Source organism: Zalophus californianus, chromosome 7 (genome assembly GCF_009762305.2).
Source record: "Zalophus californianus isolate mZalCal1 chromosome 7, mZalCal1.pri.v2, whole genome shotgun sequence".
NCBI classification, from domain to species: domain Eukaryota; kingdom Metazoa; phylum Chordata; class Mammalia; order Carnivora; family Otariidae; genus Zalophus; species Zalophus californianus.
The window spans coordinates 37,261,901-37,333,989 of NC_045601.1; positions in this window are offsets into that span (position 1 = coordinate 37,261,901).

Sequence of the window (72,089 nt, forward strand, 5' to 3'; positions counted from 1 at the left end):
GTTTTTACTTTGCATCATTAAATCATGACAATATTTAAAAGCCCATTTTATGAAGTACTCCACTAAAATATAAGCTGTTGCTCTACTTAAAAAAAAAATTATGTCAAATTTCTTAACAAGAAATCCCTAAGTATTTCTTATAAAAAATACTTTCATGTTTTGTTGCAGAAACCAAAGGTCAACTCCATCTTGCTGTCAAAAATGCACTCATTTTTTTGCCAAAAGTGTCTCTATTCATATTTCCCCAGTTTTTTTATACTTTTCAGGTAAACCAGTTGCAATTATCATTCAAAAGTATAATAGATTATTATTTTGAGTTCAATATATTTTACATAATCATGTTTAGTTATTTGTTTCTCAAACTTTGAATCCAAGCAGATGTTGTAGTTTCATGTCTAAAAATTTCCTGGCTTCCCAGCCTTGCACAAAATGTAGGACTTTTCACTAATTCTTATACAAACTATATGAGTGATTGGGAAATCATTTCCACTTTCATTCTCAATCAGATACTTAACTAAAAGTTTGTACCAAATATGATATAAATGACATACATGCTTATATTTAAGCAATTGGTAACATTTTACTCAATATAAATCATAACTTTTACAAAAATCACTTTTATTTGTCATCTTAGAAAATAAAAAACATATTTTAAGAATGAAAAAACAATAAAAAATCTTCAGAGTTTTTTCTTATATTTTTTGCCAACTTTTTCAAAAGATTTTTAATGATTTTAAGCAATAGAAATGTTTCCTTCTCTCTTAATTGGCTAGATCTCACTTCAAACTTTTTTGCCTCCTGAAGTATTGATCATAAGTAACATCTGCCAGTCATCACAGACTGATCTGAGGAAGGAAAACAAAGAATGTTCCAAGTTTGTTTTGAGAGTACTGTGGAAGTAAGTTGTTTAGACAGAGTAAGAGGTGTTAAATAGAAAAAGCAACCAATCTTGAAAGAGAGTTGTTGCCTGTGCCCTGGGCAGGGAGTGCGGGGGGAGGCAAATAAAAAAATGAAAAGCTCTTTATCAACAGGAGGAAAAGAACCCAAAACAAAAACAAAAATTCCAAGATCCATCCTGATCCTAATTAAAAAAATAAAAATTAATTGAATAATTGAATGGAATTCTTATCTCATTGTTCAGATGAAAAAGTTCCAAGTTAGATGAACTTTTTGACACTTCTCTCTTTTAGGGAAGAGACAAATACAAGGACAAAAGAAACTATGGATTTGTGTCAGATTAATAAAAGTCACCAGATACTTTGTACAAGATCTACTAAATAGTGGCAGAAATCCCTGCTACACTTTACTCCTCACCACTCCACATAAACAAAAGACCAGAGATATTTGAGAAGACTCCTTAGAGCTACATACATACATAATTGAGCTACAATAAAAACAATCATCTAATTTCCCAATTAAGTATCTGTTTATGCAACAGAGCTGCTAGTCTGCAGCCATCCATTTGAAGTGGGGGAGGAGTGTAGGAAGAGTAGAGAATTTGAGTATATGGCAGAGCAGAAAGAAAAGGCAATATATAGAAAGAAAAGCAATGAAGCACTCTTTATTTCTTTGGGAGGCCATAAACGTAAGCCTCATGATTGTCAAATGAACAATATGGAAAGTAACTAGTATTTAGCTATCCGTTCAGTATTCCACCAAGAGATCCTGGCAAGAGGTTAGGAATAAAAAGCCAGAAGTGAGACCATCTAAGAAATTGTTTAGAAAAGATCAAGTCAGAAAATAATTTCCCTTATTTGTGAATAATGAAATGAAGAATTTCCCAAAGGTGCCTCCAAAGGACCAACTCATTAGACACTTAAGAGACCACCATTTAAATACCTGCCATAAAGAGGGCTCTGAAGAAGGGACAGGAAAATCAACAGTGAGGGGAGTGTGCTTTTTTCTCCACACTGATTCCTCTCTATGCCTGGATAAAAGTGGACCCAGAAGAGGAAGAGAAGGATAAGGGGAAGAATAGCTCTTACTGCTACCACCATTGGTCCTTGACCCAAGGTCACATTTGAATTTAGGGAGGAAAAAATAAGAATGTGAAGTTATAAACTGGACTAAATTGGAATTGGAATAGATTTTTTTATACTTTAAAATGACCAGAAAGCTTTGACATCCACTCAAGATGTCACTGAGAGATGGGAAAAGATCTGTCCTGCCCTGCTCAATGGTAAAGATTGGAGAGAAAAGAACACTGTTCATGTTTGCACCCTCAAATTTAGGCTGTTCAATAAAATGGTGACTTTACTTGAGTAGTCAAATTTAATTATACTCCAAAATATTTGCTCTTTTTAAAAAAAAATTTATTTATTTGAGAGAGAGAGAGAGAGAGAGAGAATGAGTGGGGGAGGAAGAGGGTAGGGAGAGACGATCTCAGCCCAACTGGGGCTGATCCCACAACCCTGAAATCATGACCTGAGCTGAAACCAAGAGTCCAATGCCAAATTGACTGTACCGCCCAGTTGCCCCAAAACTTTGCTCTTCTAAATTCAAATTTATATAATGGATTTTTTACTAAGGTTGTTTGTTTCCCTTAAAATTTTTAATAGAAAAAGCCTTAATAATGAAAACAGTAAAATCAAAAGCCTAAGACCTGATTCCATTTGTATTTCATGTTATTTCACATGAAATTGATTCTTTAATCATTGAATTCTTCCTACTGTTTTTTCAATAATAGATCACACATATTTTCCTTAATGCTTTTCTAAAACTCCATGGAATTTGTTATTGTTTTTATTAATGTTTTTATTATAATATAGAATCACTTTATCAAGCTATACTTATATAAAATAGGAACAGATATAATACATCCAAGTAATTTGAAGGAAAAAAACCTTTACATTGTTAAATGTATTTTTGAGGGTTCATAAATGAAATTATACTAGTTTGGAAAGAAGAAAACACTTGACTAAAGTTCAAAACATTATTTAATATAAAATTGTTTTAACAAGTAATTACTAAAAACTTAACAACTTCCCATGTTTACTTTGAAAAATTAGTTGATATTAGATGAAAGTGCATCTTTAGGCTTGTCATATTAGCCTGATATGTCGACTTTATCATCCCTTCAGCTTTTCTAGGGTTGCTTTGCCAAGACTCTTTGCTCATGGTTAGAATTTATATTAAATCTTAAGTACATATTACTGGAGGAATAACTCACTACAAAATATAATTTAATACAAAAATAAAGTTGACAATGGCTAAAAAGTTTAAAAATTAGCATTATTATTGACCAAATATAAAGTATAATAAAGTTTTTGGTAACATTTAGATCTATAAAATTCAATCCAAGGAAAAATGAATTTCATAGAAACAACTTTTTAAAATGCTCTCACCATCAGAAACTAGAATTAGGAAAATTGACAACAACAACAAAATAGAAGCGATAAATTGTTGATCCTATTAAAAATAGTAGTGAAACTACAAATGATAAAAAAGTAAAACTGTTTACTCTATAAAGAAAATTAACCAAGAAATTTATAAGCTTAATAAAATCAGTCCCAGAAACAACTTTTGTAGCAAAATTCATTAATATTAATATAATTTTAATTGACATTTAAATTTATACTCTTACGTAAGATGAAGTAAAAAAAATTCTCGTGATCCTCAGACTCAAACTGTGGAGTGGAAATGTACTGTATAGATCTGTTATATTTTATGACAATCAAGAATGTGTAAAGACACATGATGCTTTAGGAAATATTCCCTATCATCTCACCTCAATCCCCAAAACAAAATCAACCCCATTTCTTTTTTTTAAAGATTTTATTTATTTATTTGAGAGAGAGAATGAGAGAAAGAGCATGAGAGGTGGCAGGGTCAGAGGGAGAAGCAGACTCCCCGCTGAGCAGGGAGACCGACGCAGGACTTAATCCCAACACAGGACTTGATCCCAACGTGGGACTTCAGAATCTTGACCTGAGCAGAAGGCAGTCGCTTAACGACTGAGCCACCTAGGCACCCCCTTTTTTTTAACCCCATTTCTTTAATGCATATCATTATCTGGGGAGAAAGACATGAACCAGGAAGGCTTATTAATTCATTTATTCAACAAATGCTTACTGGGTCCAATTATAGGCCATATATAATTCTGGAGATAAGGTAGGACATTGTTTTTGTGGTGCCTGTAGTTTTGACATGTAAGTGAAATTGGTACAAACAAACAAAAACATTACTAAATAATACTGTTATGTAGAAACTAAAATTTAATAAGAAGAAAATGACTAGATGCTGATGGAAGTCCTGGGGAAAATCATTTTTAAGCTGAAATGTAAATAATTAAGTGTTTCTAGATATGTGAATATCACATAGTGTGTTGGTTAAACTCTCAAGCTGGACACATCTGCTTGACTTCCATTCTCAACTCTGTACCAATGTATGTCTTTGGAAAGTTACTTATCTATGTGTGGTTCAGTTTATTTTCTTTTCATCTGTAAAATCAGAATAATCTCCAGCTATCCAGGCTGTTAGAAGTTCAAATAAATTGACACATCCACAAAATTTATGAGTACCTGGCATATAGTGTCAAATAAATCTTAGCTATTAGACCTTATTATTGTCAGAGATTGCTATTCTAGGCAAAGAGACCAAACGAGATCATGAGTTTGGCAGATTTGGGGAACAGAAAGGCGTGAATGCCAGGAGGGAGGCTGGTACAAACTGAGCACAACAGTAGGCAGGCATTGGATTCCATGAAGTTGTGCAATCAGAGAATGGGTTTGGATTTTACTCTAAATGCAGTGTGGAGCCCTTAAATAAATTTAAATGCCGAGGGGAAATGTTTTGTGCACAGGGAACAGAGAGCAGGATGGCTTGCCACATCAGAAAATCTGAGTTGAAAGCTGAGGATAAATAATGTAGTTTGAAAAGAAAATCAACCCATCTTTAGTGCATTAATTTAAGGACTTCAAGTACTATTTAAGATAAAATTAAGAGTTATGACTATTTCTTAAGGGAAATCCTTTTTACTTAGAAAACATTAAAAGGAAAATGATTCTTGCATTACAGAATGATTAGAAGGCTTTTAAGAGGCTCTTAATGGGGGCGCCTGGGTGGTTCAGTCGGTTACGTGTTGGACTCTTGGTTTCAGCTCAGGTTGTGATTTCAGGGTCATGATCTCAGGGTTCTGGGATTGAGCCCTGCCTTGGGCTCTGTGCTCAGCATGGAGTTTGCTTAAGATTCTCTCTTTCCTTCACCTTCTCCCTCTGATCTTTCACCATCTCACACTCAAATAAATAAATAAATAAATAAATAAATAAATAAAATCTTAAAGGAAAGAGGCTTTTAGTGATCCATATTGTCTTATCTAATCGATATTACAAAGAGAGAAGGTATGCCAGCAAAAGCGAAGTTGAGAATAATTCAGTGAATTTAAAATCTTCTACCTAACCTGAATAATTCAGAAGATACGTTAGTCATTCTTCTAATTATCTAGATAACTTAGACAAAAGGAAGAAAGAAAAGGGATGGAGTATCCAGGTTAAATTATACAAACATAGACAAAGCCTGAGTGCGGGGAAATACTTTAAATAGCCACAAAACAGCATAGAATTTAGAATTAAAGAACTGAGTAATAAAACTAATATACACTTGTTCACATAAAATTTTAATCAGTCAGGTTTTTATATTTAAAAAATTAGATTTCTTTCTCCATCTTGCCCACCTATATACAATGCTGAAGGATATTTGGACACATATGCCCCCAGCCACACACCACATTTCTTTTTTTTTTTTTTAAGATTTTATTTATTTGACAGAGACACAGCGAGAGAGGGAACACAAGCAGGGGGAGTGGGAGAGGGAGAAGCAGGCTTCCCACGGAGCAGGGAGCCCAATGCGGGGCTTGACCCCAGGACCCTGGGATCATGACCTGAGCCGAAGGCAGACACTTAACGAGCAACCCAGGCGCCCCCACACACCACATTTCAATACCTTATCCCTCTTAGTTTATCAGATAAGTACTAAGTTTTCTTAAATACCATCTCATGTGATTTTCAACTAAATTTTTACAGATTTGGAAGTTATTCTAAAACTATATAAAATTCAATCTATTATTTTAAACTACAGTCAACTGTTACAAAAACTTTATTTTGCTATTACAATCATTCAGCATGGAAAACATTTTAAAATAATGCTGCATACCTCATTTTATTGTGTTTTGCTTTATTGCACTAAAGCCATATAATATAAAGACTCAACAAAAGTGAGATAAGAATGCCCCAGAAACAGTTCAGGACACTGGTTTTACTCAGAGCAGCATGGTTCTGATTGACATTTTTAGGTAACAGTGAAAAAGAGAATTTTTTTTTTTTAGTTTTCTAAATTCACTAGACTAGATCTACCCTCAGATAAAGAGGTAGACAAGGTAGAAAGATATATAGATATACAGATACATAACAAATAGAGATAAGGATACAGCTATATAGATTAGAGGAGATAGATGATTGATAGAGATACAGTTAAAGGTACAGATATAAGTATAGGTGATTTCCACCCATGATCAATGGAATGTGTCCATTTAAAGGTAGTTTATTTATGATGTTATTTATGATGGATGCACTGATCAAATTTATAAATATCAGGTGTTTGTGAAACATCATTGCAATTTTAATTGAAGTCATAGTATGAGCCTCTACATGGGAAATGGTATCTAAGAACATAATACAAATGATTACATAAATATTATTTAGTAAAAAAGTTTTATTGCAAAAATATTAGTTCATATTTGTACTGCAAGAACATGGGTCCATTTTTTATTGGTATTTTTGACAGATGTTATTTATGATGGATGCACTGATCAAATTTATAAATATCAGGTGTTTGTGAAACATCATTGCAATTTTAATTGAAGTCATAGTATGAGCCTCTACATGGGAAATGGTATCTAAGAACATAATACAAATGATTACATAAATATTATTTAGTAAAAAAGTTTTATTGCAAAAATATTAGTTCATATTTGTACTGCAAGAACATGGGTCCATTTTTTATTGGTATTTTTGACATATGCAATGTCAGAATTTTTCTATAAAAAAGGAATAACATTTGCAATCTTTCATTTATTCAGCCACCAAGTATTCATTGATTGCCTACTACTAGATGCCAATCAATATTTGAGGATCTTGATATATCAGGGGATAAACAAATAGACAGAGACCCTGCCCTCATAGAACTTACATTCTAATAAAAGGAGTCTGACAATAAACAATATAACTGTAAAACTAAGTAAGTTATATCGTATGTTGGAAGGAGCTAAAGGCAGGCATAAGAGTCGGGAGTGTGGCAAGTGGGAAGAGGCAGGTAGCACCACAATAGTGTGGGGAAGGTAGGCCTTACTAAACAGGTATGATTTGAAAAGGGTAATAGAGTGAGTGAAAAAGATGTCAGGAGGAAAGAGGATTTTAGGCTGAAGAAACAGCCAGAGCAAATGTCCTGATGCCGGAGAGGTACTAACACCTTAAAGGAAGGAAGTTAGGGGGGATGAAGCAGAGTGAGCAGGAGGACGTTAAGAGATGAATTGATATGGCTAAGGGTTTGGTAGACCATTTTAAAAACTTCATAGAAAGGGGGAGCCATTTGACAATTTTGTGATGAGGAATGATATTATATGACTTTAGTTTTAAAAGACGCACTCTTTTGAAATTCCTGTGTTGATCATATACAGTTGAAGGGCAAGAGTGTAAGCAGGAAAACCTACTTAGAGGTTATGACAATAACCCAGGTAATAAGTGACTTGGACCAGGATGGAAACAGTGAAAGTGATAAGAAGTCACTGGATTATACTTAGAATGTAGAGCTAAAGGTATTTGTTGGTAGATAGTATGTGAAGTCTGAGAAAGAGCAATCAAGAATGAATCCTAAGGAATTTGGTCCATAACTGGAAGGACTGAGTTACCACTTGCTAAGAAAGGAAAGGCCATTGAGTGGAGCAGGTTTTTGAGGAAGTTCAGAAGCTCAGTACTGGGTCTGAAATGTGTGTTAATATCCAGTAGAGATTATAAATGGGCAGTTGAATATGAAATCCGGAGTTTGGGACAGAGACCGTGGTGGAAATAAAATATTGGGATCTGTCAGCATGTAAATGGTGTTAAAAATGAAGGGACTGGACAAGTTTACAAAGATAATGAATGAAGACAGAAGAGAGACGAAGTAAAAAGACTGAGACTAAGGCACTACAAAAGGAAAAGGTCAGAGAGAAGAGGAATCAGAAAAAGCCCTGAGAAAGAGCCAACAAGCGTCCTTAACCACACACTTGGGACATTATTAAAATTCACCAAAAAATGAATTGACTGTAATTTCAAAACACTATATTTAAAAGTAATGAGTTTAAAATAGAAAAATTATGAGTGAAAACCATAGTTTCCTCTTCTAGATATTATTCTAAGGTAAATAAAAAGTAATTTACCAGCTAACTTTTTTTTTTCCAGTTAAGCACAGAAATAGCATGTACTTTTCTTTTTCTAGCATGTACATACCTTTATGATTTTATCTATTGCTGTTACCAGTAGCCTGAGTAATTGGGGCAATTTCCAGTGAGTTAAGATGTTTAGGCTTCATTATAAAAGCTAAGGGGAAAAATATGATATATGCTTTCAAGAAAGAAAAAAGTAAGTTTTTCAAGCATCTGTGACTACAAACTATGAATCATAAGGGAATAAAATAATAAAACTGTAGATGGACTGAAAGAGCCAATGTATGAAAAAAAAAGGAATTCAAGTCAAGAAGACAATCTGAACAAATCTAGAACACCATTTATTAAGCATGTGCAATACCTGGTATATAATGATGTAGGCAATAAAATTTTAGTTAATCAACACCACAACTTTATAAAATTTGTTACTTACTTCTCAGTTTACAAATAAATTATTTTAAAAACAGACAGAATAAGTAACTTTTGAAGGATATACAGTTAAAAAGACACATTCAGGATTTAAACTCAAAGTACCTAAAGCTTGTGATTCCGAAGCCCATGTTTTTAATTGTTTTCCACTCTGCCTCAGTTTAAGCTTGAAATAAATATCTCTAAAGTACTTTTTGAAAGCCAACATTATTAAGAAAGTCTGCTTTCTCAATGTGTATGTGCTTAACTCTAGAGAACTACAGAAATGTGTCAAGCACTGCATATAAATTAAAATCAACTATAAATATGGTATATCTTCAGAGACTTTGAATTTTAATAAAAAATTGGAAGAATTTGATTTTTAAGCTCTATACTTTTTGCCACAGAAATGTCAAGGCATTAAAATAATGAGTTTCTATATTCTATGATATTCAATTTTGTGTTTCCGTATGAAAGACCAGAGAACAACTTCTTGTGCAGAGTATAATTCATGTACTTGATACACAGAGTTGTAAATTAACTTAGTGTTCTTAGAGTTACAGCCCAATTATTAGGAATAGGAATAGCATTTGCTTCTTAAGCAAGATCAGATTAGACTAGCACCTCACTATGCTGCAGGATTACTAGCAATGTCCCTAAATTAGAAAAATATACATTATGGTTTCTCTCAGGAGAAGGGGGAGAGAAGGGAAAAGAGGGATAAAAGGAAGGGAGGAAAAAAGAAATAAAGGAAAAGAAAAAGAGAGAAAAGAGAAAGCTACTTTAAGGATGCTATTTATTATTTTTGTTTAATTTTTTGTTAGGGAAAAAATGGCTCCCACAAATTACCACAACTTCCTGCTCTCCATAAAATGTTTCATTTACAACTCTGATAATGTACTTAATTCTATTTCCCACCATAGTAAGTTCCAGAATAACCCCAAATAGCAAGAATTCGGTTTTTTTCATGATCTTACACTTTCCAGTTGCCTAAAAATTTTACATATATATGGATGTATGTATACATATTTATATGTATTTATATATGTGTATATACAAAAATTATATATATATATATGATATATAACATTTACAACCAAGGAACATGGGTTTGTGGTTAAAAACAAAAAGCCTGAAGCATAAGCTTAAAATAAGGAAAAATAAACATGCTAATGAAGGAAATTCAGAGCAATCTGAGATCATCAAGTATTATGAAAAAAATGCGGTTGGTCCTGAGTCTAGCACTATGTACTTGTCAGCAGCAAGAATGACCTCATCATTCCAGACACAACTAGGGAATTAGGAGAAAGCAGCAGCCCTAGTCTTTACATTATACTATGTATGTAGATGCTAATGTAAAATGTTGAGTATGATAATTGAGGAGATACGAATGAGCCCAAGTTTTGTTCAAGAATACCCTGAGTGGGCGCCTTGGTAGCTTAGTTGGTTAAGTGGAACAGAAGGGAGAAATAATAGACAATAAAAGAACAGTAAGAGACTTCAATACCTCATTTAAAATAATGGATAGAACATCCAGACAGAAAACTGGTAAGGAAACAGTGGAACTGAACAACACTATAGAACAGATGGACCTAATAGACACATACAGAACATTCCACTGAACAGCAAGAGAACAATCATTCTTCTCAAGCACACACAAAACATTCTCCAGGATACATTACATGTTAAGTCACAAATAAACTAACATTTTAGGGAGACTGAAATCATATCTTTTCTAACCACAATGGAATAAAACTGAAATTAATAGCAGAAGGAATACTGGAAAATTCGCAAATATGTGCAAATTAAATAGTAGACTCCTAAGCTACTAATGAGTCAAATAAGAAATCAAAAGAAAATTCAGAAAATATCTTGAGACACATGAAAATGAAAACACCACATATCAAAACTTATGGGCTACAACAAAGCGGTATAAGAAGGACAATCATAGTAATAAAATGCTTAATTTAAAAAAAGGATCTCAAATAAATACTCTAAGTTTACAACTCAAGGAACTAGAAAAAGAACAAACTAAGCCCAAATTTGGGGGGGGGGGCGGTGAGGAAGGGTATAATAAAGATTAGAGCAGAAATAAGCAAAATAGAGAAAAGAAAAACAAAAAATCATCAATAAAACTAACAGTTGGTCTTTTGAAAAAGTCAACAATTTGACAAACCTTAACTAGACTAAGAAAAAAGAAAGACTCAAATAAATAAAATCAGAAATCAGAGAAAAGGCATTCCAACAGATGCCAAAGAAATAAAAAAAATCATAAGAAACTACTATAAACAATAGTACAGGAACAAAATGTATAATCTAGAAGAAATGTATACATTTCTAGAAACATACAACCTACCAAAGCTGAATCAAAAAGAAATAGGATATCTTAAATGACCAATAGCAAATAAGAAGATCTAATCAGCATCAAAAACCTCGTAAGAAAGAAAATCTCAAGACCATATGGCTTCATTGGCAAATTCTTCCAAACATTTGAAGAATTCATTCCAATCCTCAAAAAAATTGTAGAGGAGGGAACATTTCTAACTCATTTTATGAGGCCAACATTATCCTGGTATCAGTGAAAAGAAAACTATATGCCAGTATCCCTGACGAACATAGATGCAAAATTCCTCCACTAGCAAACAAAATTCACCAGCACATTAAAAGGCTCATACACCATAACCAAGTGGGATTTATCCCTGGGATGAAAGGATGGTTCAACATATGTAAATCAATAAATTTGATAAACCACATTAACAGAATGATGGATAAAAATCATATGGTCATTTCAATAGATGCAGAAAAGCACTTGACAAAATTCAACTCTCTTTCATGATAAAAATTCTTAACAAAGGGGACACCTGGATGACTCAGTCAGGTAAGCATCCGCCTTCAGCTCAGGTCATGATCCCATGAGCCCCACGTCGGGCTCCAGTCTGCTTCTCACTCTGCCCCTCCCCCTGCTCTTGCTCTCTCTCTCTGTCAAATAAATACATAAAATCTTAAAAAAAATTCTTTTTTTTAAAAGACTTTATGTATTTATTTGACAGAGAGAGACACAGCGAGAGAGGGAACACAAGCAGGGGGAGTGGGAGAGGGAGAAGCAGGCTTCCCGCTGAGCAGGGAGCCTGATGCGGGGCTCAATCCAAGACCCTGGGATCATGACCTGAGCCAAAGGCAGATGCTTAACGACTGAGCCACCCAGGGCCCTTAAAAAAAAATTCTTAACAAAGAAGAAATAGAAGGAAATTAAATCAACATAATAAAGGCCATATATGAAAAGCCCATAGCTAGGATCATACTTAATGGTGAAAAGCCAAAAGCTTTTCCTCTAAGATCGGGAACAAAGCAAGGATGCCTTCTCTCCCCACTTCTATTCAACATAGTATTGGGAGGTCTAGCCAGAAAAGATGAGTGAGAAAAAGAAATAAAAGTCATCTAAATAGAGAAAGGAAGAAGTAAAACTCTCTTTATTTGCAGATATATGATATTATATATAGAAAACACTGAAGATTCTACCAAAAAACTGTTAGAACTAATAAATGAATTCAGTAGTTGTGTAATACAAAATCAACATGCAAAAATCAGAAGCATTTCTACACACTATAATAAATTATCTGAAGAAGAAACTAAGAAAACAATGACATTCACAATAGCATCAAAAATAATAAAATACTTAGAAGTAAACTTAACTAAGAAAGTGAAAGATCTGTACACTGAAAACTACAAAATACTGATGAAAGAAATTTAAAAAGATATAAAAAATTAAAGATATCATGTTCATAGATTGGAAGAATTAATATTGTTAAAATGTCTAAACTACTGATCTACAAATTTAATGCAATCCCTACTAAAATACAATACAGCATTGTTTCAGAAAAAGAAAAAAAAAATCCCAAATTCATATGGAAACACAAAGGACTCTAAATGACCAAAGCAAATTTGAGAAAGAAAAACAAAGCTCAAGGTGTCTTACTTCCCAATTTTAAAATATATTAAAAAATAAAAAAATAAATAAAATATATTACAAATCCACAATAATCAAAGCAGAATGGTAGTGGCATAAAGACAGATATATAAATTAAAGGAATAGAATAGAGATCCCAGAAATATAACAATGCATATACAATCAATCCATCTGAGACAAAAGTTCCAAGAATACACAATGTTGTCTCTTTGGTAAATGGTGTTGACAAAACTGGATATCCATATGGAGAAGAATGAAAGTGAACCTTTTTCTCATATGATACAAAAATTAACTAAAAATGGGGCTCCTGGGTGGCTCAGTTGGTTAAGCAACTGCCTTCGGCTCAGGTCATGATCCTGGAGTCCCGGGATCGAGTCCCACATCGGACTCCCTGCTAAGCAGAGAGTCTGCTTCTCCCTCTGACCCTCCCCCCTCTCATGTGCTCTCTCTCTCTCTCATTCTTGCTCTCTCAAATAAATAAATAAAATCTTTAAAAAAAATTAACTAAAAATGGATTAAAGAGTTAAATTTAAAACCTTAAACTAAAACTTCCTTTAAGAAAACATAAAGAAAAAGCTGCAAAACATTGGTGTGGTCTTGGTCTTAGCAATGATTTCTTGAATATGACCAAAACACAACAAAGTTAGACAAATAGGACTACATCAAACTAAAATGCTCCTGCAGCACAGCAAAGGAAACAATTTAATAGAGTCAAGGGTACCTTCTAAATGAGAGAAAATATGCAAACAGGATATCTGATAAGGGTAATATCCAAAATATATAAGTAATTTCTATAGCTCAATAGCAAAATAACAAACAACCCAATTTAAAAATGGACAAAGGACTTGAGTAGACATCTCTCTAAAGAAGACATACAAGAAATGGCCAACAACTATATGGAAAAATGCTCAACATCACTAATCATCAGGGAAATGCAAATTAAAAATCACAATGAGATATCAGTTCACACCTGTTAGAATGGCTATTATCGAAAGGCAAAAGATAAATATTGGCAGAAGTGTAGATAAATTGGAACCCTTGTGTGTTGTTGGTGGGAATGTAAAATGGTGCAGCCACTATGGAAAACAGTATGGAGTTTCCTCAAAAAAATTAAACACATACTTTAACATGTGATCAGCAATTCCACTTCCAGGTATTTGCCTGAAACAACTGAAATCAGGACCTCAAAGAGATATTTGCATTCTTTTATTGCAGCATTATTCACAATAGACAAAATCTGGAAACAACCTAAATACCTATCAACAGAAGAATGGATAAGAACAATGTGATATATACAATGGAATATTATTTAGCCTTAAATATTGATATGCAGCAACAGGAATGAATCTTGGCATATTATGCTAAGTGAAATAAGCTAGCCACAAAAGGAAAATTACTACATGATTCTATTTATATGAGGTATCTAAAATAGTCAAACTCATAGAAGCAAAATGTAGAATGGTAAGGACTATGAGGAGGGGAAATGGAAACTTGCCATTAAATGAATATAAAGTTAAGTGTCTGCCTTCAGCTCAGCTCATGATCCCGGAGTCCTGGGATCAGGTCCCGCATCCGGCTCCCTGCTCCTTGGGAGCCTGCTTCTCCCTCTGCCTCTCTCTCTCTCTCTGTTTCTCATGAATAAGTAAATAAAATCTTAAAAAATAAAAAAATAAAAAAATAAATGAATATAAAGTTTTAGTTATCCAAGATGAATAAGTTCTAGAGATCTGCTGTATGGCATTGTGCCTGTAATTAACAATACTATATTTAGAAATTTTGAGAATGTAAATTTCATGTTAAATATTCTTACCACAAAAAAAATTTACATTCCAAGTTAGGTATAGAATCTCTACTTATATGTAAAAATCATTATTCAATAATTAAAAATTGATTTGAATGATAATGTTTATTCATATTACTGCATTGCTATACTAATTAGATATCATGGCAAATCACTATATTAATAATATACAATGTCAGTAATGGCAAAAATGATGTTAAAACTGGTTAGCAAAACCAAGTAACAGGTTGTGGCCAAAAATGAGGTTGGATCACATCTTCAGCTAATTAAGAATTTTAGTTTATATTATAATTCTTTTGCTGCCTTATATTTATAATTATAATCATTTAAGTGCATTGTCTAATTACTCCTATTATATCTTAATGTCCTTGAAGGAAGTTATTTTTCCCCTCTAATTAATCTTTTTATTTCTAAAACACATTAGCCCATTGCCTAGCAAAAAACAAGAGTAAATGTGTAATAATATAATGACTTAATGAATAGTTTCTTCCCTTAAACTCACAGATCTTTGGGTTTAAATTCTTTCTTAATCATTTTTATTAAGAGTAATGACCAATTAAGAGCTGTTTCAGTTGACTTTGGATCTGACAAGACAACTCCCTACACTCAAGTCCTACATGCAGGATATGGAAGAATGCTTAGTCACTAAATGTAATTAATTCAGTGGACCCACAATTTTGCAGTTAATTTAAAAGTAATGACTTTTAAATATTTATTTAAAACAAGACAAAAAAGCTTCAAAACATTGGTGTGGTCTTGGTCTATTTTTAGACAAAAATATTTATTTAAAACAAGTTTTTCAAAATAGAATTAAGATTTCCCCCCTAATTATTTTAGAAATTGGAAAGGAGAATATACCATGCAGCACATCATGTAGAGCTTTTAGTTTAACTTTCACTATTAAGTCTTACAAGTTCAGCTGGTAGTAATTAAAAGATTCTGGATATTTCTGAAAGTAGGCAGGAGATTACAAAAATTGAAAATGGGATCAGTTTGGGCCGCATAAAATAAAATGGAAATAAGAAGTTGCTGATTGTTATGATTAAGAGCTGAAATATGGTCTAACCGTTCAAGTATGACCTTCTGTTATTTCTGTACTTTTTATGCAAATATTATGCCTGAAAAGGTGGACTCTTACAAAATGCATTAGATACACCCAGTTTCTTTCATACACCTGACTTAGTTAAAAAGTAAATTCATTCAGGGGCACCTGGGTGGCTCAGTTGGTTAAGCATCTGCCTTCAGCTCAGGTCATGATCTCAGGGTCCTGGGATCGAGCCCCATATCGTGCTCCCTGCCCAGCAGGATCTGCTTCTCCCTTTCCCTCTGTCTGCTGCTCCCTCTGCTTATGCTCTCCCTCTCTCTCTGTCAAATAAATAAATAAAATCTTTTTTAAAAAAGTAAATTCATTCATATTTCCCAAAAGTTTGTTTTTCTAGAATTCACCTTTGTTATTTGTACTCCAGTTCCTCCAGGAAAAAGGACTGGTTAAAATCAATCGTTTTGAGCCCCCCAAATAGCCTCTATCCAGGTAGGAAATAGGGATACCTGGTCAAAACCTGGAAATAGAAATCAAGATGGTATCTTATTCCCAAAGACTGAGCCATCCTACAGGAATAGAGAAACAAAAGTACTCAAGTAGCATACTAAGGACACAAGAGGGACAGCAAAGAGATGATAGGAGCCATAAGCATGTCTACCAGTCATAACTAAGTTCCTTAGCAGGTGGAACTGAGGCAATATATCTATATATATCTTATGTCCTGTCTTGATCAAATGAGTCAGGGAATTGGGGTAAGGCTGAGACTGAAGGTGGTGAGGTTATCAGTGGATCACAACATGGGGGTCCACAGAAAACAAGGCAGGAACACTGAAAGGAAGTATAGAAAGAGTACTATACTGGGAAACAAAAAACTTGGGTTGTCAACCCACCACTGCGCAGCTGTGTGACCTTAGGTGAGTCACTAAACCTTTCCAGTTCTCCTTGTAGACAAAAAGAAGACAATACTACCTGTCCAGCTACCTCACAGGGTAATTACATATGACATAATAAAAATGTATGTTGAAGTGCTTCATTGTTAATGCACTACCTGAATATAAACTCTAATTATTATCGTCAATATATTCTGGTGTCACAAAATAATGTAACATACTTCCTTTCAGGGTTTCTATGAGAAGACAACATTTATTGATAAACCTCAGGTTAAAAAACAAAAACAAAAACTATGAGTTGACAACATCTAAGAAAAAACAAAGGAAAATATCCAGTAACAATCAAAGTAAAACACTCTGTTTTGGCCAAAGTCCTGACTGCAAGACTATCAATATTAAGATAATTGCCTCAATCCTCTACTTGGTTTTGTCAAAGAAGGCACAATTTGGGTTTGCTAAAATGGCATCATCAACAAAAAATAGCCACAATGATGCCAGAAGAAAATTAAATTTGACTATCAAAAATCAACATAAAACCAAAAATAATCCCTGTCCCACAGTTGCCTATGATTCAAATCGAAGTGGAATGTTAGATCAACTCTTCGCTATAAAATGATATCTGATATTAAAAAAATGATATCTGATATTATGAAGGTAGCACGGTTTGGGTGGTATAGTGGTGAGCACAGCTGTTTCCAGGAAGGTAGCACATATATTACTTCTGTCAATCTTAAGGGTTTATCATCTACGGTACTATATTAAACACAGTGATGTTCATTATAGTAGAGAGACCACAGACATTGGTCTCCCCAACTTGTTCTACCCTTGACAGTTATTTTCCCTCTTCCCACTTTCTCCCACTTGTTGCTGGGGACCATAAAGAAGACTTTGATGCTTCCCAGACAACTTTAGCCTTCGCTTCTTATTGATCTTACAATGTGCTTGGTGTAGACTGGCAATATCAAAATAGGTGGAGGAAAGGGAGAAAGGAAAAGAAAGGCAGGCACACACCCGATAGTTATTTTCATAGAGTCTCTAACTCAAATCCATTGAACACCCTCCTCTTATTCTGTACCCCCACTACATTTCCTATAGAAACATCTTGTAATGCTGTCACATCTTCGCCCAGCATATTCTCCTCAATTTCTACCTAACCCCACCTATAGACTCCTTTGTTTTTCAAGGTATAATTTTCTGTAAGCAAGTCTTCCCTTAGATCCTCATCTTCTTTATTCATGGATCAGTGTCCTAATCCATACTCACCAGTATTGTATGGATAAAATGACTTTTAGTCTCTTATTATGTGGCCAATCATGCAACTTATCAATTCAGCAATAAGTGACTTAACACACTTTTCAGCTTTTCCAAAGATTTTGCGGAGGAATTATTACTATGTATATTTTACAGATGATGAGTAGGTTAAATAACTTGCTGAAGGTAAAGAGTTGGAGAATGGTAGAGCCAAAGAACCTGGCTATGTGTTATTCTAATATGCTTGCTTTTCCCTAGTGCCTCCCAACATTTTACTTCTCAGTACATTTTAAGTTAAGTAGGTTTCTGCAGGCTGCCTAGAAATCTACCTACTGAGTATAACACTGTTTCTATAGGAAAATACATCTAAAGTTACACATCACCAGTTTGCAAATGATCATTTGGACCACAATCAGTTCTTGAACTGGGGATTGCCTGCATTACCAGAGTGCGCAGAAATATGCTCTTAATCCAAATGATGAGTCACGTGGCTGAGAACTAGGCTGGAAGGTGAGCACAAATTTTTTCTGACCTTAGGGTCCCTACTCCTTCTGCTTTGCTGGTGAACCCTTGTTTTTCTACAAAATAAAAGCTCATTACTCCCTAACGTCGCATTTCCCTTTTGAAATAGCACAAGCTAAAAAAAAAAAAGTAAATAAATTGAACAAACTCTAAATTTTGCCCCAAACTGAGTTGATAAAAAAGGTTTGAATGTTGATTTGAGTGCTTGAATATCTCCTCCAATGCAAATAAATTTGAAAGCCTTGCTTCTCAAATTTTAGTTCATAAAAATCACCTAAAGATCTTGTTAAAATGCAAATTTTGATTCAATAGATCTGGGATAGTACCTTTCTTTCTCTCTTTCCTCTTTTCTTTCTTTTTCTTTCTTTCTTTCTTTCTTTCTTCTTTTTTTTTCTTTCTTTTCTTCTTTCTTTCTTTCTTTCTTTCTTTCTTTCTTCTTTCTTCTTTCTTTTCTTTTTCTTTCTTTTCTTTCTTTCTTTCTTTCTTTCTTTTTCTTTCTTTCTTTCTTTCTTTCTTTCTTTCTTTTTCTTTCTTTCTCTTTCTTTCTCTTCCCTCTTTCTTTCTTTCCTTCTTTCTTCCTTCCTGTCTTCTCCCCCTTCCTTCCTTCCTTCCTTCCTTCTTCCTTCCTTCCTTCCTTCCTTCCTTCCTCCCTCCCTCCCTTCCTCCTTCCCTCCCTTCCTTCCTTAATTCCTTCCTTCCTTCTTTTCTTTCTTTCTTTCTCTCTTTCTTTCCTTCCTTTTTGCATTTCTAACAAGCTACCAGATGATGTTGATGATGTTGGTCTCTGGACCCTACCTTGGATAATCATGAGTAACTTCATGTAAAGATTTTTCTGACTTAAACTATCAATATAGTAGGTGTAAATTAATGTGTATTGATTTTAATTAAGGAAAAATACCTCACCTAACATTTTAAAAACTTTATAATTTATGTACCACTCTAGCTGAATTACTACAGTCTTTTAATGAGAACAGTGTCCCTAGATAACCACATAACGGTATTCCCCAGCCTACAGCAAGTTGATGTTACATATACATTCCTGTTTGCTCAGAATTTATTTTCTTTTTAAGAAAAAAAAACCTCTATGTTTTTTTCTTTAAATTTTTTTATTGTTATGTTAATCACCATACATTACATCATTAGTTTTTGATGTTCCATGAGTCATTGTTTATGCATAACACCCAGTGCTCCACGCAGAATGTGCCTTCTTTAATACCCATTTGATAGTTTCTGGATTTTATGTAAATAATTAAACAGAAGCCAATTTTTTTTTGAAGACAGTATAAGAAAGATACTGGGAAAGAAAACTGCTGACTGTAATATCTCAATGCTTATGTGAAAAATAAATGCTTATTCTATATACAAATCAACTCGAAAACCCACAGTTCTTATATGGCTCCATGGGCTTTACTGATGCCTAGTCATTTTTTTATTGCTACTGAATAAAGTCCTTCTGACATAAGTATTTGACCTCTGACACTAACAAGACTCTCTCTTGGTGGTCATCAGAACATAAATTCTCTCACACGTCTGTAAATGATGTAGCATTTATTATTTAGCAGAAACAGACAGCAAAAGCAGTTGGTAGAGGTGTGACTTGATAAAAGTTCATAGAATTGAATTTCTTTTATAATTGCAAGTTAAGCAATAAAGAATGACTATCCTGAACCTTTTTAGTAACATTTAAGTTTCCACTCTACTTTGATGATGGCTTCTAACTATTGAATACAAATCAATACCAACTGATTTTGAATACCTATTTTAATACCAGCATATGATTTATTTATTCCTGGTTCCATTAATTTTTTTGTGGGAGCCTTATTTTTTTTATTTTTGTGTTCAGATTAGCAATGTCTTCTTCTGTATGTGACAAACTATTTTGTAGCCACAGAGGCTACAGTGTTTGCTTTGGAAGTATACATCTTTTACTTCAGGTTATCTCTACAACTGTAATCCATAATTTAAGCCTTGAAATTATACCTTATATTTATATTGTTTTTACACTTCCCCAAATCAGTTTTTCTTCCATTATGTTATTTAACCTATAGACATCTACTGTAGATTTATAAAAGCTAGGTAAACTTGTATTATTCTCTTCTTACACTTACGGCATTTCACCCACCCATTAGCAAAACACCATGCAACTCAGTTTGAAAAAGGAATCCTCTGTTACCAAAATACTAAAGATCCTGTTTCTCCCTAGTTTTATTTACACATTAGAGACAAGAACCAAAGGTTAAAAGGAGGTCAGTTATTACTGATCTATTTGCACATTATGAACATTGATATCTATCTGTTTTTGTTTCTTCAAAGGAGACTCATTGTCATAGACCAATAGTAAATAAAATGGTAATTAGTAAACAGCAGAAAAAAAAAAAAACTGCCTAATACCCCAGGCAGGCAGTGGCCCCACCATTGTTACCACTGTCTCTGGCTGTTGTTTAAACCTGTTTCTGATCAGAAGACACTTTAATGGCAGTTGCTAATTTTTAATGTTACTACTTGGAAGAACTTAAAATACAAAAGTTTATTAGATCCTGATTTCTGATTTGTCATCAATTTGCCATTCAGGATAAATTTTTCTTTAATAGGTCTAGTTTTAAACTCTTTTTCATACTCTATTCTCTATCCTTTGGATTCACCATCAGATTAAGAATGTAGCAGAACCATCTAATGTCTTTATCTCTTTTGATATAAAACAAAAAATACAAGAGACCTTTCGGAGATGGAGTAAAACTTAGATTCTGAAACAAAATCAAAGAAAAAAAAACAAAAAACAAAAACTGGCCTCATATTAGTAAGTCAGTCTTCCTAAGCACCTGGTAAAGTCTTTGGATGATATCTTACAGTATTTCTAGGATTGTAATAGAAATTATATCTAAAATACAATGAATAAAATTATTGTAGTAGTTGAGATGAGAAAATAAATACTATATATTTTCCAAAATATTTTTACCAGTGATTCATTTAGAGATTTTTAAGAGCTTCCAGAAAATGTCTTTCAAAGCATTATATCAAACACAGTTTAACACAAATAGGAACCAATAATGAAGAGGTTTTGATAAGTTAAATGATGAAAAACAGAGTATCAGATCAAGCAGCCAGCTGATGAACACTGAGCTTCATAATCAATATGAAGATTTCTACTTCTTACTACTCTTTGGCCAAGGTAAACTTCTTGGGAACTTTATAACCAATTATATATGTTTCTTTCTGTCTATAGCTGAAATGAATAGCAGAGAACTAACACAACATTTTTTTTAAGAATTTATTTATTTATTTTAGAGAGACAGAGAGAGAGCCGGAGGAGGACCATAGAGGAACAAGCAGACTCTGCGCTGAGCACAGAGCCCAATGTGGGGCTCGATCCCACAACCCGAAGATCATGATCTGAGCCAGAATCCAGAGCTGGATGCTCAACAGACTGAACCACACAGGTGCCCCAGAACTAAGGCAACTTTAAGTCTAATTCAAGCCTACTTTCCGAAGAATGATAATCTAGGACATTTCTAATTCAAGCCTACTTTCCAAAGAATGATAATCTAGGACATTTATAGATATGAGACACTTCAGATCAAATAAATTCTGATCCACATTAATCAAGATCAACTTTTCCTAGATGAGATTTGCATCTTTTAGGAAAGTGCTCTATACCTGTTTGGGGTCACAAATCTCTTTGGTAATTTCATGGCATCTATAGCTCTTAAATGTAAATGCCCTCAAAATTAATAATTGGACACTTCAGTGGGTTTTCTAGATTCCCAAGACCTTGATGCACAAACCATGGGTTGAGAACAACTAAAAATGAAAAGGAGACAAGTAATTCACTCAACTATCTTTGATGTTTTATTTACGAATATCTTTACCTTAAGTACAACTTTCTTCTCAGATATATTTCTTAGTATAATCATAGTTTGTCTGGATAAAAATTTATCTGTAAAACATTTGTTTCATACTTAAGCCTCACATATTCTTTTAAAGGAAGAGGCCTTAGACTATCTGGGAAATTGAGGCTCAATTTATTCAGTCCCACAGGTTTTGAATTATTCCTAACTATTTAATTCCTTCTGGAGAGAAAATAAGCATAATTGTTAGTTTAAAATAGGGAGCTTGAAGTTATAAAAAATATAAAATCAATAAAACAAAACTTTATAAGACTAAAAAGGAAAAATTATGACTATCTCAGTAGATACAAACTAGTATTTGTTTCTATCCCACATTTATTCATGTTTAAAAAAATACTCTCATCAAACTAGGAATAAATGGAACATAATCTGAAAAACCTGCAATTAACATTATACTTAATGGTGAAATTTTGAAATATTTATTCTAAAATTGGGAACACTGCAAGAAAAGCACTCACACCATTTCAATTCAACATTGCATGTGAGGGTGCATTCAAGGAAATAAAGCCAGAAAAAGGAAAAAAAAAAAGACATAGATATTAGAAAAAAAAGAAGTAAAACTGTTTATAGATGATATAATTGTATGTATACAAAATCCAAAGGAATCTGCACAACAAACAAACTTTCCACTAGATCCATAAGTGAATTCATCAAGGTTTCAGGATATGTGGTCAAATACAAAAATCCATAGTATTTCTATATGCAAATATTAAACAAATGAAATATGTAATTAAAAATTAATTCCATTTAAAAACAGCATTAAAGATAAATAAAACATCTGGGGACAAATTTAGCAAAAGACATAAAAGTACAAAGCAATGTTGAAAAGATTCAATGTTAGGGTGCCTGGGTGGCTCGGTTGATTAAGCAAGTGCCTTCAGCTCAGGTCACTGGGATCAAGCCCCACATCAGGCTCCTTGCTCAGCAGGGAGCCTGCTTCTCCCTCTCCCTCTACCTGCTACTCCACTTACTTGTGCTCTCTCTCTGTCAAATAAATAAATAAAAAATCTTTAAAAAAAAAGATTCAAGTTATTAGAGGATTTAATATTATAAACATTGAATATATTTAACAAATAAAATATTTAAACAAAAATAACAAATATATTACTATATTATTATTACATATAATAAATATAAATATTCAATATTATAAAGATGCCAGCTCTCCCTAAACAATTCACAATGCAATTCAGATCAAACTCTCAAACAGACTTATTTGTAGGTACTGAGAAGTTGATACTAAAATTTACATGAAAATCTAAAGATCTCAGGTAGTCAAAACAATCTTGAAAAAAATTTGAAGAACTTGTCAACCTGATTTCAAGACTAATTATAAAGTTATAGTAATCAATACAATGTGGCGTAAGGATAGATAATAGATAAATAAAAGGGCGAGTGGACCAGCATAGAGATGAAATAAAAGCACACATATATAGCCAAAGGATTTTTTTTTTAAACTTCCTATGTAATTCAATAGAGAAAGAAGAATCTTTTAAATGAGTGGCACTGGACTACTAAATCTTGAAAACTAGATGAAGAAAAAATGGAAAATTGGCTCATACTTAATGCCATAAACAAAATTCTAGATGACTTATAGACCTAACTCCGAAAGCTAAAAAATTTCAAGCTAGGAGAATGTATAAACAGATTGTGGTATCTCTGTACAATGGAATACTACTCAACAATAAAGAGGAAAAAACTACTGATGATGGATGAATCTCAAAAACATGATGCTAAGGGAAAGAAGCCAAAACAAAAGAGTACATACTGTATTATTCCATTTTTATGAAGTCCAAGAATGGCCAAAAGTAATCTATAGGCTAGTTTATTATTCTAATAAACTAATTTTATGTACTACTCTAATAGAAATTGGAATAATTTTTGTTTCTAGTGAGGGGGGAGGCAAATAATGAAAAGGGACACTAGGAATATTCTAAGGTGTTGGCAATGCTCTATATTCAATTGGTCTGTTGGTTACATGAGCATATACTTTGTCAAAACTCACTGAACACTATGTAAGATCTATGCATGTTACTGTGTAATTGTACCTTATTTTTTAAAAAGATTTATCTATTTATTTGAGGGAGAGCACACAGAGGGAGAGGGAGAAGCAGACTCCCCACCCATCAGGAAGCTCAATGCGAGACTTAATCCCAGGACCCTGAGGTTATGACCCCCCAGCCGAAGGCAGATGCTCAACCTACTGAGCTACTGAGGTGCCCCTGTACTTATATTTTTATATCTAGTTAAAACTTTAGTATGGCAAAAGGAGCTTCTTGCACCTGGTGATTTTCTTCTCTGAAAGTGGTAAAATTGGCAGCTGTGGGTCCTTGTGGGGAATTTTGGAAAGTATGCGAAGCCTAAAACTCAGTGGTTCTTAACTTGACTACACACTGAAATGACCTGGGGAGTTTTAAGAGCAGTGGTGTCTGGGTCTCACCCCCAGATATTCTGATTTAATTGCTTTTGGGGTGGCCTATGCATCAGGATTTTTTAAAAACTCCCCAGGTAATTCTAATGTGCAGCCAAGTTTGAGAATCACTACAAAACTGTTACTGGAAACATGCCGCACTACCTCTTGCTTTGGGTAAACATTTCCAAACAGATGACGATATTTTTTGTCATTACAGTCCTATATGAACCATGTCAATTGGCATATTCCTATTCATTGCAACACTACCCCATTGTGATTCCCATGCATATGTGAAGCCAAAAATAAATCAAACAACAGCAAAGAAAGAGATAGCACTTGACTTAATAATATTGATAAACCAGAATCTCCTGGCCAAAAGTGAGGGCCTTATGCATCTTTTTTACCATTATATCCTCAGCACCTGACATATTACGGAGGCTCATTACATATTCGTTGAGTGATAGAATAATCTCCACCTCACTTAGCACTAAGTTGCTCATAGGAATGATGAGTTTCCTCTCATCTCTTTCTCATGGTAAAGGAAAAAATAAAGATATGCCTAGCTTTTTCCCCCACCTCCACCTCCACTTGGGTCCATGGTGAAGAAGCAAGAATGTTATGGGAGAAATCTTTTTCTATATCTGTACAAGAGTCAATGTTGTCTTAGGGACATGTCAACTAACAATATGACAAGTCATGGCTGAGTTGAAAGAAAAAGACTGTGACATCTATGTAGGGGGGCAAATGGGGAAAGTAGATTTTTGACAGCTATTAATCATGGTTTACTATGGGACTGCTATTGACAGGGCTACAAGCAGCTCACTTCCCAGAAAAACAGATGTGCTTGTCACTCTTAGTTTTCATAAATTGCCTAAGAATAACAGAGCATATCAACCTCTCATGAGGAGAGCACTTGGAGCAAGCATCATAATTTGACATGTAACACAGTTTAACAGTCCTTAACCTTCATCTCAGTAGACAGCTGTTCTGCCATTTCTTATTTTTTCTATGTTATTGGTCTTAGATTATCAGTAATAAATCAAGAATGGGTGCTGGTGCTGCACCATGGATCTACTTCCAATGCAGACCAGGACAAAGCCACCACAACACAGTGAGTAGAATGCTCCAGGAGTCAACCCCAGGACACAGTTCTTGAAGCAAGAGATATAAACATTTGCAGCTTTTCAGCTCTTTCCCACATTGCACATTGTGGATGCTTTGGTACCAGTAATCATGATTGCTGGATAAAATACCTGACTTGCCAAATCCTTTCCTTCCCACATCTTCCTCAACCAAAATGGCGATCAAAAACTGCAAAGAGGTTGAAATTTTCATTTCAGACCACACCAAATCTTTTCACTCAAACTAATGTTTTAATTATGGATTATTAAAATATCCTTTCAAAGAACTGTCAGAATCTACCCACATTATTTATTAGTGATTGTTTCAGTTAGCTTCTTAACATTTTCTGGAATTCACATATAGCTTATTAGAAATAATAATATAGACTCAAGTGCTGATTATTTCTAAAACTAAAAATTGAGGCTGTGGTGATATATATGGTTCTTTTGGAGGGGGAATATGTTTTGTTTTCAGAACAATTCTAAAGTAATGAGACATTCAGAAGCATTACATATGTTCCACTGGATATAGGGCAAAGAAAATCATCCCCATTTTTTTTAATATATAGTACATACCATGGCCTGGGTCATTCCCAACAAAAAGAAATGTAAAATAATTTATAAGTCATGAAGGACCCATTAGAGTGAAGAAGGCATTCAGTGTCTGTTTATAAGACCTATATTGAAATATCCATGATATAATGGTTAGAATAACATGAAAACGGTGACCACATTTTTCTAAACATAAGAGTAATATTTTTGCTTTAAATCTATCATCACATAAAATATAATGAAATTTTAAGCAATAATAACACCTTAGCAAGTGGCATTATTATTGTTATTGAGAAACAGAATGAAGCAGTTAGGACACTGTTGGCTGACCTGAGACATTTTCTATGTAAAATGTAAACTTGGAGACAGCAATCAATGTTAACTTAATATGACTAAAACTTTTCAATGGAAAGTGAATATTTCTGTGCCAGATCCTAACCTGAAGAGTTAGACCAGTTGTATTTGTTAATTATTGCTGCATAACAAATTACCCTAAAACTTAGCCGCTTAAAAATAAGAAACTTTTATTAGCTCAGTTTCTGTGTATCAGAAATCTAGGAATGACTTACCTGGGTCTTTCTGGCCCAGTGTGTCTTATTCTGAGATGCAAGTCTGCAGTGGCTGCAGTCATCTGAAGGTTTGAATGAGGCAAAGGGGTCCATTTCCAAGGTGGTTCACCCAAGCAAGTTAGTGCTGATTGTTGGTGGGAGGCCTCATTTCCTCACTGTATAAACCTCTCCATAGGGCTTCTTAAATGTCTTCATGACATGCTAGTGGCTTTCCCCAAAGCAGGTGACCCAAAAGGAGAAAGTAGAGCCATAATGTCTTTGATGAGCAGCCTCAAAAATTATACATCCCTCATTTCTTTACTATCCTTTGGTTACACATATTTCATGTGGGAAGAGACAACACAAGGGTGTGAATATCAGAAAGCGTTCAGAATCAATGCGGGTCACTTAAAGCCTGGTTACCACAAAAGTGGACATATATAAAGAAGGAATGCCTTAAGTAGTAGTGATCAGAATAAACACAAGCTTATGTTAGTCCATTACACATCAAATTACCATTCAAATTCATTTATAAATAAATAAACATGAAGCAGTTCTAGGCACTATTTATTTGATCATGTCTTCCAATGTATTACCTAAATGGGTATGTAAGCAAATTCCACAGTATAATTATCTTTCTCCAGGGGACCTTATTCTGAATTTTTGTTTATTTGGAATCTTCTTTCCTAAACTCAAGAGTTATTGCACCATTTAAGACAGAATGTTCCCATGATGGTTAATTTTATGTGTCAACTTGACTGGGTTAAGGGATCCTAGATAGCTGGTAAAACATTATTTCTAGGTGTATTTGTGACTGTGTTTCTGGAAGAGATTAACATTTGATTCAGTAGACTGAATAAAGAGACCAGCCCTCACCAGAATGGGGGTTGGGGTGGCCATCATCCAAACCATCGAGGGTCTAAATGGAACAAAAAAGTAGAGGAAGACAAATTCTCTCTCTCTTCTGATCTGGGTTATCTATCATTTCTTGCCTCAGACTTCAGAGCTCTAGGTTCTCAGGCCTCCAAACTCCAGGACTCACATCAGTGGTCCCCTGATTTTCAAAACAGACCTGAACTGAATTTATACCACTAGCTTTCCTGGTTCTCCAACTTGTGGATGGCAGGCCGTGGGATTTCTAGACCACCATAATCACATGAGCCAATTCCTATAACAAATCTCTTCATATATACTTATATACAGGAAAATTGGTTGTGTTTCTCTGGAGAACCCTGACTAAATAATACAGTTACTTTGTCAGAAATGCCAACATTTCAATATAGGAGTTAATATCAAAACTAAAGAAATGCTCCTTTGCCAAATTTCTTTCCATTAGGTGAATCCTTTGGGTGTTGGAGTCTTTATAAATTTATTTAAAAAGTGTTATATTTGAATTTTTACCTACTGATGGTTGTACTGGTGTTGGGAAAAGGGGGAGCAATGAATTTTGTTACTGCTATCCTAAACTTTATCTGGTATTTTCTCCAAAATAGAATCCAAACTATTTTTAATGAGCATATTTTGGATCAATTTCCTCCAACTAAGCCATTCAAATATTTAAGAAATGAGTATTACATTCAAGCATTACTTCAGTGTTGTATGTTTTTGTATTAGAAATAAGAATATGGTCTTTTCCCGCTCACTCCTAAAAATTTTCACAGCTTATCTAATCATCCCTACCAAATTTATCTTCTTATAAGAAAATCTAACCAAATTGGCAGGCATTTCATTAGACAAACCTAGTTTTAAAATCTATAAACCTTAGATGAACTTAGAAAATCCATTAATCTCAGTGAATCTTGTTTTATCTACATATTTTGGTTCATTCAGGCTGCTATAACAAAAATCCCATAGACTGGGTGGCTTAAACATTTATTTCTCAGTTCTGGAGGCTGGGAAGTCCAAGATCAAAATTCTGGAAGATGTGGTGTCTGGTAAGGACCTACTTTCTCGTTCACAGATAGCCGTCTTCTTGTTAAGTCCTCAGTGGGTGGAAGGAGTGAGAGAGTTCTCCGGGGTTTCTTTTTTAAGGGCACTATGTCCAATTCATAAGGCCTCCACTTTCATGATCTAATGACCGCCTAATACAATCACATTTGTGATTAGATGTCAACATGTGAATTTGGGGGGGTGGGGGGGAAGAGGGGGCCACTAACAATCAGCCCATAACACTATCTATAAAACTGAGACCCATAACTACTTAAAAGTGTTGCTTTGAGAAATAGAATATGTTGATTAAATTCTGAAGGCCTTCTCCTTTTACTGATCATAACATGAAAAGGCACACTGAAGGATGAAGCCCAAACTCCCGAGTTTGGCATCAAAACCATTCATGGATATGTCACAACTACAGTTGCATTTCCCACCATCTCCACAATCCACGTGCTCTAGCCATATTGGACTATCTATTTCCCCAAAACACTTTGTAATTTCATGCCTTTCTAATTTTGTCTTTGGCATTTGCTATGCTTGAAATGACAAAAGACTTTTCCACTTAATAAAATTGACTTCTTAATGACCTACTCAACTATGTTCTCCAGAAAACTTAGCTTGGTATTTCCCAGGAAATTTAGTTTCTAACTCTGGACTTCCATTGTTAGCTATATATGTATTACAGCACTTGCCATTATTCTCTTTTGTTAGCTGTTAAAATGTTAGATTGTACCACAGATGGTGAGAAAGTGACCCTGTATTAATCACCTTTGTCTAAAGCCAAGCACAGAGCCAGGAACATACAAGGTTTGCTCAGGAACTGACATTGGAAAAATACTGTAAGTTACCAATGAGAAATCTTTGAAAAGACTTCCAAATTATGGAAAGTTATCAAATATTTTCAAAAGGTGTAAAAGCATTTTCTAGAAAAGTAAATTAGACATAAATCTACAAGATATTCTGGAATAAATACTTTTGAGGTACTTTTTTTTAAGATTTTATTTATTTATTTGACAGAGAGAGACACAGTGAGAGGGGGAACACAAGCAGGGGGAGTGGGAGAGGGAGAAGCAGGCCTCCCGCCAATCAGGGAGCCTGATGCAGGGCTCAATCCCAGGACCCTGGGATTAGGATCTGAGCTGAAGGCAGATGCTTAATGACTGAGTCACGCAGGTGCCCCCCTTTGGGGTACTGCTAAAGAATGCTATGGTCACTAGGAACCTAAATATTTACAAGAGAATGGTGAATACCAACTACATGTTATTCTTACTATTCTTTAAGATGGTAAGCCCTGTATAGCTTGATTTTAGGAAGGTATTTGACTAAGTCTTTGAAGATATCATTGACAAGAAGAAGAAATGGTGATGACAATACTATTAAATAAATTGGGGACTGTTTGCAGGCCGTGCCCTCTGAGTATTGGTTAATGGAGAAAACTCAATCAGGAGAAAGAATTTTCTGGTGTTGTGTCACCGGGTTTTATGCTTGGGGTTTTCTGGTGATCATTTTTAATAGCTACTTAAGAAAAGACATAGAAGACAGTTTCATTATATTTACTGATAAAACATTAGAAAGTTCCATCTTCTGGGATACGCTTCAGGAGTATATTACTTAGCACTATTGACATTTGTGGCCAGTTCATTCTTTGGGGGAAGGGGAGCAGCTGTCCTGCCCATTGTAGATCTTCAGCAAGATTCCTGGCCTCTACAGACTAGATGCTAATAGCAACTTTCTCTGCCTCCCCATTCCAATTTTGACAACCAAAAATGTCTCTAGACATTGCCAAATGTTTCCTGGGAACAAAACCACCCTGAATTCTAGTACTGTGTTCGATTGATGAAGTGAGCCTAACAAAATAAGACTTAGTAATATAAATTATTCATGAAGTAAAGAATGCACTGTCTTTCTGGTTTAATTTTTTATATCCTATGATATTGAATGAATGAATGAATGAATGAATGAAGGGTGAGTGAATAAATTAGTAAGAACACAGTTCTGAACTTATATTTTAAAAACCACAGTAACATCTCTTTAAGATGAAGAAAATCCAACTGAACAAACATGTTGTTTAAAAGGCAAAATTCAGTGTAGGTTCAACATGAGCCAAATAGTAATATCACTCTTAGAAACCAAAACCAAAACCAAACCAAACCAACAAAATAATTGTAATGTTAGGAGGTATTAATAGAAATGGAATATCCAGAACAAGGGATGTGATATTACACTGACTAAAGTGTGGCATTCAGTTCTGTTGACATATATTTAGAGAAAATAACAGACTAGGGTGATTCTAGGAGTGACTACAGATAAAGTTTCTGAAAAATATGTCATAAGATAAATGGTTGAAGTAAACAAGATTGTTTTTTATTAGAAAAAAATAATGCTGGGGAACATGAAAACTTCAAATATTGAACAACAATCATGTGATGAATAAATGCTGTATATTCCAGAAGGCTGAATTAGAATAAATGTATGAAGTTTTAAAGAGACAGATTTAGGCTTTTCAAAATGCAATGGGCTATCTTGTAACCCCATGATTAGCTTCTATCTCTGAGATTCTATGAATCTAATGATCAAGTTAATAATATCCTCAAATTATTTTGATACTCAAGTCATATCTATATCACTATATTGACTATAATATGATCAAAATTAAATATTCAAACCATATCTAGATTTAAAATATTTGCTTTGACTTTTTCTTTAGAACCAATTTGAAATTTTTAATTATAATCATTGGTACAATAAGCAAATCAACAAACTTTTTTCTCATTTCTATAAAGTGAAGGATGCTGCAGTCTACCTACATTGAGTGAACATGGATTTGGTAAGCAAGTATCAGCAGTAAGTAGACAAAGTGGTGAGCTAAGCTAAAAAATGATCAGATGTGCAAATGTTGAAAACAAAACAAAACACAACTTTGGGGGACAAATGGAAGTAGAAGCAAGAAAAAGCAATCTTCAGACACCCACTCAGAAGCACAGGGCTTGTCCTGAATCACCGGGGATATTTCCCAGAGAAGAAAGCTGTGTATCGGACCTTTCTGCCTAATTCTCCCATAGCAGCTCAAGGCCTCTCTTGTTCATCTCAGCCCATATGGTCTCATCTAGTCTTAAAGAGAGTTGGCGCATTAAAGACAGAAGGAAGGTTTTTTATGGACCAAACATTCGTCAAGTCTCCCTGAAGAGGATGATTTACTTGTGCACAATAAACGAGATTTTCTTGAGGGCGAGTGAGAACTATTATTCTTGAGTTCCCTAAGATTATTTCTATGATTGGCTTCCTGCAGTAGACTTCAGTGGTGACCCAAGTCATTGAGATATTTCTTTAAAAGAAATATCAAAAGCATAATAGGCTTTCAGTAGAAGCATTGATTTTCTCTAAGTCATAATCTGAAGCATTTTAGCTACCACCATTGCTATAGTATCGTCAAATACTCCTACCATTTTCTGTTCAAACCCTACTATACTCTATCCTCTTTGACACTGGCCTCAACGGCTTCTGTTTTACTGCTACCTTCTCAGCTGAGTCTGTACTACTGTCACCATGCCAGCTACGATACCATCTGCTAGAACATAGCTGACTCTGACAACAGAGAAGGGCACTTCTCTTACGGCTGACCTCTGGGTTTCCCCTACACTTAGACCTATGGGTTTCCTGACTACCACCACACATTTTTTTCTATTTTATTAATTTTATTTTATTATGTTATGTTAGTCAGCATTTTTTTTTATATTTACAGATGTTTTACCAAAAAGGAGGTATGGTCCCAGCAGACTTATCCCCTTATGGATGTTGCAGAAACTAAGCCATGTTGGATTTGACAAAACACAAGTTTTTAGTATGTTCTTATTTTAATTTAGTTCCAAGAAAAGAAAAATAGCAAAGAAAAATGAGATGAAAACAAATTAGCCACTTTAAAAATAGCACAGATTATTTCTGTCCTCAAGAATCAAGATACACAAGGCACACAATAATATAAATCAGGGAGAATCATATTTGCTGAGAAACTCAGTAGGGCCTTGCTTTATGGATGAATTCTGTTGCCACTGTCATTCAAATCTCACAGATTTTTGAGAAAGGGCGGAATTGACAAGAAAACTATAATTATGCCTCAATATGCTCTATCTTAAGGAACTTTAATATTTTGTGGAATTATTAAAGGGAAGAAACAGAAATTATTGCTTCAGACAAATCTAAAACAGATTAGATCATGTTAAGACAAAGAGTGCTAAATCTGAGAGTTGTTTTCTAAGGCTAACCTCTGAATATGTTGGAGTTTGTTTATTAACAGGGCAAACTAGTTACTAACCAGGCTTAGGAATGCATCCCAAGGAATTAAGCATCCTTCTTAGTTAACAAAGTTTATTATGAATTAAGTATCATCCACTCTTAATCCCAAATGATTCCCCACACCTGGGCAATCACCCAAGTATTATTTAAGGTCATGTCTCAATTTAGCTAAGTTATATGTTATATGTAATGAAAACTAGCAGCCCACCAAATAATTTTACTTCATAAACATATCCAACAAGTGAAAGAAGGAATTTTTGTTTTTTATGACCCAAAGTTTCCACTCAATGTCTCAGACAAGACTACTTCAACACGTACAAAAGATGACTAGGAAGGAGACTCTTATAAAAAGCAGCATAATATCAGAGTAAGTTTTCCTTCTCAAGTAACAATATTCAGGTCATGTGCCTGCCAAACACCATTCATTTTGGAAACATTTTTCTCCTGCTTTTCTCTCAACCTGCACCAAAAAAAATACAAGTTTGCTATAAACAGAATAACTCCAGTGGTGTAATATATATCAATGACAAAGACAGGAAGTCTCCCACACATTTTATCATTGGTATCCATAGTCTTAAGCCAAACTCAGCCCAGATCACCCTCATTTTTTAAAAACATATTTAACAAAGCACCAGGAAAATTTCTGAGAACAAGGATAGCACATGTCCCAGAAGAAGTGGCAATTTTAAAAATCAGTGATATAACATTCTCAGAACACACATGTGGTGTTGATCCTGTGGGGAGTGGCACTTGCTATAAAAGCTGAGAAAAACAGGGAAAATTCTTGTGAGACCACTCTGCTAATGATCCCATTGTGATGGCTACTTTAAAACAATAATAATACTTTTAAATGGTAAAAAAAAAAAAATTAACATAGACTCTCAGGAAAAATACATAGTGTAAGCCATGTTCTGTTGCTCAAACTTTCATGGAAACAATTTTCTTCTCACAAACACTGTACAAGAATGGAGAACCTTGCACATAGTAGGTAAGTCCCGGGAAAGTTGGAAGGATCTTTCTACCTGGCAGAATAAAAGCAAAGGATTAAAAAACTACTGTTTTTTGATAAACCATCATTGTTTTAAGGATTAACTGATATTGCATGTGTAAAATATGTAAGTGTAGATTAAAAGCATAGTAGGAATTTAATAAATGATAGTTTTATTCCCCTTAACATTATTCAGAGTAGAATAACATATCTTTAAGCTGTGTCTTTTTCTTAGCTTTAAAAGAACAATCAAGGACCTTCTAGCTTTGGATAGCACATGTAACACAGAGACCCTCAACTGTTTCTCCCAACAAAGCAAATCATAGTCATGTAATGTGTCTACAGTATCTGTATCACCATGTAACTTATTTTTAACATTTTTGATCTGAGTTTTAAGCTCCTGTGTCTAATGAAATAGTTTGTTTCAATCCCAGAGGCTCCAAATGTGTAAAACAACATCAGGGCTTAATAAATGATTTTGAATGTGAAAACAAGAAAGCAAGAAAAGGCATATATAATCTTAAGTCTCTCATTGAGGTTAAAATCTATAGCCAACTTTAAAGCACCTCATCAACTTTAAATAAAAGTCTCAGGGAAAATTCAATGGAATTCTGAAAGGGTGACCATTTCCAAAGAATTTTAGGAGAACAGTATAATAATTTTATTTGACTGTTTCTTTTATTTCAGAAACTAAGTTTTTAAACAGTATATGCTAAGCATTGTGAAGAATTACTTTATTCCATGTCATTTTATATTTTAGCTGAGTAAATCTGTTCTTTGTCACATGAGACAATATACATTGTCTGAAAAAATCAAAGTTAGTTTTTGAACAATAACATCATCATTCCAGTAAAATGATCTTTTGATATAAATCCTTCCTCTGTTTTTTTTTAAAAATCAATGGCTCAGGGGTGCCTGGGTGGCTCAGTCATTAAGCATCTGCCTTCAGCTCAGGCCATGATCCCGGGGTCCTGGGATCGAGCCCCGCATTGGGCTCCCTGCTCTGCAGGAAGCCTGCTTTTCCTTCTCCCACTCCCCCTGCTTGTGTTCCCTCTCTCACTGTGTCTCTCTCTGTCAAATAAATAAATAAAATCTTTAAAAAAAATCAATGGCTCATTCTAAATCAATTAAGCAATCAAAGCATCCATAAAACCAGGTAGTTTACCAATGATACATTTGGTATATTATTTATGATACATTTTAGATATTTGATTTATATGCTAAATTATATTACTCAGTCTTAGAAAGTTTCAGACTTAAAGTATAATGACTTCAAGAGTAGTGGAAAAGCAAGTATAAAATGGCTTATTAAACTATCCTCCATAAATAAAAGGAGTATTTTTTTTTTTTTTTTATTTTTTTTTAATTTTTTATTGTTATGTTAATCACCATATATTACATCATTAGTTTTTGGTGCAGTGTTCCATGATTCATTGTTTGTTCATAACACCCAGTGCTCCATGCAGAACGTGCCCTCCTCAATGCCCATCACCAGGCTAACCCATCCCCTACCCCCCTCCCCTCTAGAACCCTCAGTTTGTTTTTCAGAGTCCATCATCTCTCATGGTTCGTCTCCCCCTCTGACATACTCCCTTTTCTTCCTCTCCTGTTATCTTCTTCTTTTTCTTTTTTCTTAAAATATGTTGTGTTATTTGTTTCAGAAGTACAGAACTGTGATTCAACAGTCTTGCACAATTCACAGCGCTCACCGTAGCACATACCCTCCCCAATGTCTATCACCCAGCCACCCCATCCCTCCCACCCCCAACCACTCCAGTAACACTCAGTTTCTTTCCTGAGATTAAGAATTCCTCATATCAGTGAGGTCATGTGATACATGTCTTTCTCTGATTGACTTATTTCACTCAGCATAACACCCTCCAGTTCCATCCACGTCGTTGCAAATGGCAATATTATGCAGCCATCAAAAGGAAGGAGTATTTTTGAAAACACTGAGTCACATCGAAGTCTCAAGGAGAAAGATCAGAAAGGAAGAAGATACGATGAGTTTTTCATCCTGGCAAACTCCATCTGCATAGGCCTGAAAGAAAGGAAATTGACTTGGAAATTGACATGAGAGATTTGGGTTAGATAGGAGAAAAATTTCCTAGCAGTAAACATCATAAAATCATTGAGTTGTTACTATGGGTCACTACTGTACTCTAATACTTCATCGGAATTTATAAATCAAATCACAACTGCCTTGGTATTTAGTATTATTTAACATGAAAAAACCAATATTATCTGATTTATAAACATTTACTGAGTATTCACAACAAAGGAATTTAAGAAAATATTAAGTCACTTTCAGTCAGTAAACAAAATGTTGGTGGTGATTCTTCCTCTAGCTGGGTGAAACCCTCCCTCTGAGCCCTGTAGCATGCACTTCTCTATCATGGCCTTTACCAGACTATGTAACAATTTACTTAATTATTTGTCTGGCAGCTCAACTAGACTATGAGATTTTTAAAGTGCACAACTGCATCTCATTTGTTTTGTATCCCCAGTGTTTGTGATCTACTATAGATGCAAAAGTTATTGAGCTAAGAATGTAAGTGTAAAATATATAAATGGGGAAAAAATGTATCCATCTCCCAAATATCTGTAGTAAAATGCAAAAATGTAATAATCCAATGAAAAATAAATGACTGCCAAAAGATATATCTGGGTTTTTATAATAAATATTTTATAACAGAAGAGGCCTCAAAATTCAGTGATTTTATTTACACATTACTCTGGGACATAAGAATGCTTTTCCTCTAGGGAAAAGCAAAAAAGAAAGCAATCACCTCCATCCAATATATATGAAAACATTTATAGACATATTTCATGAAAAATGTTGTACATAAGGAGGAAATATTTTTTAAACCCACAGAAGAAATAGAGGTTTTTTGTTTTTTGTTTTGTTTAAGCTAGAGAGGACTTTAGATAGCTTGTTCCAGGTTCTCATTTTAAAGTGGAGTAAAGATATTGAGAAACATTAAGAAGCATAACAGATAGACCTCTCTGCAAATCTCAGCTCTGTGGAACTATGACTCTAGGGAAATTATAACATTTCCAATTTAATTAATCATTCTGAGCCTTTAAAAATACGGTGGAATTAAAAATATCTTACAGGAGGAGCGCCTGGTTAAGTGTCCGACTCTTGGTTTCGGCTCAGGGTCGTGATCTCAGGGTCGTGAGATTAAGCCCCATGAGGGGCTCTGCACTCAGGTCTGCTTAAGACTTTCTCTCCCTTTCCCTCTGCCCCTCCCTTCCTCAAATAAATAAATAAGTCTTTAAAAAAATTTATCTTACAGTATGTTGTAAGGGTTGAAATGAAAGTACATACCAGATCCTTGGTGGAAGCTTAATACATGTTACTTGTGAAGGGAAATAAGATATTATAGAAGAAAGAAATTCAGTGTCAGGGTAGTCTGAACTGTGGCTGTATAATTTATTAATAAATAAATGCAAATTAATCTCTCTGAATCTCAGTTTCGCCATCTATAAAAGGAAAGTAATCAAACTTACTGGTGTATATTGAATAACAGCCACCCAAAGATGTCAAGTCTTAATCTCTGGAGCATGTAAAGGTTACCTTATTTGAGAAAATAGTTTTTTATATGTAATTAAGTTAAGACCATGATATGAGATGACTGCCCTGGATTATCTTTATCTGGGTAGGCCTTACATGCCATCATGAGTATGCCTATAAAATAAAGCAGAGGGAAACTCTATTCAGACAGAGAAGACATACAGAAGAGCAGAAGGTGGTGAGAACAGAGAGGTAGACATTGCAGTGATACAGTCAAAAGCCAAAGAATGTCTTCCCTGAAGTCTTCCCATGGGGTTGCTGCAGAGAGAGGCTATATTCATTTCTGAGGAACCAAAGATTAACCACTAAGGACATAACTATTTTACTGATGATGCTATATGAGTATTTGATCCAAAAAAGTGGTAAATAAATATAAATACTGTAGTTATTAAAGACTTGTTTAAGAATTAACTAACATATCCGGCACCCTTAGTATAACTGGCACATAGTAGGCGCTCAATAAAAAGTAGTGTTCATATTATCAATAATATATTGAATTAATTATGGTAATACTGGCTGTAGTAACTAATAAGCCCTCCAATTCAGTGCCTTAACATATAGAAGCTTATACGTTATGCAGTGCAGGTGTCCCTATTTGGAGGGTGAGTTTTCTCAGAATGGTTAACTTAGGAATACAGGTTGTTTCCATTCTGTGGTCCACTTATTCCCTAGGGCTCATGAGTCCTTTGTTCCAATTCAGCAAAAAGGGAAATATGTTGGAAAAGCCTCAGCTACGATTTTAAAAGCCCAATCTGATGGTGACAAGTATCACTTTCATACATATTCGTTCAGTTAAAACTAATCAGATAATCCATCTAGATGTAAATGGGCTTGCACAGTGTGGTTCTAGTGGAGCAGCCTTCTTCTGGTGGTAACTCAGCACTATAAAAGACAGAACAAGTCGTCCCCTGACATTCAATATACAGTGTTATAGCAGGGACAGGATAATCACCACAAAAATTCCCAATGAGAAAAGGGAAGAATGGGAAACACATGATGTTCTTGGTCCATAGTAATAATGAAGCCCTGCCAGGCGGGCATTGTGAAGATCCTTACCCTGAATGATAGAAGCTCTCCGATTAGACTCTGCCTCAAAATTTCCTTGCCAACACAGTTCTCTCAAAGTTAGTAGGCTTCAGATTTGTTTACTTCTAGGGAATTCCATGTCAATAATGACTAAGTTCTTTTACCTTCACTACAATGTTGAGCCCAACTGTTTAACTGAAATCATAATGGACTTTATCAACCTTATCTTATCCAACTGAGGTCCAGAGCCTTAAGCTTTTCCAAACCTTATGAGGTCAGAGATTTCTGGACTTTATCTAGTCCCTTTTATTTATGCTCTTAAAACCAGTCAAGTTTTGCCTGAATTCATCTCTTTCTTATAATATCTTGTAAAATGGAGAAAACAACAATAAATACAAACTGTAATATTCTGTTTTCCAACTTCTGGGCCTAGACCATAGGTCTGGAAGGCATATGACCCTACCTTCAAAAGTCATCACAGGGAAGAGTTTTATCATAAGCCCTGCCACTGCAAAACATGCATCTCCATTGTCTCAACCTCTGATACCTGTTTTATCATCCAATCTTTAGGTCAGTGTTTCCTAAATTTTTTTAAGCAGTGACACAACTTCTAGTATCCAGTTGGTTAGGTAACACTGGCCACTATAACAAAAAAAAAATTTCATTGATAGTAGATGTTCATTTCTCACTCATAATATTCCAATCCTTGTTAGATGATAAATCTGTGTCCTGGTCTTATCAATCAAGTGGTTTCTCTAGCAAGCAAAGAAAAATAATATGGAGATGCCCTACCAGCTCCTTAGAACTAAGGCCCAGGTATGGGGTACACCATTTGCTCTCATATTCCAGTGGACAGAATGAATCACATGGTTATATCTGGATAAACAGTACACATGAATTATGGTCCCCGGCTGGGTTATCCTTTGATATCCTTGAATCTTTGATGATCAGCTGGCTTTCTCTTTCACAGATAATTAATTAATAGCATTAATCTTATAATAGAATAATTGAACATGATAAAAGAGCAGGAAGTAAGATATTAGAACATAGTTCAATGTTCACAATATAGTTCACAATTCTAATCCAGGACCAAAAACAAATATTTGTAATTTCCCTATGAAAGCTTAAATTAATGTTAGGGTAGGCCACTTCTGGCTTAGATTAATGCTCAGATTTCATTTGAACTAGGCATATCAACATAGTAGGCAAGATTGCAGATTTTTCTTTTCATTTTAGGAATATTTGATTAAGTGGCCTGCTACTATGTACCAGGCCCTGTTCTCGGCTCTTGAGACTTATCAGTGAACAAAACAAAGACTTCTGCCTTTGTGAAGTTTATACCAGAAAGACGTTCAATATCCTACAAATAGAATGAATTCTATAAACACAGTGTTAGTTTTTGAGGCAGTATTTTTTTACAATTAGGGTCAGCCAGTCTGGATTCTTACCCACATTCTGCCCATTAGGAGAACTGTACCCTTGGCCAAGACATGCAGCTTCCCCAGAACTCATCTGCATCTCTAAAACTAAAGCAATAAATTTTTTTCCTTACTTTACACAGTTGCTTCAAGGGTCAAAGGGACTTATAATATATGTGGAAAGTCACTGGACATACAGGTGTGTAAAAACCCGGTTATAAATAACCTTGGGCCATCCAGATTTGAGAAATGGAAAGATGCCTAATTCAAGGCAATGATTATAAATCTGAACAGATCTAAAAATCTTTCTCTAAGTAAAATTCTTGGCATAATTTTGATTTCACTTTTTCTTATCTCTCACTGTCATTCCATTAGAATTCCTGTCAGCACCCACTTCAATATGTATTAGCATCTGGTTACGTCTTACCACTTTTATCACCAAAATCCTGGTTTAAGTAACCATTATTTCTCATCAGGTTGATTTTGCTGACCTCCTAACTAGTCATCCTGCCTCAACTCTTATATTCACTGTCCTCAGCACAGCCACAGTGATTTCATTTACTGTTTGTGAAAGTTCATCATGAGTTTTCTCAAAAGGGGCATATTTTCCTCAGAAGTGGTACAAATAACATATTCTCTGTATCCTTTTACCTCCTCAAAACTCCACTGGCTATACCTTCAAAATCCATGCAGAAATTCTACCATTTTTCTCCACCTCTACTGCTATCATCCTGGCCTGAGCCCACTCATCTCTCCCACAAATCATTATAATGGCCCCTATTTAGGTATCTTGCTTTCATTTTGTTCTATAGTCTATTCTCCACATAGCAAGGAGTTGGACCATGTCATTCATCTGCTTAGAATCCTTCAATAATTCCAGCTCACTCCAAATAAACTAAAGTCCTACTCATGTCCTTCAAGGCACCTGTGATCTTACCCCTGGCTTTATTCCAATTTGGACTCCTGTTTTTTTCCAGAACACAAGCTCAGGTGTGCCCTCACTGCTGCTTCCTTCCGAAATCTTGGCTCCCGGATATTGCCAGGGCTTTTTTTCTCACTCCGCCCAGAGATAGAAGGAGGACTTCCCTGGCCAAACCCATAGGAAAGAACACTTATTTGAAACTATTATTCACTATTTCCTTATCCTGATTTCTATTATTCATAGTACTGATCCTTATTATACACATCTTGTATTTGTTTATTGTCTATCCATCTGCCATCAACAATATGAGCTACAAAAGAGCAACGATTTTGTCAGTTTTGTTCAGGGATTAGAATACTACCCAACATACAGTAGGTGCTCAATAAATAATTTTTAAATAACTAAATGGTCTTTGAGAATATCCATTTTTATTCACATTGTTCTACTTAATAAAACAGACATTCTAAACTATAAGATAATGATGTCCCTCCCAGGAATTCAGTAAAGCTATTTTTATCTTACATTAATAAAAATGTGGCCTATATTTTATTTTTCCTGAATCAACCCTAATATAAAGAAAGTTTCTCATAATCGTGGTAGCTAATGTGTATTATTATTAGAATAAGACTATCTTAATGTGTGACCATTACAAAAATGACTTTTCAGTCACATGTAAATGCACAGGACATCTTGATTTACATTATTAGTTTTTTCATCTAAACTACAAAGCCATGAATGCAGATAGAACTGTACATGTGTGCATGCAATTCTATTATATCTGTAAAAGATAGATATTTATATATTTATATATCTTTCTGTCTCTTTCTCTTCTTGGGTTTCTATTTCTGCAGTGGTAAGGTAGGGAAGAAGAAAATGTGCTTCTCTGTTAAAATATGTATCTCAAAAACCTTAAAAATCACAGTATAAATTCTACGTATTCCAAGAAAGTCCACATTTCATTAACATATATTTTTCAAAGGTAAGTTTTCCTCTCAGAATTTGGTAATTAATTGTTATTGCTTCCTTGTAAGTGTCATGTAATTACTGGAAACTCTTCACAAGACTTTGCCTAATCTCATTATTCTTGTAATAAAATTTGTTGTTGAAATTCTTGGGTTTTTACTATCAGTTACCAAAAAGAGTATGGTTCCTTTTTAAGAATCCAAGATCCGTGAGCAAACAAAATCAGTCTTAAGATAATTACTGCCCTCTTCCAAAACAGAAACGTGTAAGAATGTGTAACAGATTAGCTCCCAAAATACACTCTCTATGTCAGAAACCTGGGCTTTGTATGTTAAACACACACACACACACACACACACGCACGCACGCACGCACACACACACAGAAACCAAAAACTCTGACATTGATAGATCTCCAGAAGACACTGTTTCAACAAAACTGGACTTCTGGTTCTGGGAGTCATGTTGGCTCAAGTGTTATGAGACCATTAAAAGCACTATCTGAGGAATGAAACAACTCATAGGTTCTAGATTATAGATAGCTGTCCTCTGGAACATTATTTTAAAATTTAGAAAAGTTGAGAAATATTTTATTCCCCAATAAAATCTAAACAAAACAAAAATCTTATGAGAAAATGGAATGGAAAAAACCCTTTTTATTTGTCTAAGTAATTTGATTACTTTGGAACTCATGTTGTGAAAAAAAAAAAAAGCAATAAAACCATTAAAGGTACAGCTGTTCTGGCCATACACATCTTAGATTAGATTCCTACAAACTGGATCAGAAAAAAAAAAAAAATCTCTTGACCAAGTATCCAGCTTCCTTCCATCCCCTTTGATGTTGTTCCTATGTGTTTACCTATTGTTTCAGCCCTTCATTTTCCCTCCCATCCCATTCAAAATAATCCTACCTGATTTTGTAGCATCACAAATTGAAAATGTGTTTATTTTTTTCTAATCTCAACTCCTGATGTTATTTCTTCCCAATCTCAATAAATTTAGCTATCTAAAATTTTTTTGTTCCATTATGGCTTCTTCAATATTGACTGTCTCCCTCACTGGTCTATATACATCAAGCTGATTGCAATATTCCCTGTGATTTTCAAGACAGGTTACAAGAAAGCTACATCAACGGAGCTTTGATATAATTGAAAACATTTCCCTTTTAATATATCTAATTCATTCACATATCCATTTAATAAATGATCCTTCTATGTATTAGGTTCTATAACTGGCACTGTGAGGCATATAAATTCATGGAAGACAAGGTCTCTCCACATCAGAATTTACATGGGAAAGAAAATACTCAGAATCTACCTAAAAGACAGTGTCAGATAAGTGTAAAGTAGTACAAGCTAATTCTTAAAAGATACAAAGAGTAATTACTTCCAGCTGGGATGACTATGAACAATACCAAAGAAGAGGCAAACTTTTAGTTCAGCCTTAAGGAGGGTTAGACTTTTAACAGAGGACATCATAATAGCTGTGAGATAGGTGTGAACCAGAAAGAAGAGGTGAGAAATCTCCAATTTAAGCGCCCAAAGAAGGATGACTAATTCACAATGACCCAGGCCTATGTCATGATCTATACTGATCAAATAAAAAGGTTGGATGAGAGTGAAGCAAATGGCAAAACCCCAGGCAAATACGTTGGGATTTGGCAAAAGATAGTGGTGTTCAAATGTTTTTGTTCACAAACTCCAAAAGAATTTTGAAAGCTAGATACCCCCTCACATAGTTTTAGATTAACAACTAAATCAAGTAGTCATTATAAGTTTAAATAGTGGCAGAGGATACAACTTCTGGACAATAATATATTGGCTTTTAAGATAATGTTCCATCACTCTTTTAAGTATCTCCAATAGAACCTGAGTGGTACTGTGACATACACAACTATCAAAGATGGGTAATCGCTCCTTTAAATTTTACATTGTTAATATTTTGTCGTGAACTTATATTGATTCTACTTCCATGATATAATTTTACCTCATATATTTGTATGCTTCAAAGTCTTTTATTGCTGTAACACCTCTCTGACAAAAAAAAGGTATGTGTATAAATATAAAGCAATGTCATCTATTTCTCTTGTGCTTAAAGTCTCTAGTGCTAATATTAAGTGTTCTATAGTGAGTTTTAATACTAGTAATAGTGCAGAATTTGTCAAAACACACACCTAGATTTCAAATTTCGATAATTAATTATTAAACATAAAAGTAAAATTTTTTGGAAATTAAAATTTTTGGAATGAGGCAGGTTTTCTTCAACTGGTTCATTATTATTAAGTATATATCATTTTGACTAGAATGAAACATGACTCACCATCAAGTCTGTTCTATTTTTCACCTTTACAAAAGTAACATAGGAAAAGTTGCTCATAAAATAAAGAGATGGAAATGAGAAAGTTGTTCTCATAGAAATTTCCCAAAATTGTTTGAACTTTATCAGCACTTCAGGCCAAAATTCACATGGTGATCTATCATCAAAAATTATTTTTAATGATCTAACAGTTGACAAGATTAGGTTCTCCTTCAGTTTTGTTGAAAAATAGGAAACCACCTGCCTTGAGAAAAGGATGGGGGAGATCTAATCATGCAAAGAAGCCCCATGACAGACTACAAAATTAAAGAGCAGATACCAAAGGGCAGATTCGTGCCTGCGTATTCAAACAGGAAAGAACATTCCCCTATCCCTTTCACTTGCACAAATGTAAAATAACATCAGCTGCAGCAAGAGGAGCAGAACCCGCAGCGGCACAACCACATATGAACGTAAGTGACAACAATATTCATCTAAACACTTAAATTAGTGAAGATTAAATAGAATTTGAGCCATCTTTATTATTCTAAGAGAAAACCACTGTTACAGTGAAAAAAAATAATAGACACTTCTTTATGAAAGCTTTTAAAGAAAGAATGTATTTTTATAACATTTTTCTAATTTCAGTTATCTTCATTTAGGCCCCTTCTTTCCAGGAAAACATAAATCACACAATTACTTTTTTTTTTTGGTAGAAAAGGTGGTTTATAATGTGCAAACAAGATTCCTTTGTGAAATTCATTCTTTCCTCCAGAATTACCAAGAGAATTGAAAGTAAAAGCAAACCAAAAGTCACATAGCTGAGTTGAGCCAAACTAATTCTGAGATGTGCTCCACAAACTTGGAGCCGACAATTTTTGAGTGAACTGTATTTGAAAGTTGGCAAAATAACTTCGTTCCTCTTCCAGAGAACAATGAGATTTGACTTGGACCAGTAGTCTCAACACTTTTATTTATTTATTTGTTTTTTTACTAATTCAAACTAGTTTCCCACCACACTCTCAGAATTATTCATCTTTTAAGAACTAAAATGCAGCATCTTTATTTAAATACAATATTTTTAAAGATAAGACATGGACTTCTCAGAAAAAGTAAAATGAAGCATATAGAGAAATTTTACTTCCAAGAAGTACAACAAAATAGTGAAAGAGAAATAAAATCATGGTGAGGAAATGTGGCAGCATGCAAACTGGTTTACATTTCCTTCTATGCCAATGTGCTAAACTTTCCAAATTAAAGGCCCTCCCCCGTTCCTGCCAACTGAGTGCTCCCAAATTTATCAACATTATCAACTTTATTGAATTCTCTTTGTGGAAAACTAGCAGGATTTCCACTGTAGACTCTTCTAGCTCTTTCAGTAAATTTCAATACCTGAGATTAAGGAAATGACAGATAAAAAAATAAGAATCCATTTATTACTAATTAGTGCTTATAAAATTCACATTTTAGGAAACTGAAACTTTTTATCTGAACCAAAAAAGCAACACATAATTGATAATTTGGGGGCAGTAAGAATAGCATGTTTCTTACATTATTTTTTGTACTCCTTTTAATTCTTTTAATTTCTCAAAGGAAATAGAAGGGAAGGGACAAAAAGAAAGTAATACACTGCCTTCCCAATATTTGCATTATCTAATACAAAACACACACACACACTTTTTGTTTATTAAAAACAATCCAGGAAGAGAATATGTTTGCTCATAGATTGAGAGAGAGTAGATTTAATTTGATAAATTTTAAAATACTTCACCATAAACCATATCAGATTTGCATTGTCTATGAATTCACTTGATAACGTTCTAATTGTGGTATAGATTGATGCTATATTAACAAACAGACTCAAAATTGTTGTTCTGAGTCATACACAAGAAAGATGTTAAATAGATCAATATATGGGGTGCTGAGAGATATTGGAATAATACACCTCTAGAGGATTCTCCTTTAATTAATCAGTCTCTTCACAAAGGTAATTCTGAAGAAAAAAAATATCCATATGTTCAACCATTATTCATTTGACTTGTGGAAAATGAAGAAAAATAAATTTGCCTAAAGTTGTTTTTAGATTAAATTCAAGTTGTTGGAAAACTTATTCAGTAGTCTCAAAGTAATCAGAGAAATGTAAAACAAACAAATGATCTACTATAAAATTTATATTACACCTAGATATATCTGATATAAAAACATTGAACAAAAGTATGAATTAGAATAGAACAGAGTGACCCAAATGTAACAGTTTTGTGACTGATGCCATCATAACCTCCAATAGATAACCCATTTACATTTTCAAAATTCATATGCTTCCTTCCTTTAAAAATACATATCTTACAAAATAAACAATTCTAATTTGTCTTAAAAAGAAGAAAATAAATATCTCACACCACAAAAGAGATGGCTAGAGTCTTTCAATGATTACACTATTTCAAAAGCCTTGCAAAAAGATATGGATTTAATTAAGCAAAATAGCTCTATCCATTGACTGGTTCCGCTGTATTTTGGAAGTATCCAGGGTTTTCTTTAATAACATTCTTGAAAAAAAATCTGTTTTAATCTCCATGAAAATATATTCAGTCCTGTGTGTGTATCTTGCTTAGTGCTCTCAAAACATTCAGGCTTGGTGCCCTTCCAAATATTTTTTAAAACCCTACCACTCCATGACACCGACGGATTTAAACACAAGGGGCTGAAAGCAAAAACAAAGGTGTAGTGCTTGAACACTTTGCAGTTTTAAAGGTAATCTAATGAAAGCCTTAAATAACCAATATAAAATAAGTTAGCATCTCAAAATTACTACCAACAGTAAGGCTTAATTTATTTTAATTATATTCATTTTTGTTGTTCAGAGTTTCTCATCAGTCATAAGATTATAGTAGAGGGGGGAAAAAACTCTATTCATGCTTTACCACAGAGTTATAATTCATGTCTTCAATAATCCAAATCATGTGAATAAAACACATGCACTAATTGAAAAATAGCTAGGACAATACCATTAAATTTTTATGTGGAGTAATTTCTAGCTGATAACACACACTTCATGTACAACTCCAGACTCCCACCAAACCAGAGAGATGTCCCAGCAGGGGATGCTTGCTTAACAGAGAAAAAAATACTTTAATGACAGCACATAATGCATACTCTATGCACAACCCACAGGGAAGTCTGATTTCTTTTAACCCCTTTAGATAACATTCACAGTCAATGAATTAGTTGTTCTTGCATGCTTCTGAATTCCAAGAATTTTCTTTGTATTTTCCATCCCCTTATTGAACTCAAGTTACAAATTTTTACGTATATGTATATGCATTTCTCTATATATAGATACATAGTGTTATGTAACTATATGTTATGTATTAATATATAACTACATATATATGTTTGTGTGTGTAGATTAACTGGCTTAACTTTTGTGAAAATAAAAATAGGACCACCTGATTTCTCTATTCTAGTTATCAAAGTGAATTTGTCTAGGTCATGGTCCTATTTACTATTGAAATCTAAGGCCTGGGGTGTAGTTAGGGGTGGTGGCCATATACTGAAGAGTGTTAGTTAAGAGTATATTCCAAATCCAGATTGGCAAAGGTCGTTATGCTGCAAGGGCTGATTTAAAATGTCAAGATTCTATAATATGTAGTCTTTTGAACCAGAATGACACTCCTCACCCACCACTGGGGCCATGTCAGCTCTAATCTGGGCCTCCATAAGAACAACTTCCTGATTTGGAAGGTAGCTGACTTGGAGATGTGGATATCCTTTGTTATTACAAAGCAAAACTATTTATCTTCAGTGAGAACTGGCAAGGAGTAGAGCTTTGTGTTTTAGTCCACCTTTGACATTCACACTACACTTTTTATCTCAGTATTTAAGCACTTGTAAAAATACATCATTGACACACCCCTGGTGTGAGGCAAACAGTAGAGGCATTTGGTAGCCCTGTGAAAATGAGTTACAAGGAAACTGGCAGACACTTATCCTTTATATTTATTTTTCAAGGACTTTTAGGTGCTGTCTTGTTCATTCTTACAGCATTTACCATAATTGGGAAGAAACATTATGTTTAGTATGTGTTTTGCAGACAAACCGGTTCAATGACTCTCCTCAAACCAGAAAGATCATATCACATTATTAAGGCTCCTCCCACTCTTACTACTAGGTACATTGAATTAAACAGACTTAGGACCTTCAATTTTTTAAATTACATTCTTAATCAGTGTTTTGTTGTTAAGACCTTTGAATTTGTCAAGGGTATCTACAGGGCATATCTCTCAGGGACATTTGAATTGTGATCCTGGTTGACGGCAGAGGATGACCAGGCAAAGTAGTGCCCCTGTGGTGAAATGCCACATTTAGGTGACCTCTTCACTGTGACTCCTGTTACCAAAAAGCTAAAGAACGCTTCTTAGAGTTTGTATGTTTTGAGAACATCCTCTCATCTCTTCGGCATCATCCTTTAAAGTAAAAATGGGGGAAAAAAATCAAATGAGTTGTTACATGAAGAAAATATATCTGAGAACACAATTTATTCTAGAAGAGATTGTTTTGAAGAATTGAAACAGAATCTATCTATGTCCAGATGGGGAATTAAATGTAACACGGAGCAGTGCAGTACTTTCTGAGTTCAACCTGTTCTCAGTCCAGCCTTCTTGTGTGGCTATCTCAAAAGTCCTCATTTCTCTGAAACAGGCTTTTATTTCTATTCTTCATTATAGCTCAGTTATCGCCCTGCTTCCCTCCTTTCTTCCACAACACTTCTGTATTAAGAAAATAAATCTTTTCCTTCTTTCTTTCTTTTCCTTCTGTCTTTCATCCTTCTCTTCTTCCTTCCACAGGGTGATGGATGTAATTTTAGATTCCAGGGATAGAAAGACCAGTAAGACAGGATTTCCATTTTCTTTCCCTGACTGGTATCAAATGACTTTTTGATATTTCCATAGACTTCCATAGCCATAGACTCTAAGGCTAACCCAAGGCATTGAGCCATCGCTGTATGTGACTTAACATAATCTTCATTTGTACTGCACTGTACTTTGTTGAATACTTACTAAGTACCTAGCTCTACATTATACCCTGAGAATATTGAAATTAATTCAATATCTTTTTTCCCTCAAGGAATTCATAGTATAGTGGGAGAGTCAGGGAATTAATTAAAATGAATACAGTAAGTGCTGTAGAAAATTATATGGAAACTTATAGGAAATAAATAGGGATCATGCATGGATTTTGGGAGGAGATGACTATTTGATCTAAATCTTAAATAATGATTAACGGTTAACCTGAGGAGGATGAGGTGAGTGGAGGGCGGGGGGAGGGACATATGAACATTATCCACAAAGGAGATAGCATGAACAAATGCACTGTGGAAGGAAAAAAATAACATGGTAGAAGCAGGCAATTATGAGCAGTTTGCAGTTACTAGCACGGGTCACAAATTGGTAATACTGGGCAAGCATTTGCCCTGAAGACTTCTCCCTCTAGCACAAATAAATTTGAATGCTTTGGGAGGGCGAAGGTATACTTCAGATTGTCACAGTTCCCAGAACTCCCTACTTCTTCTACCCAGTCTTCACTTTTTTCAGTTAACTGTCTAGGCTTTGAAAGCATGTGTTTGCCAGCCCCAAATTTTAAAGCAGAAAATGGACACAGATGAGGAGATGAAGCAGGAATAATTAGCAACAGCTAGATTATGGAGGGTCTAGAAACATTAAAAGAGTGGCTGGATTTTATCTTCTAGGCATTACAGAGCCACCTTAGGAACGAAAGTGATAAGGACAGATGGGACAGAACATTTTGTCATTTGTATCGTAGACTAACTGAAATCAAGGAGATTAGGCTCCATTACTTTGCCTAGACCGGAGGAGAAACATGTGACTGAGGCCTGAATTGAGCTAATGAAAGAGGAGGCAGAGATGAGTACAGAGATTCAAAGGATGCTTTTGGGGGTTAAATTTGGCAGAACTTGGATGAAGAAGAGGAGAGCCAGTGAGAAAAGAGAATGGTAAAATATCCAGGAATTAGAGTTACCATGGACAGGTTCAGTAAGAAGAAGAATGCAAAAGATTACAGGACAGCTAAGAGAGCACAGGGCACAGGGTGAAGCCTTCAGTGGTAGAAGGAAGAGAGCATGTTTATAGGCATCACTGCTTTGTGACTTAATCAAAGCTAGCTTCCTCCACAAACTGCACACTAACTTCTATGTTCCTGTTTTCATCTCTCTTTCACCCTTTGTTACATGTGAACCTTGCATTTAACTTACTGTCAAATTGCCAGCTATAGTCCTGGCCAAAATACACCCATTTCAAAATAGTATATACAAACACATTCACTTACAGGGCAAGCTCTTCTTTGAAATATAAGTAAACAGCACCTCAGTGACTCTCACTGGATAAACTGAATCTAGTTTGATAGTTGAATAATTACTGTAAGAACTTTTACTGAAGACCTCCACAACTATCATCTAATATTTAAACAGTTGAAGAATATGTAATAACAGATCTAATGCAATATTGTACAGTGGCAAGGTTCTCATTTAACTTATAATGATAATGAATCTCCAAATCTGATTAATATTACCATTCCATTAAAGAACTTGTTAGGGTGTTAGAACAGAAAGTCAAATAGTTTCTATTTTATGTTGAGATTTCAATCCTAGCCAAAAAAAATTAAAAGGGAGGTATTCACAAGTTCATGTTGATGACTATAGCTCCATTTAACCATTACAAAGTTCATGAAGAGTACAGGAAGTGAACTACTCACTGCTTACATTGAAAGGAACGCTTGGTGTACTCAGCTCCCTCCCAGATAGATGGCTAAGCTGCAGAGAAAAGGAAATAAAGCAGATATTTCTAATACTAATTAGCTTGTGCTGTATAAACACTTTATACTGAGAAGGGATTTTATCGTTTGAATTTCAGGACATTTCAGATCTATGGTCCTTATTAAAGGGGTAACATTTGGCAAATAGCATTATTTCATTTGTCCTTTCAGTGTCATTTCTACAGTGCTGGGCTTCATGGATCTTGATTTATGCACTACTCTCAGTGAGTAGCCAAGTTATATATACTACCTTGGTAAAGTTAGATGAAACTATCATTAATATCCATTTCTTCAAAAGGTGGTGACCCCTAAGAACTCCAACCAGTGACTCAGAAGGTGCAGGTACCCTCTTCATCTTGTTAAAAAGGCTTATCCTCCACTGAAAAGTAGAATGTTGATTAGTATGATATATAAAATACCAAATTATATAGCATCAAATTATTTGGAAGGAGACAAGAGAGATTTTTCAGGGCAGGAGAAATAAGCAGCCTTCTTCCTTTCACAGAAAGTTCTAACAACATAATGATAAATTCACATTTATTTATAAACTGTTGATACGACTTCATGTTTCTGTCAAAGTATTAGACATCTCCTGAGATAGATAGTTGTTCAAGCTTATGTAACACTAATTTCAACTACTGTCCTTATCTAAATCTAGGCCAATGTCTTCATAAACTTGATCCTAAAATCTGTGAACTCTGGGCAGCCCTTGTCTAGTTACATGACTCTCAGTTTCCAGGTCAAGTCAGAAAAGCTGACATGAACAAGCTTCTCTGTGCTTCCTTCATTTCTGGCAAGAACTTAGGAGGAAAAAAATGAACAGGGTAAGATTAGAGTCCCTTTGAACCCCAAATGATCCAGAACTCTGGTTGAGTGAAAGTGGCTTTGGGTGATGATGTCATTTACACATCAATGTCTGTCTCTCTTGTTATCATTGTTCCACAGGGACTGTTTCTGTTAGAACTTCAAAAAGTCCTTTATAGCTTAAAAGTGCGTGCGAGCTATCAACAGCCAGTTTCCTTATTTGTCCTTTTTTCCCTTGGCTCTTTTGCTTTTCTTCACTAGTACTTTAACACAGACTTGAACTTGCCGGCTCGTTTTGTTTTAATAATGTTAGCACACTCTGCTGAATACTGGTAACATCATAACAGATTCAGTACTCACTTTGACACTGTTCTGTGTCTCAACACAGTTGTCTGTCCCAGCTAGCTAATTTGGAGCTGAGGATGAATACATCCTTTAGGTTGGGCAGCATTCCAGTAATTATTTTTGTTGTTATTATGGCCAAATGATCATGTTTTATAACTTTTTTCAGCATGACTTTTTTTGCACAATTTTCCCAGCATGATTCATTAGCATCAGATATATAAATGAACAAGTCACTTTAGCCTTTTAACCACCCCATTTATTTTGTCTTCTCAATGAGATATATTAGTAACCAACTGACTGCGTTTCAAATGTCTGTCCTCTTATTTTTTTTTAAGATTTAATTTATTTGACAGAGGGAGACAGCCAGAGAGGGAACACAAGCAGGGGGAGCAGGAGAGGCAGGAGCAGACTCCCCGCCGAGCAGGGAGCCCGACGCGGGGCTCGATCCCAGGACCCTGGCATCATGACCCGAGCCGAAGGCAGACGCTTAACGACGGAGCCACCCAGGCGCCCCTGTCCTCTTATTTTTTTACTCCCCACCCCACCCACCCATTTAAGCATTCATTCGTGGCTTAGAAGAATGCCACAGCATTATTTTAGTGCTTTAAAATAAAATTTTCTCTTAATAACATCAAGAAAGGAAAACTGAACATTTTCAAGTGACAAAGAGTAATGTCATAGAAGCTTAACTTGCTAGAGTATAATGAGAAGGATATCGACAGATCTTTGCTGCAAAAAAATCATGAGCATTACTTAATGAGAACACCCACTGGATTTTGCATATATATTATCAATGGATAGTGCAAAATAACTAAAATAAGAATGCACATCTTTCATTGAAACCATCCTAATCATTAATAAACAGACCGAAAAATGAAGTCATTCAGAGCTACTGAACTGTATGTCAGTCTTCCTCCCTTGTTGGTTGCATACATTGCAAGAAGGAAAGTAAGAATGAATTAGATGAGATGCTATGAGAGATGGTAGGTCAATGGGGCCATCATCTGCATTTCTGAAGCACATTTCCAAGACCTAACATCGCTAGAGTCTCATTATAATAGGGATCAAGATCCATGTTTAAAGATATTATAATAAGACAGACCATGATGTAAATCCCTCTGGAATGAGGTAAGAACAAGAGTATTTGTGTGTTTTATACTGAATGTTTTTAAAGAATGGGTACAAATAAATAAATCTCAAACAACTTGTTTTGAAGCTGTAAATCATATAACAAAATGCAACATATCAAAAATCATAAATAGTGGCATTGTTGCTGAGCCAGCTAATGAGATCTTCTGTTCTGGATCTAAATACACCAGGTGGCACCAATATGAATAGGAGACAAAGATGTTTCCTTTCCTCCTCCTGGAAAATTATTACAACCATCTGTTAAGCTTTCTTATTTCCAGTAAACATTATTTCTAGTTTCTTACTTGCTTTGGAAGCAAAACACACAGCATTAGATAATCTCTTCGGTTTGGGGAATACCAAGAACAAGTAGTGTACACTTATGTCATTTACCAGCAGAACCTCAAAATTTCAGCAAAAGTATTGATAAAATTCAGGATTCTAAAATGGTTGATGTCAAGTCACTTATAACCAAAAGAGGCAAATAAGAAGGATAGCGAGACTCTGACCTAATTGGAACTATCCATGATAATGTACATCCAGAGGCTGGACATGATCCCCAACACAAAATCTGACTAACCCCTCCCCTCTGCAATTTGAAACAGCCCTCAAAAACATCTTAAACTAAGAGGACTTTGAGTAGTCTTTGTTTCGTCCCAGTTTGATGAAATTTTAAATGGTTTTCATGTCAATAAAAAGCATTTTTCACTTGTTCTGCAAACTTTATAGCTTTTAATTAAAGCATTTAATTGAATTAAACAACTGAAATATGATCTGAATGATAGCTGAGAATATCTCAGATTCAAGACAGAATACAATTTACTTCCCTACAAAATAATTACAAACTTCTTAACTGACATGATTTACTGCTCATCTATAAACCTGAATTCAAATGTGTATATTCTTGAAAGAATAACAATAATAGTAAAGTAGTTCAGGAGGAACTCCACCTACAAAAACAAGAGGATGATGGGGGAATAAATGAGAAAGAAAGTTTAATAGGAAAATAGATATTTCTTAAATCTGCAGTGGCACTTTACATTAACAAAATACATTTTGATAAGAATCTTGGCCCCAGGCAAATTGAACCATGAAAAATCAGCTCCCTGAGCGTTCCTGTCAGAGGCCAGTGATGGAGGGATCCCTGTAAATTCTTAATCTGCTTTTTTTTCAGGGCAGGACAATATAGCTCTGCTGAAAGGAAGGTCGAGCTGCTGAACCTCCACAGTAGGTAACCCAGAAAGCAATCAAGCTGAGCTGGCAGGGAGTGGATTCCAACTGCACTCTGTGGTGAGGCCTTTTCTCTCCCTCCGCAGGTACCATACAGAAGGGAAGATTCCTAGGACTTGTGGCTTAATTTCTCTGGCTACCGCACTAATCGCACGCATCCCATAATTACTGTCTTTCTTTCTTCCTCCAGACTGTCATTCTTCTGTCTCTTAGCTCCATCCCACAGGCAGACAGTGTCTATACAAAGGCAGAGCTAGTTAGCCAGCCACCTGAGGGAACGCTGTGCCTCCACTGCACTCCCCTCTGCCTTTTTTTTCTCTTTTTTCCCCTTCACTTGTCACCCCTCCCAGCCTCCTTACTAAAGAATATTTAATTTGCATTCTTTCCCAGCTAAAGCAGAGTTAAAGGGAATTGCTTCATTAAATAAGATGCCTGTGCAGAAAAGCCTCAGCGATCTGTGAGTCAAGTCTGGATTCCTATAGAAATAACCACAGATAGCCCAGGTACAGCCGGGATACCACAGAGAGATGCCCTAAGCGGCCTCCAGTGGTGTCAGAGCTGGCATGGCCATGCCTTTAGCCTCTTAACAAATGTGACCTGTAACTCTCACCCTGGACTGGGCCCTGGAAGGCTTTTCATGTTGATTTATGGATTTTCAGTTGTCAGGACTGAAGCTGTTGAGAAATTTCTAGTCAAGCTACTGAGGAAATTATAACAATATGTGTACATGACTATAAAACTGAACAGGAGTGGGGCTTGTGTCTTGCCCACCAAACCTAGTTTGCTTGCTTGTGGGTCAGGAGCATCTTCCTCCATCTGGGTAAGTACATGAAGAGGCTAACAAAAGAATATTCAAAAGGCTCTGGCTTGTGGAGCCATATACATCTTCCAGTGTCATTGCTGTGTGTCTTCCTAGGACCCTGGGGTAGGCATGCTAACCACTTATGTAAAAGATTGATTGGTTTCCAGTCCTGGAGCATCTGGAGGCATTGTAGAGACAGTTTATGGTAGCCCTGGAGGTGCAAAGCACCTCGTACCATGCTGAGGTGACCCCATCGGTAAAGTGTTAATTGGCTCTGAAGGGAGCCTCATCTGGTCAATCCAGATGGAGATGCAGATTTATCTCCTTAGATTGAAAACACCACAAAAATGCCAAGCCACCTTCTGAGAAGAATGGAATTGATGCTAGGCAATAACAGATTGTCGATATAATGAAAGGTTAAAGAGCAATCAAATGACTTGTACTTCCCCCATTTTCTATAATGAACAAAGCTGGAGTGTTCACAGAGCATAAAAGCAATTTAACTTATCTGTTTTGTTTAATTTTGAAAAAATATTTTAAATGCCAATGTCAATCGATTCTTGGGTTGTGGCCAAAATAATAAAGTATACTCAATAATTATAAATAAATCAGAAGGACAAATGATGTTTACAGACATAGTTTAATTCACACTAGACACCGCCTGCATACTTTAAGTCAATAATCTAGAGCTCTCTTAGAATATAAACCTCAGGAAGACTTATTAAAGTACATTAACTCTGGTTTCCCCTAAAACGTAGCCTAAGAACAAAGGACAAAATGTTTCTTAATTGTAAATACTATTATATTCTTGTTAAATATCTAGCTCCTCAGGTAGGGGGAATTTTATCACAAGACACCATAACATCATGAATGTAACATGATTACAACAAAGCTTAGTATGTGGTACTTGCTCAGTATATGGAAGCTGTCATCCTTATGCTTAAAAAGGAATTAGAAAATCAGTGAAAATTTTAGAAGATAAAAAATACTCTTCCATGGAGAGCACTTATCTTCAGCTAATGAATCTCATTATGGTCAGAAGATAATGATGATTCATAACCATTACTTATCCTTCATCAGTCACTGTATCAAGAATTTTCTGTAGGTTTATGAAATCTTTAGCTTCACAATCACCCCTCAGAGTAGCTATTATAACCAATTCAGCTACCTAAATCTCTAAAATCTTTAAAAGGAGAGAAAATATAATAAAATGCTTCAAACATTGATATCTTTCAACAATTTATTTGTTATTCTGGATTACAAAGTAACATTATTTATGACTCTTCGCTTGTACAAGTACATGCCCGTTTCTATATTTTAACACCAGATTGAGCATGTGGGAAAAGAGCCACAAGTTTAATCTTTACTTAGGTGACTTGTGAACAATACTTACAATAGAACAAGCTATACTCAGCTTTGGAGACAGATGGGATCAGCTACCACAGAGAGAATAGAGACAAGTTGGGACACAAAACCTCAACTATCCCTTTGACCCCTTTGATGTTCTCTGCACTCCTGCCTGGATTTACACAGTGAAAGGGCTGGGACAATCATGTCTATTACTGCTGCTTCAATATGCTTAAGGCAAGCTGGCAAGGAAATTTTCCTTGACTATTCCACTTAATAAAAATTGTTTAGGAAAGAAGCCTGAAAAGGTGCTAGGAAAATTTGATCAGTATGCTAGGCTCATTGCAGAGATTTAATCATTTAGTATTCTGGTTTTTCAGGTGAAGAAAAATTAAATATGTTTGTTTGTTTGACATATTTTCCCATTGGACAGCCTCAGAAGCAGCATAATGACTAAGGAATGGGACCATCAGAGGCTGCACTTTCTATGATCATTTTCCCCTCATCCTTGCAAATAGGAACTCATTTTAAGAAACAGGTTTGTTTGTTTTTCTCCCACAATTAAAGTATTTCTTCATTCATCTAAGCATTCCTGGGGAAATAAGTGTTTATATCTATGTGAGTTTTCTACATAATTGAAGCTTACTCCTGTAAAAGTCAAACATTTTTTAAGCCAATTTTCATCAACATTTTTCTAAAACCTCCATCTGAATTATTGAATCTCTTAAAATTAACTTCTTAAGTAAGAAAAGATAATGCTCATATATAATCAGTAATGTCCCTTATAAAGTGTTTCTCAATTCAAACTGTATAAATTGAATCTTATCTTCCCAGTGAAACAATAAATCAGTTTTATATCCTTTATCAAAGGCCTGTTGTTGCTGAAGCAGAATCATAAACGTATTTCACCATCTCTGGCCAACTCATATTTTTTTCCATATTATGGTTTAAATAGGCCAAAAATGGTAACACACACACACACACAAATTTAGTATGTCATAGAAACTTATAATAATGTGCTATTATATAATTAATATTCAACATTTAGTGTATTAAGTTCTTATTGTTTTGTCTGTAAAAAGAAAATGTGAGATGAAATAACACCTTCACTAAGAAAAACTCTAGAGAGTTCAACAGCAATCACTGAGGAGTGTTTTGTCAGAAACATGGGACTAGTTACTGCACTTTTTTAAAACAAGTTCTGGAATACCTATTGTATTGAGTTTTTAAATTCTCATTGTGTATTTCCCTATGTCAAACATAGACATTAAAGACAAAAAAAATATCATTTTCTTCCACCTTTGAAATGAATGTTTTTTTATTCTTGTAAATTCTATCAATGCAAACAGCTTTACCTTGTGCCTTCATGAAATGAGCACTACATTTAAAGAAATCACATTTGCATTCAATTTTATATCATTGATTACCCATTATTGAATTGCCTTTTATAGGCAACTCAGAAGCACATGATAGTGAATTTAACCATAACTCCACAAAATCAAATATCTTTGCCTCTTAGTCAAAACCTGTGTACTGCTATTTTAAAGAATTCTTAAAGTTTGGTTTTCGTGTGTCATCCCAAGTACTGAATTATTATGTATGGTCTAACCAGATCAGTAGCACTGAGTATCCTATGAGAAGCATTAAAGGTAAATAGGAGATTGTTTGGGGAGTTTGTTTAGTTTTTAACATCCCTGTTCACATCTTTAAAAAAATCATGTGTTTTGTGATTTTGATGGTATAATTTGGGAGATGATTCCTAACAAAGGAAGCTAAGATAAATGCCTTAAACACATAAATACCTGCAAATTCTCGTAGAGGATATCAAAGAACAGGAAGAAAATAGACAACTTAAATCTAGTATGGCTAGGAATTCTTGACAAACCAAGTGCCCAGCTGCAGAGGGCAAACAAGTTAACCATTCAGTCACCATAGACTGCCACAGTTTATCTATCTCCAGGAAGAATCACAAAGGTCTATAATTCCTTACAGAGTCATGAAGTCATTGAAATCGAAGCACTAGTTCTATGCACTGCAGACGTATACTGTCTTAATTCCTACATAAGATTCCAGACAATCATGTGTTAAGTTAGAAAAAAAAAAAATCTCTGTATATTTGAAGATGGTACAAAGATTTCGAAAACATCTCTTTAATTCTTGTCTTATTTGAGACAACACAGCATTCTTAAACAGAAAGAAAAAAAAAACAAGACAGAAGTCAGAGAGAGGAAGATTCAGAAGTAACAGAGAAAGAATAATCAAAGTCAAAAAGTTGGAGACACTATGACAAAAATAAAAGCAATTGAGGATCAATGAATTTAACAAAAAGCATGACAGAAAATTCTTAGCCTCCAGTTATGACAATACAGAAGTTACACCCGAAATTCTTCTGCTAAAAATATGGAGAAATGTGGAAAACAGCAATTTAAAAAGGATTATAAGTATTTTGCTGAGTTTTCAAGAAATAAGGGGAAATGCAGTTTTAAGGAGGAAAGAAAAAAGAGGGAACTGAAAATATAACTGTAATTAGCTAAATATGTGGCTTCTGTGAACACAAGGTGGTGAATATAAGGTAAGAAGGCTAATTTGGGGGCAAACCCAAAGGCCTTGGTTTTAAAGTCTACATGAAGATAGGAAAAGAAACATTGGACCTCATGAGGGAGTGATTGGAAAACATAAAGTTAGGAACCTCAGGGGAACACATCCTTGGTATAAGGATGGATAAGAGAAATTCTGCCCACCACCACAGGGAGGTACTGAGGGAATGTGTCTCTCAGGACTCTGGATGACCAAAAACAAAACCAAAAAAAAGGGGGGGTTCTTATGAGAATTCCACTCTTATGGCCCATGTCAATTTGAAGTTTGAAATTATAATCTCCTTATGATTTGGAAAGCCCCAAGTCAAGAAATGAATTTAAAAATTCATCTTTGGTGAAAACACAAGAAATAACAAGTGTTGGCAAAGATACATGCACTCATGCACTGTTGGTGGGAATGCAAGCTGGTGCAGCCACTGTGGAAAACAGTATGGAGGCTCCTCAAAAAAGTAAAAATAGAAATACCATGTGATCCAATAATTCCACTACTGGGTCTTTACCCAAAGAAAATGAAAACACTAAGTAAAAAAGATATAGGCACCCCGATGTTTACATGTTTATTGCAGCATTATTTACAATAGCCAAGATATGGAAACAACCCAAGGTGTCCATCCACAGATGAATGGATAAAGAAGATGTGATATATATAGACAATGGAATATTACTCACCCATAAAAAGAATGAAATCTTGCCATTTGCAACAACATGGATGGATCAGAGGACAAAACGCTAAGTGAAATAAGTCAGTCAGAGTAAGACAAACACCATATGATTTCATTCATATGTGGAATTTAAGAAACAAAACAAACAAAGAAAAAAGAGACAAACAAACAAAAAAACAGGTTCTTAAATATAGAGAACAAACTGGTAGTTACCAGAGGGGAGGTAGGTGGAGGGATGGGTGAAACAGGTGAAGGGGATTAAGAGTATGATTAACACAATAAGCACCGAGTGATGTGTAGAATTGTCGAATCATAATATTGTGCACCTGAAACTAACATAACACTGTGCATTAATTACACTTGAATAAAAAAATAAAACAAAATAAAATATTAAAAAAATTAATCTTGGGTTGATGGTATCACTGAGGAACCTGGCAGAATGTGATTACCACTACAGAAGGGTAAACCATTAACTCCGATCACACACAATTCCCATTGACAAATTCACAGCGAAGATGTATTCACAATTAGAAATTTCAAAATTCATAAGGAAATAATTATAAGCTAGAGTCAACAGAAAAAAACAAACAAAAGGATTAGAAAACCAAGTACTTAAGATGGCAAAATAATTAGTTGGATATTATAAAATGCTTTAAGCAAAGATATAAATAAAGGAATTGCAGAAGAAAGTGCATACACACACAGAGAGCTCAGAAATAAGAACAAAAAGGGTGCTGCGTGGCTCAGCTGGTTAAGCATCTGCCTTCAGCTCAGGTCATGATCCAGGTCCTGGGATCCAGCCCCGCATCAGTCTCCCTGCTTAGCAGGGAGTCTGCTTCTCCCTCTGCCCCTCCCCTTGCTCATGCTCTCACTTTCTCTCTCTCAAATAAATAAATAAAATCTTAAAAAAAAAGAAATAAGAATGAAAAGATGTAGAAAGAACAAAGAAAACTCTAAAAAAGAGAGATGGCCATTGAAATGTAAAAATAAATAGCAGACATTAAGGAGGGCACGTGATGTAATGAGCACTAGGTATTAGATGTAAAGAGATTAAAATAGTAATTATATTACATGTGCTCCATAAATTTTAGCAATTGTTATTGTTACCTGAGGCATTTCTATTTGCTAGATATTGGAAATGATGTTTTTACAGTTCCTAATGTAGTTATTTATTTTTTGAGAATTGTGCTGATGTTTTTCATCAGCCAATATCATATATGACTTACAAAGTATGGCCATGCTGAATGTCCTACCTAAAACTCTACTTCTTTCTTGAAAACATAACATTTGAATTTAGAAAACATGCATAACTAAAAATGTACAGCTAAAGCCATTAAACTAATGATCAAAAACTCAATTTAAATAAATAAATAAATAAATAAATAAATAAATAAATAAAGACAGACAGACATAGTTAAGAAGAGGATTAATGAACTGGTAAAAACAAATCTGAGGAAATTACACAGAAAGAAGCACAGAAAGATTAAGAGAGAGTAAACACAAGTGGTTTAAGAGATACGGAAAGCAGGGTGAAAGGATCAACTTCTGATAGGATGTATAGAATGAGAAAAGAAATAAATGATAGGAGAGACAATATGCAAAGAGATAATAGGCCAGTTTCAAGGACCATAAGCCCTACACAGGATAAATAAAATTAAATTCCTTTCTAGACATATTATAGTAACACTGCTGCATACCAGAAAGAATGAGGTCTTAAGTCCATGATAGAAGAAAGATCATAGGGGTGCCTGAGTGGCTCAGTCATTAAGCATCTGCCTTTGGCTCAGGTCATGATCCCAGGGTCCTGGAATCGAGTCCTGCATTGGGCTCCCTGCTCAGCAGGAAGCCTGCTTCTCCCTCTCCCACTCCCCCCTGCTTGTGTTCCCTCTCTCACTGTCTTTCTTTGTCAAATAAATAAATAAAATCTTTTTTAAAAATCATCTATAGAAATAGCATGCATTGTAGTTATGGACATAAACTAAAGGTGGAAAGAAAGTGAATACATTGAATCACATGCATCCAACTTACTGCAAAAATTAAATACAGGGATTTGTTAAGATTGTTTTGGATTTTGTTTTTCTTTTTGGTCTAGGTAAAATAATGAATTAAGCCAGAAATATTTCAAACAGTTAGAAAAATGGTTAAATCTTTGTGAAGTTAAACAGTAAGACAATAAATATTGTCTTATATGAAAACAAATATAACAAATTAAAAAAGCTAAACATATTGAGCTATATGTGTCAAGAACATTTCAGGTGAAAAGTCACAGAGATTCTACCTCACTGAAGGCCGCAAATGACTAAAACCTAGTGTTTCCTTTAAAAAACATCTAATGCAATCCTAGTCTGTGTATAATCTGTGTATCACTCACTCTGTTCTATGCTAGTCATACTTACAATATTTTTGTTCTCTTTGTAGGTTTTTTTCTCTTTTTAAAATATAGATGTAGATAATTAGAGAGCAGAGGGGAAAAAGAGAAGTCAACATTTTTTTTTTCTGAGGAAAGGATAGAGCAACTATTGCTATTCAATCTGGAGGAGACTCAGATGGCAAGTTAAAGCAGACTTTAAATATTTAAAAGACAATAGAAGAGCAATTAAATCAGTTATGTGTGTCTCAAGAGGACTTAAATATGATCAAATGATAGACTATTATCATGAGGCAGAATTTGACTCAACAACAGAACTCAGATGAATTTTAGCCATATGAAAACTGAATCAACTGATTCAAGTGGTAGTGATTTCCATATCACTGGGAAGATTGCTAGTTATATAAAGTGCTGGTAAAGTGAATTCAAGATGGGAGTTAGAACAGAGATTTCCATGGTAAATTCAACTCTAATTTTTTTTCATTTTATGATATGCACAATTTTTACTTACTCATTTCCTCCTTTTTGTCTTTTGTTATTCTTTTTCAATTGGCTAATATTCACCAGCAAAATTTTTATGATCTGATAGTATACAGTTTTTTGACCTGGTTATCTTTCCATTGCCAAAGTTGGTAGGAGAAAAAAGAAAAACTTTATCTCAGAATATCTTCGAGAGCTGAATTTCTGTTTCCTGAAGTGTTCTTATAGTTTTAGTCTGAAAATACTAGTATGGTGAATTTCTAAATATTCTGAGTCATCAAATTATATAGTTAGAAACTACTAACTAATTTAACAATGGATAAGTTTAACTAATATACCTAAGTATAAGAGAGAGCTCTTGAATTTTCTTTTAATCAAGGAGAGAAAAATGGTTTAGGAAGCTAGTCAGTATAACAAAGCATCATATAAGTAATGAGAGTGTGTGTAAACAAAACAAATGCAAGAAAAACTGTTTAATTGAAGTCATATGAAAAAGTAAACAGAATTCAAATTGATCAGTAGACAAAGGCTACTGGTGACAACAAATCCCACTTTAGTGTTTTTAACTATAATACTACCTGCTTTAAACTATTGTCTATAAAATGATAGAATTTAGAGCAAAATGGCAAAAAAAGTATATCTGATAATAACTCATATTTTTCTACATCATTAACCTATTATTGATTTAGCACCTCATATATGACAGGCATTGTTTACTCACGTGGAGTCTAATTAAGAAAGGAAATCAGTAATTAAGTCTAACAAAGTACATAAATTTTCATGTAGGATTTATCATAATTGTATTTAGTTAAATGTAGTGTTGAACATTTTAACAAAAGGAGACAATTTTACCTTGAGGACCACAAATCCTTCTGATTATTCTTTCGTCTCCGTGAAAATAGTAGAAAAAGTTTGTTGCATGAACTTCATAACTTCTATGTTAATTCCTCAAAAAATATATTTTCTTTTTTGTTGAATTCTACTCCGTGTACATACAGAGCCCTACTCTAATGCATTCCCTGATAGATACAGTTTTATACTTCACAACATATTAGTATAAGCAGGAAAATTAAAAATATATAAAAGAAAAGCTGCTCATATTCGACACACTGACAAAAGCAAGAAATGATAGTTAACATATTCACAGAGGAGAAAATGAGAAAATGCACAAAATTATTTTATGAAGTAGAAGATTCGGGCTATTTAGTGTGAACATAATCATCTCTTCACATGTCAACAAACCCTGAAGAATATACAGCCTTGTCTAAGATTAAAGTTTTAAATAGGGGTACCTGGGTGTTTTAGTCTGTTAAGTGTCTGACTCTAGCCTTTGGCTTAGGTCATGATCTCATGGGTCGTGGGATTGAGCCTTGAGTCTGGCTCCATGCTCAGCAGCAAGTCTACTTGAGACTCTCTCTCTGCCCCTCCCCACTCTCTCTCTCTCTCTCTCAAATAAATAAATCTTTTTAAAAAGTTTTAATGAATGATCTATCAATTCTTAAATTGCAAGTCATACATTATTTAAGAAGACAGAGATAACTTAGAAACATTCCCAAGAAAATAGTTAAAATGATAAAAATTTTGGTTCCTAGAGTTGTATGTTTCAAATATCTGATGCCAAAAAATAAGGTTTTATTTTGAAATTGTGAATTCTGATTTAAAACAACTTGTTGACTAATTTAGTTGAGTTGAATTACCAAATGATTCAAATTTGGGGATTTTCCAGGATTTTTTAAGTGAAAATCACTTTGCTTTATAGAAACAGTATTTCCAAATTTAAAGGAATTTAGACAATGCAAATGAGTACTAAAAAGCAAGTTGAAAAATATCACCTAGAAATAACTATCTGAAACATACAGAAATATGGACAGAGGATGGATGGATGGATGGATGGATGAATAAATAAAACTACTTGTAAAAAATGGAATATTACATGTGTTATTTCAATGTAAAGGATTAAATTTAGTTTTCCTTTATGGGAATAGAAGACACATGAAATAAATATGAAGAAATTTCTAAGCACAATACAAATATTTATTTACAATAAAAGATACTTAGATTTCTTAGATCAGTTCTGAGACAAACATAAATAAAGCATTTACTATAACTGTATTCTGTCAAGTTTCCTATATTACAAATAGCTTTATTTTATTCACTCATTTGCCATCATAGTTGGTTGCATACAATTTTGTGACTTTTAAAAACTATGTATTTTATCATAAGAAAACGTCTTTGCATCCTCTTTTGTGTTTTTGTTTAGTGCTGTTATAAACATTATTATATTTGTTCCCATGATATATATCTAAGAGCATAATTATGGGTCAAAGTAGATAGCCTCAGATTTCCAGCATGATTCTTGACTGAGTTTTTAACTGTCTTTTGCAGATAATGTGCAAACAATGTTATGTTTACATAGCTATCATGCTATTCTCTTCTTGCTGAACCTTGCACAGAACTGTCTGTCCTATTTCTCTGATACAATGAATGACTTCCTAACTTCCCTTTACCTGAGAATAATTTGTTTTCCATGATGAGCTAAAATATAAGGGCTGGATATTTCATGTCTTATCCATTTATTCTGTCACTTGGAGACATGGCAGTAAAAGGAAGAGCTCGGGGGAAGTTGCGCAGGAACTGTTAACAGTTCCCGAGCCTCTTTCTCATGTCTGAGGTTCTATTAAATGCCCTGTATACGACACTGCTTCTATTTATCCTATTATGCCCTTCACCAAATATAGCATATAGCTCTAGAACTTCCATTCAATAGTCAACCTTGTTGGTCATTTCAGTACATAGTGTACTGATTACAAAAGTGGGCTCTGAATCAAATTGAATTCAAATAAAAGTTCTGCCATTAATTAGCTGTATGGCTTTGGTAATTTACTCAAACTCTTTGCCTCAATCTTCTCAGCTGTAAAAGAGAATAATAATGGTAACAACCTAATAAGTTTACCAGAAGGATTAATAAGATAATTTATTTAAAGTACTTGGGAAGAGAATAGAAAGCTCAGAAACAAACCCATGTTTATATAGTCAATTAATTTACAATAAAGAAGGCAAAAATATACAATGGGGGAAAGACAGTCTCTTTAATAAATGGTGCTGGGAAAACTGGAGAGCTATAAGCAAAAGAATGAAATTGGACCAGTTTCTTACACCATATTCAAAAATAAACTCAAAATGGATTAAAGACCTAAATATGAGACATGAAACCACAAAACTCCTAGAAGGAAACATAGTAATTTCTTTGACATTGGCCTTAACAACATTTTTCTAGCTATATCTCCTAAGGCGAGGGGAACAAAAGGAAAAATAAACTATTGGGGCTGGATCTAAATAAAAACTTTTGCATAAGTGAAGGAAACCACCAACAAAATGAAAAAGCAACCCACTGAATGGGAGAAAATATTTGTAAATGATATATCCAATAAGGGGTTAATATCTAAAATTATATAAAGACCTTCTACAACTCAACACTGAAAAACCCAAACAATTTGATTTAAAAATGCACAGAAGACCTGAACAGATATTTTTCCAAAGAAGACATACAGATGGCAAACAGGCACATGAAAGATGATCAACGTCACTAATTATCAGGGAAATATAAATCAAAACCACAATGAGATATCACCTCACACCTGTCAGAATGGCTAGGATAAAAATGATAAGAAATAACAAGTGTTAGTGAGGATGTAGAGAAAAAAGGAACCTTCATGTGCTGTTGGTGTAAATGTAAATAGGTGCAGTTACCATGGAAAACAGTACAGCGGTTCCTCAAATAATTAAAGATAGAAATACTATATGATCCAATAATCCCACTACTGGGTCTTTACCCAGAGAAAACAAAACACTAATTTGAAAAGATACATGCACCTTTGTGTTTATTGCAGTATTATTACAATAACCAAAACATGGAAGAAACCCAAGTGTCCATTAATACATGAATGGATAAAGAAGATGTGACATATATACACCATGGAATATTATTCAGCCATAAAAAAGGATGAGATTGTGCCATTTGCAAAAACATGGATGGGCCTACAGGGCATTATGCTAAGTGAGATAAGTCAGAGAAAGACAAATATCATATTATTTCACTTATATGTGGAATCTAGAAAACAAAACAAATGAAAGAACAAATAAACAAAAAACAGAACCTGACCCATAAATACAGAAAACAAACTGATGGTTACCAGAGGGAAAGGGAGTGGGGGGATGGGCAAAAGGGGTGAAGGGAAGTAGGAGATACAGGCTTCCAGTCATGTAATGAGTAAGTCATAGGGATAAAAGGCACAGCATAGGGATTATAGTCAATGGTACTGTTATAGCATTCTATGGTGACAGATGGTAGTTACACTTGTGGTGAACAAGTAAGGCTTGTTAAATCACTGTTGTACACCTGAAACTAATGTAAAGTTTTGTGTCAACTATTCTTCAATTAAAAAAGAAGAAGAAAAAGGAAAATACAGACCATATAATGACAATTTTTTAAATGAGGCAAAAAACTTGGGAAGCCCAGTATTACACAAAATAATGGAAATAAATCTAAGCCTATCATATCAGGAAGTACAAACAAGATAAAATCACTGTTAAAAGAACTCTCAACTTCTTCTTCTTCCTGTAGTGTGCAACAAACCAAACATTCACTACAAATAACTGGAAAAAATGGATATAAAGTATACAAAACACCTATTGAAGGTAATTCAAACAGGCAGTATTTGAGGGCCCAAGATTTCAGAGAGAAGCAAAGCTCATTGAGATGAACCCACCATTTTGAGTCCCTTTCACTGGAAGGTAAAAATGCCCATAATAACTGGAGCAAAGCAAGAGGCTGATGAGTCAAGGGGATAGCTGAGCAGAGAGCAGTACCTAAGCAGAGTTGAGCAGTGTCTCATAGCTAAGGGGGCCAAAAAGTAGACTTCAGCACTTCTTTTTTTTTTAATCCAAGTAGCCAATTTATAGTAGTACATCATTAGCTTCAGATGTAGAGTTCATTTATTCATCAGTTGCATATAACACCCAGTGTTCATCACATCATGTGCCCTCCTTAATGCCCATCACCCAGTTAGTGATTGGGTCCCTCCAGCAACCCTCAGCTTGTTTCCTATAATTTAGAGTCTCTCATCGTTTGTCTCCTTCTCTAATTTCTTCCCATTCAGTTTTCCCTCCCTTCCCCTATGATCCTCTGCACTGTTTCTTATATTCCACATGAGAGAAACCATATGATAATTATCTTTCTCTGATTGACTTATTTCGCTGAGCATAATACCCTCCAGTTCCATCCATGTCAATGTGAATGGCAAGATTCCATCCTTTTGATGCCTGAGTAATATTCCATTGTATAGATGATAGATAGATAGATGATAGATAGATAGATAGATAGATAGATAGATAGATAGATAGATAGATAGATAGAGATAGAGATAGAAATACACATATACACACCACGTCTTCTTTATCCATTCATCTGTCGATGGACATCTGGACTCTTTCCACAGTTTGGTTATTGTGGACATTACTGCTATAAATGTCGGTGGGAATGCAAGCTGGTGCAGCCACTCTGGAAAACAGAGTTTCTTCAAGGAGTTAAAAATAGAGCTACCCTACAACCCAGCAACTTCACTACTAGGTATTTACCCCAAAGATACAAATGTAGCGATCCAAAGGGGCACCTGCACCCCACTGTTTATAGCAGCACTTCTAAAGTTAATTATAAGGGGCCAAAATTACTGGGGAAGGAAAGTGCATAGAAGAAAGACTGACTTTCTATATTGCTTTTTTCCTCATTGTATTGCTGATTCCTAAGCAGAACAAGCTGAACAAAAAAAGTGGCTTGCTTTTACCAAAAATCTAAGTAGGTCTTTTGACATTAACACAGTTTTGGAGAAAAAAAAATAAAGTGTAGTTCGCACCAAAGAGGAGAAGCTCTGGTAAATATCACAGGCTCTCAGCTGGGACTACTGAAAAAAATATACTTTGGAATTAAGGTAAGTAAAAAATAGAGCAGGCCTCACAAAAACAAAACCTTAAGTTGAGATCATCGGACCTTAAACTAATCGACTGCTAAAAGTTGACAAATTTATTTGGATGAAAACAGCGTCACTCATAAGCTATACAATCTTGTATAATAATGTATGGTCCTCAATCAGAAACAAAGCAGCATACAGGACACAAGACTGAGACTGAGGGGTTCAATAGGGGACAGGACAGAAATAGAAATAAATGTGATTCAAAATTGGTGTGATCAGCCATAGTTTTAAAAATAACTGTGATGGATGGGTTAAAGAAAATTATATAAGTAGATGGAGTATTTCTCCAGAGAATTAGAATCTAAAAAGCGTATCAGGAAATAGTAGAATTAAAAAATACTTTCACTGAAATTAAGGCTAAATGGACAAGATTAACCACAAATTTTATTTTATTTATTTATTTTTTAAGATTTTATTTATTTATTCATGAAAGACAGAGAGAGAGAAAGAGAGGCAGAGGGAGAAGCAGGCTCCCAAGGAGCAGGGAGCCCGACGCGGGACTCGACCTGGGATCATGACCTGAGCCGAAGGCAGACCGCTTACCCATCTGAGCCACCCAGGCACCCTAACCACAAATTTTACACAGCTGAAGAGAAGATGATAACTCAATTCAATATATGTAGACTCACTCACAAAGAAATAAAAGGATGGAACACACATAAGTGAACATGAGAGACATATGTGACACAGGAAAAAACCCAATACATCCTTTTCTAGAACAAAGCACCCATCCCTCAGCTGCTGTGGGTGTTAGCGGCTAACATCTCACAACTGCTCTCTTTTGAGAATTGCCTTAGCTGATAAGAGCTCCTTGTCCAGAATGCTAAGAGGATATATATCCTCTGCTGAGGTGCAGCCAAAAACCATGACTGGCTGAAACATGGATACAAAAGGCTGGGTCCATTGCTACAAAATGAGATAATCTCCCTGTTTTCACGACATATGCCATATCCCCCTGGGGTCAGGAAGAAGGTAGCTATCAGCACAACCCACAGCTTTACCTAACTTTCTTTCATTTCCCAGTTCTTCTTTTCTTGCTCCTTTAAAACTAACCTTCCTCAATAAATCAAGTAGATAAGAATCTGTATGAGACTCTGCGTATTGGAAACCAACCTAGACACTACTATGCTTTAAAAATATAGGAAAGGATGTTCAGTATGTATAAAAATAAAAAATTATAGCAGAATGCTGTCATCTACAAGAAATCAAATGAGTACCATAGAACTGAAAAATATAATACCTGAAATTACAAACTCATTGGAAGTTTATAAAAACAGACTGAACAAAGAGTAAAATAGGTTAGTGAACTGGAGATAGGTCAATAGGAAATTTACAGACTGAACAAAGAGTAAAATAGGTTAGTGAACTGGAGATAGGTCAATAGGAAATTTCTTTTTTTTTTAATTTTTTTATTTTTATGTTAATCACCATATATTACATCATTAGTTTTTGATGCAGTGTTCCATGATTCATTGTTTGTTCATAACACCCAGTGCTCCATGCAGAACGTGCCCTCCTCAATACCCATCACCAGGCTAACCCATCCCCCAACCCTCCTCCCCTCTAGAACCCTCAGTTTGTTTTTCAGAGTCCATCATCTCTCATGGTTCCTCTCCCCCTCTGACTTACTCCCCTTCATTCTTCCCCTCCTGCTATCTTCTTCTTTTCCTTTTTTCTTAAAATATGTTGCGTTATTTGTTTCAGAAGTACAGATCTGTGATTCAACAGTCTTGCACAATTCACAGTGCTCACCATAGCACATACCTTCCCCAATGTCTATCACACAGCCACCCCATCCCTCCCACCCCCAACCACTCCAGTAACACTCAGTTTGTTTCCTGAGATTAAGAATTCCTCATATCAGTGAGGTCATATGATACATGTCTTTCTCTGATGGACTTATTTCACTAAGCATAACACCCTCCAGTTCCATCCACGTCGTTGCAAATGGCAAGATCTCATTCCTTTTGATGGCTGCATAATATTCCATTGTGTATATATACCACTTCTTCTTTATCCATTCATCTGTCGATGGACATCTTGGCTCTTTCCACAGTTTGGCTATTGTGGACATTGCTGCTATAAACATTGGGGTGCACGTACCCCTTCGGGTCCCTATATTTGTATCTTTGTGGTAAATACCCAGTAGTGCAATTGCTGGATCGAATGGTAGCTCTAATTTCAACTGTTTGAGGAACCTCCATACTGTTTTCCAGAGTGGTTGCACGAGCTTGCATTCCCACCAACAGTGTAGGAGGGTTCCCCTTTCTCCACATCCCCGCCAACATCCGTCGTTCCATGACTTGTTAATTTTAACCATTCTGACGGGTGTGAGGTGGTATCTCATTGAGGTTTTGATTTGGATTTCCCTGATGCCAAGTGATGTTGAGCACTTTTTCATGTGCCTGTTGGCCATTTGGATGTCTTCTTTGGAAAAATGTCTGTTCATGTCTTCTGCCCATTTCTTGATTGGATTATTTGTTCTTTGGGTGTTGAGTTTGATAAGTTCTTTATAGATTTTGGATACGAGCCCTTTATCTGATATGTCATTTGCAAATATTTTCTCCCATTCTGTCGGTTGTCTTTTGGTTTTGTGGACTGTTTCTTTTGCTGTGCAAAAGCTTTCTATCTTGATGAAATCCCAATAGTTCATTTTTGCCCTGGCTTCCCGTGCCTTTGGCGATGTTGCTAGGAAGAAGTTGCTGCGGCTGAGGTTGAAGAGGTTGCTACCTGTGTTCTCCTTTAGGATTTTGATGGACTCCTGTCTCACGTTTAGGTCTTTCAACCATTTGGAGTCTATTTTTGTGTGTGGTGTAAGGAAATGGTCCAGGTTCATTCTTCTGCATGTGGCTGTCCAATGTTCCCAACACCATTTGTTGAAGAGACTGTCTTTTTTCCATTGGACATTCTTCCCTGCTTTGTCAAAGATAAGTTGACCATAGAGTTGAGGGTCCATTTCTGGGCTTTCTATTCTGTTCCATTGATCTATGTGTCTGTTTTTGTGCCAGTACCATACTGTCTTGATGATGACAGCTTTGTAATAGAGCTGGAAGTCCGGAATTGTGATGCCGCCAGCTTTGCTTTTCTTTTTCAATATTCCTCTGGCTATTCGGGGTCTCTTCTGGTTCCATACAAATTTTAGGATTATTTGTTCCATTTCTTTGAAAAAGGTGGATGGTATTTTGATGGGGATTGCATTGAATGTGTAGATTGCTCT